The 71,798-nt window shown below is 48.7% G+C and overlaps 1 protein-coding gene and 1 pseudogene across 1 annotated transcript; both read left to right on the forward strand.

Moving 5' to 3' along the window:
- Nucleotides 1–26,447: 26,447 nt before the first annotated feature.
- On the forward strand, nt 26,448–60,603 carry LOC119271810 (annotated as a pseudogene).
- On the forward strand, nt 41,890–42,760 carry LOC119266832. The gene has a single exon (XM_037548111.1). It carries the CDS (start codon nt 41,890–41,892, stop codon nt 42,664–42,666), a length of 777 nt encoding a protein of 258 aa, XP_037404008.1. The 3' UTR covers nt 42,667–42,760.
- Nucleotides 60,604–71,798: the final 11,195 nt, after the last annotated feature.

A 71,798-nucleotide genomic window follows, 5' to 3' on the forward strand; every position in this document is an offset into this window, starting at 1 on the left:
ACTGACGTCATGAGCATAAAATATTTTTAGCACATCATTGTTATATTATACCTGTGTTCATAATGTTTGCGAGTACATTCAAAGTACTCACTAGCTTGTCCCTGGCTTTTGTCTTGGCCAGATTTTCTTGCACGAAGAGGAGCGACGCGATGACAGCCCCGGCACCTAAGTAATGGAGATAGCAGCCTCGCGAAGATAGGAGTTAACCTGGTCAGCTGTTCCCGTGGGAAATGGAGTCCCATAGACACTGATGTTTCACAAACCGCTTCCGCCATCAACCACTAGAAACCATTTGTTGTACTCACAGGCCAGAATGGTCTTGTACTACATATTTTGTTTTCTGCTTGGGATTTCTGTATCAAGTTGGAGCCTCATCAGCTAACAGTAATCCTGGGGCTGATGAGCACGACGGTCTTTTCTGGAAATTTATTACCCGGAAATCCGGTCGTGACATACGCCCGGTCCTTGCGGAGGTTAAAACAACACCAACTTGACAAACTATTGTTGTGGTTTTGATGCGTAGGTAAGAACGGTTCTTGCTAAGCCCGTAGCAGCCATGTAAAACTTGCAACAACAAAGTAGAGGACATCTAACTTGTTTTTGCAGGGCATGTTGTGATGTGATATGGTCAAGACGTGATGCTATATTTTATTGCATGAGATGATCATGTTTTGTAACCGAGTTATCGGCAACTGGCAGGAGCCATATGGTTGTCGCTTTATTGTATGCAATGCAATCGCCCTGTAATGCTTTACTTTATCACTAAGCGGTAGCGATAGTCATAGAAGCATAAGATTGGTGAGACGACAACGATGCTACAATGGAGATCAAGGTGTCGCACCGGTGACGATGGTGATCATGAAGATGCTTCGGAGATGGAGATCACAAGCACAAGATGATGATGGCCATATCATATCACTTATATTGATTGCATGTGATGTTTATCCTTTATGCATCTTATCTTGCTTTGATTGACGGTAGCATTATAAGATGATCTCTCACTAAATGTCAAGATAAAAGTGTTCTCCTTAAGTATGCACCGTTGCCAAAGTTCATCGTGCCCAGACACCACGTGATGATCGGGTGTGATAAGCTCTACGTCCATCTACAACGGGTGCAAGCCAGTTTTGCACACGCAAAATACTCAGGTTAAACGTGACGAGCCTAGCATATGCAGATATGGCCTCGGAACAGTGAGACTGAAAGGTCGAGCGTGAATCATATAGTAGATATGATCAACATAGTGATGTTCACCATTGAAAGCTACTCCATTTCACGTGATGATCGGTTATGGTTTAGTTGATTTGGATCACGTGATCACTTAGAGGATTATAGGGATGTCTTTCTAAGTGGGAGTTCTTAAGTAATATGATTAATTGAACTTAAATTTATCATGAACTTAGTACCTAATAGTATCTTGCTTGTCTATGTTTGATTGTAGATAGATGGCCCGTGTTATTGTTCCGTTGAATTCTAATGCGTTCCTTGAGAAAGCAAAGTTGAAAGATGATGGTAGCAATTACACGGACTGGGTCAGTAACTTGAGGATTATCCTCATTGCTGCACAGAAGAATTACGTCCTGGAAGCATCGCTGGGTGCCAGGCCTGCTGCTGATGGAACTGACAACATTAAGAACGTCTGGCAGAGCAAAGCTGATGACTACTCGATAGTTCAATGTGCCATGCTTTACGGCTTAGAACCGGGACTTCAACGACGTTTTGAACGTCATGGAGCATATGAGATGTTCCAGGAGTTGAAGTTAATATTTCAAGAAAATGCCCGGATTGAGAGATATGAAGTCTCCAATAAGTTCTACAGCTGCAAGATGGAGGAGAATAGTTCTGTCAGTGAGCATATACTCAAGATGTCTGGGTATAATAATCACTAACTTCAACTGGGAGTTAATCTTCTAGATGATAGTGTCATTGACAGAATTCTCCAATCACTTCCACCAAGCTACAAGATCTTCATGATGAACTATAATATGCAAGGGATGGATAAGACAATTCCTGAGCTCTTCGCAATGCTAAAGGCTGCAGAGGTAGAAATCAAGAAGGAGCATCAAGTGTTGATGGTCAATAAGACCACTAGTTTCAAGAAGAAGGGCAAAGGGAAGAAGAAGGAGAACTTCAAGAAGAACAGCAAGCAAGTTGCTGCTCAAGAGAAGAAACCTAAGTCTGGACCTAAGCCTGAAACTGAGTGCTTCTACTTCAAGCAGACTAGTCACTGGAAGCGGAACTGCCCCAAGTATTTGGCGGATAAGAAGGATGGCAAGGTGAACAAAGGTATGTGATATACATGTTATTGATGTGTACCTTACTAGAGCTCGCAGTAGCACCTGGGTATTTGATACTGGTTCTGTTGCTAATATTTTCAACTCAAAACAGGGACTACGGATTAAGCGAATATTGGCAAAGGACGAGGTGACGATGCATGTGGGAAATGGTTCCAAAGTCGATGTGATCACGATCGGCACGCTACCTCTACATCTACCTTCGGGATTAGTATTATATTTGGTGCCAACGTTGAGCATGAACATTATATCTGGATCTTGTTTGATGCGATACGGTTATTCATTTAAATCAGAGAATAATGGTTGTTCTATTTATATGAGTAATATCTTTTATGGTCATGCACCCTTGAAGAGTGGTCTATTTTTGATGAATCTCGATCGTAGTGATACACACATTCATAATGTTGAAGCCAAAAGATGCAGAGTTGATAATGATAGTGCAACTTATTTGTGGCACTGCCGTTTAGGTCATATCGGTATAAAGCGCATGAATAAACTCCATACTAATTGACTTTTGGAACCACTTGATTATGAATCACTTGGTACTTGCGAACCATGCCTCATGGGCAAGATGACTAAAACGCCGTTCTCAGGAACTATGGAGAGAGCAACAGATTTGTTAGAAATCATACATACAGATGTATGTGGTCCGATAAATGTTGAGGCTCGTGGCAGATATTGTTATTTTCTCACCTTCACAGATGATTTAAGCAGATATGGCTATATCTACTTAATGAAGTATAAGTCTGGAACATTTGAAAAGTTCAAAGAATTTTAGAGTGAAGTTGAAAATCATCGTAACAAGAAAATAAAGTTTCTACGATCTGATCGTGGAGGAGAATATTTGAGTTACGAGTTTGGTCTACATTTGAAACAATGCGGAATAGTTTCACAACTCACGCCACCCAGAACACCACAGCGTAATGGTGTGTCCGAATGTCGTAATCGTACTTTACTTGATATGGTGCGATCTATGATGTCTCTTACGGATTTACCGCTATTGTTTTGGGGTTATACTTTAGAGACGACCGCATTCACGTTAAATAGGGCACCATCGAAATCCGTAGAGACAACGCCTTATGAACTATGGTTTGGCAAGAAACCAAAGTTGTCGTTTCTGAAAGTTTGTGGCTGCGATGCTTATGTGAAAAAGCTTCAACCTGATAAGCTCGAACCCAAATCGGAGAAATGTGTCTTCATAGGATACCCAAAGGAGACTGTTGGGTACACCTTCTATCACAGATCCGAAGGCAAGACATTCGCTGCTAAGAATGGATCCTTTCTAAAGAAGGAGTTTCTCTTGAAAGAAGTCTGTGGGAGGAAAGTAGAACTTGATGAGGTAACTATACCTGCTCCTCTATTGGAAAGTAGTTCATCACAGAAACCGGTTTCTGTGATGCCTACACCAATTAGTGAGGAAATTAATGATAATGATCATGGAACTTCAGATCAAGTTGTTGTTGAACCTCGTAGATCAACTAGAGTAAGATCCGCACCAGAGTGGTACGGTAATCCTGTTCTGGAAGTCATGCTACTAGATCATGATGAACCTACGAACTATGAAGAAGCGATGGTGAGCCCAGATTCTGAAAAATGGTTTGAGGCCATTGATACGTCACCAACGTATCTATAATTTTTGATTGCTCCATGCTATATTATCTACTGTTTTGGACTATATTGGGCTTTATTTTCCACTTTTATATTATTTTTGGGACTAACCTATTAACCGGAGGCCCAGCCCAGAATTACAGCTTTTTTGCCTATTTCAGTGTTTCGAAGAAACAGAATATCAAACGGAATCAAACCTTCGGGAACGTGATTTTCTCACTGAACATGATCCAGGAGACTTGGACCCTACTCCAAGGAAGCAAAGAGGCGGTCACGAGGCTGGGGGCGCTCCCTGCCTCGTGGGCCCCTCGGAGCTCCACCGATGTACTTCTTCCTCCTATATATACCTACGTACCCCCAAATGATCAGTGAAGGAGCCAAAAACCTAATTCCACCGCCGCAACTTTCCGTATCCACGAGATCCCATCTTGGGGCCTGTTCCGGAGCTCCGCCGGAGAGGTCCATCATCACGGAGGGCTTCTACATCATCATAGCCTCTCCGATGAAGTGTGAGTAGTTTACCTCAGACCTTCGGGTCCATAGTTATTAGCTAGATGGCTTCTTCTCTCTTTTTGGATCTCAATCAATGTTCTCCCCCTCTCTCGTGGAGATCTATTCGATGTAATCTTCTTTTTGCGGTGTGTTTGTTGAGACCAATGAATTGTGGGTTTATGATCAAGTCTATCTATGAATAACATTTGGATCTTCTCTCAATTCTTTTATGTATGATTGGTTACCTTTGCAAGTCTCTTCGAATTATCAGTTTGGTTTGGCCTACTAGATTGGTTTTTCTTGCCATGGGAGAAGTGCTTTCCTAGTGACAGAAGGGGCAGTAAGGCACGTATTGTATTGTTGCCATCTAGGATAACAAGATGGGTTTTTTTATCATATTGCATGAATTTATACCTCTACATCATGCCATCTTGCTTAAGGTGTTACTCTGTTTTTAACTTAATACTCTAGATGCATGCTGGATAGCGGTCGATGAGTGGAGTAATAGTAGTAGATGTAGGCAGGAGTCGGTCTACTTGTCTCAGACGTGATGCCTATATACATGATCATACCTAGATATTCTCATAACTATGCTCAATTATGTCAATTGCTCAACAGTAATTTGTTCACCCACCGTAGAAATACTTATGCTCTTGAGAGAAGCCACTAGTGAAACCTATGGCCGCCGGGTCTATTCTGATCATATCAATCTCCATCACTTTATATTTGCTTTGCTTTTTTACTTTGCATCTCTATACCAAAAATATCAAAAATATTATCTATCATCTCTATCAGATCTCACTCCCGTAAGTGACCGTGAAGGGATTGACAACCCCTAATCGCGTTGGTTGCGTTGAGCTATCGTTTTGTGTAGGTACGAGGGACTTGCGCGTGGCCTCCTACTGGATTGATACCTTGGTTCTCAAAATTTGAGGGAAATACTTATGCTACTTTGCTGCATCATCCTCTCCTCTTCGGGGAAATCCAACGCAGTGCTCAAGAGGTAGCAAGAAGAATTTCTGGCGCCGTTGCCGGGGAGTCTACACAAAAGTCAACATACCAAGTACCCATCACAATCCCTATCTCCCGCATTACATTAGTTGCCATTTGCCTCTCGTTTTCCTCTCCCCCACTTCACCCTTGCCGTTTTATTCGCCCTCTCTTTTCCGTTTGCCTTTTTCTCGCTTGCCTTGTCGTCATGGCTAGTCCCTTATCCACTCCGTTGTCCCCTGAGTTTGAAATATTTCATTTCAAACAAAGATAAGGAGAGAACTTAAAAGATGCCTGGTTGAGAATAATGGAGTCTTATCGTAATTGTACCTTTGAAGTAAATCTGAGAATACTGCTTCGCAATTTTTATGTTGGATTAAATATGTCTCATAGACAACTTTTGGATTGCGTTGCCAAAGGCAATTTTATTGAAATTGATCCCCATATTGCACTTGAAATTATAAAAGGTATAGTGGGAACACTACCTCAACAAAAGGGGCCTCATCCTACTCAGGAAGAGACACAAGTTCTTGAAAAAATTTGTGAAGTTACTAAGAATTTACAAAAATCTCTTGAACCTCTTAAGAATGTTAGCGGAAATATTCACCGCATGAATATGTTGATCACTCTTTGCAATAAGCGGTTGGGCTCTTGAGATCTAAAAATTTCGGAATATGAAGGGAAACATAAAGAACCTCCCGGATTCGAGCTTGATCCCGCTAAAAAGTTGAAAATCAAAGATGGCACTACCTAGATCTATCCTCGCTTTTATGCCTAGCTAGGGGCGTTAAACGATAGCGCTTGTTGGGAGGCAACCCAATTTTATTTTTTATTTTTTTGTTTTTTCTTCTGTTTAGGAATAAATAATCCATCTACCTTCTGTTTATATGTGGTTTTATGTTTTAATTAGTGTTTGTGCCAAGTTGGACCTATAGGATCTTCTTGGATGATAGTTATTTGATCTTGCTGTAATTTTCAGAAACTTTGCGCTCAGTGCCCGAATTGTTAAAAATCACCAGAACGTGATAAAATACTGATTTCAATTTCTTCTGATCAATAAACAAATTGTCTAGGTCTTCCTATTTTGGTAGATTTTTTGGAGTTCCAGAAGCTAGCGTTAGTTACAGATTACTACAGACTGTTCTGTTTTTGACAGATTCTGTTTTTCGTGTGTTGTTTGCTTATTTTAATGAATCTATGGCTAGTAAAATAGTTTATAATCCATAGAGAAGTTGAAATACAATAGGTTTAACACCAATATAAATAAAGAATGAGTTCATTACAGTACCTTGAAGTGGTCTTTTGTTTTCTTTCGCTAACGGAGCTCACGAGATTTTTGTTGAGTTTTGTGTTGTGAAGTTTTCAAGTTTTGAGTGAAATATTTTGATGGATTATGGAACAAGGAGTGGCAAGAGCCTAAGCTTGGGGATGCCCATGTCACCCCCAAGATAATCTAAGGACACCAAAAAGTCAAAGCTTGGGGATGCCCCGGAAGGCATCCCCTCTTTCGTCTACTTCCATCGATAATTTTACTTGGAGCTATATTTTTATTCATCACATGATATGTGTTTTGCTTGGAGCGTCCTGTATTATTTGAGTCTTTGTTTGTTAGTGTGCCACAATCATCCTTGTTGTACACACCTTTTGAGAGATCCATACATAATTTGAAATTTGATAGAATACTCTATGTGCTTCACTTATATCTTTTGAGCTTTATAGTTTTGCTCTAGTGCTTCACTTATATCTTTTAGAGCACGGTGGTGGAATTGTTTTATAGAAACTATTGATCTCTCATGCTTCACTTAGATTATTTTGAGAGTCTTTAATAGCATGGTAATTTGCTTAATAATAATAATATGATTGGTATTCAAGATTTGTGAAACTTTCTTTTGAAAGCGTTGAATACTAAGAAAAGTTTGATGCTTGATAATTGTTTTGAGATATGGAGGTGATAATATCAAAGTCGTGCTAGTTGAGTAGTTGTGAATTTCAGAAATGCTTGTGTTGAAGTTTACAAGTCCCGTAGCATGCACGTATGGTAAACGTTATGTAACAACTTTGAAACATGAGGTGTTATTTGATTGTCCTCCTTATGAGTGGCGGTCGGGGACGAGCTATGGTATTTTCCTACCAATCTATCCCCCTAGGAGCATGAGCATAGTGCTTTGGTTTTTGATGGCTTGTAGATTTTTGCAATAAGTATATGAGTTCTTTATGACTAATGTTGAGTCCATGGATTATACGCACTCTCACCCTTCCATCATTGCTAGCCTCTTCGGTACCGTACATTGCCCTTTCTCACATTGAGAGTTGGTGCAAACTTCGCGGTGCATCCAAACCCCGTGATATGATACACTCTTTCACACATAAACCTCCTTATATCTTCCTCAAAACAGCCACCATACCTACCTATTATGGCATTTCCATAGCCATTCCGAGATATATTGCCATGCAACTTCCATCATCATCATATACATGACTTGAGCAGTTATTGTCATATTGCTTTGCATGATCGTAAGATAGCTAGCATTAACATCAATTGATGGGCATCTCCATAGCTCATCGATTAGCCTCGTTGATGTGAGATCTTCTCCTTTTTGGTCTTATCCACATAACCCCCATCATCATATTCTATTACACCCATAGTGCTATATCCATGGCTCATGCTCATGTATTGCGTGAAGGTTTATAAGTTTGAGATTACTAAAGTATGAAACAATTGCTTGGCTTGTCATCGGGGTTGTGCATGATGAGAGCATTCTTGTGTGACAAAAATGGAGCATGACTAAACTATATGATTTTGTAGGGATGAGCTTTCTTTGGCCATGTTATTTTGAGAGGACATAATTGCTTAGTTAGTATGCTTGAAGTATTATTATTTTTATGTCAATATGAACTTTTGTCTTGAATCTTTCGGATCTGAATATTCATACCACAATTAAGTAGATTTACATTGAAATTATGCCAAGTAGCACTTCGCATCAAAAATTCTCTTTTATCATTTACCTACTCGAGGACGAGCAGGAATTAAGCTTGGGGATGCCTGATACGTCTCCAACGTATCTATAATTTTTCATTGCTCCATGCTATATTATCTACTATTTTGGACTATATTGGGCTTTATTTTCCACTTTTATATTATTTTTGGGACTAACCTATTAACCGGAGGCCCAGCCCAGAATTGCTGTTTTTTTGCCTATTTCAGTGTTTCGAAGAAACGGAATATCAAACGGAGTCCAAACGGAATGAAACCTTCGGGAACGTGATTTTCTCACCGAACATGATCTAGGAGACTTGGACCCTACCCCAAGGAAGCAAAGAGGCGGTGACGAGGGTGGGGGCGCCCCCCCAGGGCACGCCCCCTACCTCGTGGGCCCCTCGGAGCTCCACCGACATACTTCTTCCTCCTATATATACCTACGTACCCCCAAACGATCAGTGAAGGAGCCAAAAACCTAATTCCACCGCCGCAACTTTCTGTATCCACGAGATCCCATCTTGGGGCCTGTTCCGGAGCTCCGCCGGAGAGGGCCATCATCACGGAGGGCTTCTACATCATCATAGCCTCTCCGATGAAGTGTGAGTAGTTTACCTCAGACCTTCGGGTCCATAGTTATTAGCTAGATGGCTTCTTCTCTCTTTTTGGATCTCAATACAATGTTCTCACCCTCTCTCGTGGAGATCTATTCGATGTAATCTTATTTTGGCGGTGTGTTTGTTGAGACCGATGAATTGTGGGTTTATGATCAAGTCTATCTATGAATAATATTTGAATCTTCTCTGAATTCTTTTATGTATGATTGGTTATCTTTGCAAGTCTCTTCAAATTATCAGTTTGGTTTGGCCTACTAGATTGGTTTTTATTGCCATGGGAGAAGTGCTTAGCTTTGGGTTCAATCTTGCGGTGTCCTTTCCCAGTGACAGAAGGGGTAGCAAGGCACGTATTGTATTGTTGCCATCGAGGATAACAAGATGGTTTTTTTATCATATTGCATGAATTTATCCCTCTACATCATGTCATCTTGCTTAAGGCGTTACTCTGTTTTTAACTTAATACTCTAGATGCATGCTGGATAGCGGTCGATGAGTGGAGTAATAGTAGTAGATGCAGGCAGGAGTCGGTCTACTTGTCTCGGACGTGATGCCTATATACATGATCATACCTAGATATTCTCATAACTATGCTCAATTCTGTCAATTGCTCAACAGTAATTTGTTCACCCACCGTTGAAATACTTATGCTCTTGAGAGAAGCCACTAGTGAAACCTATGGCCCCCGGGTTTATTCTCATCATATCAATCTCCATCACTTTATATTTGCTTTGCTTTTTTACTTTGCCTTTTACTTTTTACTATGCATCTCTATACCAAAAATACCAAAAATATTATCTATCATCTCTATCAGATCTCACTCCCGTAAGTGACCAGAAGGTATTGACAACCCCTAATCGCGTTGGTTGCGTTGAGCTATCGTTTTGTGTAGGTACGAGGGACTTGCACGTGGCCTCCTACTGGATTGATACCTTGGTTCTCAAAAACTGAGTGAAATACTTACGCTACTTTGCTGCATCATCCTCTCCTCTTCGGGGAAATCCAACGCAGTGCTGAAGAGGTAGCAGCCATGAAATCTGAATGGGATCCATGTATGAGAACAAAGTGTGGACTTTGGTTGACTTGCCCGATGATTGGCAAGCAATTGAGAATAAATGGATCTTCAAGAAGAAGACTGACGCTGACGGTAATGTTACTGTCTACAAAGATCGACTTGTTGCAAAAGGTTTTCGACAAGTTCAAGGGATTGACTACGATGAGACCTTCTCACCCGTAGCGATGCTTAAGTCTGTCCGAATCATGTTAGCGATTGCCGCATTTTATGATTATGAAATTTGGCAGATGGATGTCAAAACTGCATTCCTGAATGGATTTCTGGAAGAAGAGTTGTATATGATGCAACCGGAAGGTTTTGTCGATCCAAAGGGAGCTAACAAAGTGTGAAAGCTCCAACGATCCATTTATGGACTGGTGCAAGCCTCTCGGAGTTGGAATAAACGCTTTGATAGTGTGATCAAAGCATTTGGTTTTGTACAGACGTTTGGAGAAGCCTATATTTACAAGAAAGTGAGTGGGAGCGCTGTAGCATTTCTAATATTATATGTGGATGACATATTTATGATTGGAAATGATATAGAATTTCTGGATAGCATAAAGGGATACTTGAATAAGAGTTTTTCAATGAAAGACCTTGGTGAAGCTGCTTACATATTGGGCATTAAGATCTATAGAGATAGGTCAAGATGCTTAATTGGACTTTCACAAAGCACATACCTTGACAAAGTTTTGAAGAAGTTCAAAATGGATCAAGCAAAGAAAGGGTTTTGTCTGTATTACAAGGTGTGAAGTTGAGTAAGACTCAATGCCCGACCAAAGCAGAAGATGGAGAGAAAATGAAGGATGTTCCCTATGCTTCAGCCATAGGCTCTATCATGTATGCAATGTTGTGTACCAGACCTGATGTGTGCCTTGCTATAAGTCTAGCAGGGAGGTACCAAAGTAATCCAGGAGTGCATCACTGGACAGCGGTCAAGAACATCCTGATATACCTGAAAAGGAGTAAGGATATGTTTCTCATTTATGGAGGTGACAAAGAGCTCATCGTAAATGGTTACGTTGATGCAAGCTTGGACACTGATCCGGACGATTCTAAATCGCAAACTGGTTACATGTTTACACTGAATGGTGGAGCTGTCAGTTGGTGCAGTTCTAAACAAAGCGTCGTGGCGGGATCTACATGTGAAGCGGAGTACATAGCTGCTTCGGAAGCAGCAAATGAAGGAGTCTGGATGAAGGAGTTCATATCCGATCTAGGTGTCATACCTAGTGCATCGGGTCCAATGAAAATCTTTTGTGACAATACTGGAGCAATAGCCTTGGCGAAGGAATCCAGATTTCACAAGAGAACCAAGCACATCAAGAGACGCTTCAATTCCATCCGGGATCTAGTCCAGGTGGGAGACATAGAAATTTGCAAAATACATACGGATCTGAATGTTGCAGACCCATTGACTAAGCCTCTTCCACGAACAAAACATGATCAACACCAAGGCTCCATGGATGTTAGAATCATTACTGTGTAATCTAGATTATTGACTCTAGTGCAAGTGGGAGACTGAAGGAAATATGCCCTAAAGGCAATAATAAAGTTATTATTTATTTCCTTATATCATGATAAATGTTTATTATTCATGCTAGAATTGTATTAACCGGAAACATGATACATGTGTGAATACATAGACAAACAGAGTGTCACTAGTATGCCTCTACTTGACTAGCTCGTTGATCAAAGATGGTTATGTTTCCTAGCCATAGACATGAGTTGCCATTTGATTAACGAGATCACATCATTAGGAGAATGATGTGATTGACATGACCCATTCTGTTAGCTTAGCACACGATCGTTTAGTATGTTGCTATTGCTTTCTTCATGACCTATACATGTTCCTATGACTATGAGATTATGCAACTCCCGTTTATCGAAGGAACACTTTGTGTGCTACCAAACGTCACAACGTAACTGGGTGATTATAAAGGTGCTCTACAGGTGTCTCCGAAGGTACTTGTTGTGTTGGCGTATTTCGAGATTAGGATTTGTCACTCCGATTGTCAGAGAGGTATCTCTGGGCCCTCTCGGTAATGCACATCACTTAATCCTTGCAAGCATTGCAATTAATGAGTTAGTTGCGGGATGATGTATTATGAAAGAGTAAAGAGACTTGCCAGTAACGAGATTGAACTAGGTACTGAGATACCGACGATCGAATCTCGGGCAAGTAACATACTGATGACAAAGGGAACAACGTATGTTGTTATGCGGTCTGACCGATAAAGATCTTCGTAGAATATGTGGGAGCTAATATGAGCATCCAGGTTCTGCTATTGGTTATTGACCGGAGACTTGTCTCGGTCATGTCTACATAGTTCTCGAACCCGTAGGGTCCGCACGCTTAACGTTACGATGACAGTTTTATTATGAGTTTATATGTTTTGATGTACCAAGTTCGTTCGGAGTCCCGGATGTGATTACGGACATGACGAGGAGTCTCGAAATGGTTGGGACGTGAAGATTGATATATTGGAAGCCTATGTTTGGATATCGGAAGTGTTCCGGGTGAAATCGGGATTTTACCGGAGTACCGGGAGGTTATCGGAGCCCCCCAGGAGGTAAATGGGCCTTAGTGGGCCTTTACGGAGAAGAGGAGAGGCGGCCAGGGCTGGGCCGCACGCCGCTCCCCCCCTAGTCTGAATAGGACAAGGAGAGGGGCGGCGCCCCCCCTTCCTTCTCTCTCTCCTCTTTCCCCCTCCCGAATCCTATTCCAAGTAGGAAAGGGGGAAGTCCTGCTCCCGGTGGGAGTAGGACTCCTCCGGCGCGCCTCTCCCCTTGGCCGGCTGCACCCCCCTTGCTCCTTTATATACGGGGGCAGGGGGCACCCCATAGACACAACAATTGATCGTTTGATCTTTTAGCCATGTGCGGTGCCCCCCTTCACCATAGTCCACCTCGATAATACTGTAGCGGTGCTTAGGCGAAGCCCTGCGTCGGTAGAACATCATCATCGTCACCACGCCGTCGTGCTGACGAAACTCGCCCTCAACACTCGGCTGGATCGGAGTTCGAGGGACGTCCTCGGACTGAACGTGTGCTGAACTCGGAGGTGCGGTGCGTTCGATACTTGATCGGTTGGATCGTGAAGACGTACGACTACATCAACCGCGTTGTGCTAACGCTTTCGCTTTCGGTCTACGAGGGTACATGCACAATACTCTCCCCTCTCGTTGCTATGCATCACCATGATCTTGCGTGTGCGTAGGAATTTTTTTTAAATTACTACGTTCCCCAACAGATAGAAATTTACAAGCACTTAGAACATTTGTCAAAGTTCACCACCAAAAAATTAGTTTTTTTATTTTACTGTTCATACGTGCTCATTTGAGCTTGAGCTCATATACTCCACGTCCATAAAGCATAGCGCTAATATGCATGCACAAACGAAATCAAACCAATATATTAATTGCGTGGGACTTGACTTGGTCATTGGTACTACTATTCGGCTTGGGGGGTGACCCAAGCAAGATGCACCTTCCCGGACGGCCACGGCAACACACGACTGGGAAGTGGAAGTGGTCTACTCTTGTCGGAGTAAATGACCACAGGTAGCCTAGCCGGCCCCCCTGGCCCTTCTGAAAAAATTACGAGCCGATCCGGCCCTTAAGAATCCAAGACGTGGGGCCGCCTTCCCCTTGCCAGCTGTCTCCCAGGCCGACTATAGGAAGGCATCCCGGCTTTAGCCCTCATGAAGAAAGCCGCGGGAGGGCCGGCTCCAAGAAGCCGGACACGAGAAGGCCGACTCCAAGAGGCCGGCTCCCACAAAGTGGTCAAGATCGTACCCTCGAAGTCTTCATCCACATAACGGTGATGTGGCGGGGCATGGCTACAGTAAAGCCTGCCACCCTCGAATCCCGGAGCACGCCTGGCACAGTGCGCCGTACGGGGTGGCCATGACCCGTCCGAAGCGGCACTGTTGCCATATTGACCCTGATGCCACCCACGATGGGCTGTCAGCGTGGCCCATGGGCGGTGGGCCCTTTCAGGTAGAGAGACACCCGAAGGCGGCCAAGCCTCCCCCAGTCGGCCCAAGACAGGGCCGGCTCCCCGCAGCCGGCTTGCCTCCTCCCTCGAAGGAGACGCCCCATTAAGGAGACAAGACGCGGTGAGGCTACAGCGATCGCACGCCGGGCGGCGGCACTGTAGCCACGCCCACCTTAGCGAAGCCCTCGTCACCAGGTTGAGGCAATAGTAACCAGCCACCGACAAGGCCCTGGACAGTGGGGCCTGCCTATCGACCAAGGAGCCGGCAACCGGCGGGACCCATCAGCCGGCGGGCCCCAGCAGCCGGCGCAGAAGCCGGCGAGCGTAGCACAGATGGCTGGGGCCCACGCCCAGCCGGATTACCATTGTACCCCCGGGGGGTGGGCCTATATAAACCCCCCGGGGCACCCATGCATAGGGTGGATGAGAGCTAGTTTTAGACCCCACATAGAGAGGAGAGGAGAGCAAGCCGTGCCCTTCTTCTTCCTCTCGCCAAACAGCTCAAGGAGCATCTTGTAGCCACTCGTTCATCTAGTGGTCATGCAGAGACCCCGCAGAGCAGCAGTAGGGGTGTTATCTCCTCGGAGAGCCCCAAAGCTGGGTAAGATTCGCTGGCATGCATGTCTTCGCCTCATCCCGCTTCCAGGCACCGGCGACGTCTTACTGGCTCCCACAATGATAAGCCACCCGTTGGCATATGTCGCACCTACCACCCGACATTTGGCGCCCACCATGGGGCCAGGTGCACCGTCGTCCGAAGACCTGTTCTGGACGGGAACCCTCTTCCTCCCCAGCGAGCATAGCCAGCCCGGCACGCCCAATGCCGCTTGCCACGACGCGCTGCAAGGCGTCGCCAACGTCTGCGCAGCGAGCGGCCTCGCCGATCTCCTTGACGAGACCCTCATCTCCGACAAGCTCGCCTCTGACGCGGGCACCGACCACCTCGTCAACCTCCTCGGCCAGCTCCACGTCTCCGGCGATCTTGCCATGGACTTGGAGTCTGTTGGCTCGACCGATCCGATGCCTGTCGACTCCGACACGGCCTCGCTCGACGCTTTCCCCACCAATGTCGTGATCTACAACGACCCTCTTCCCCGGGCCGATGACTGCGACGGCGCCACCACCAAGGTGATGGTCATCGGCCACGACGGCGCTTCTGGCGAGAACGCCCTCGACGCCCCGCATGCAGCGGTCCACGACTTGTCCATCCCCCTCCCGGCCGATGCCGACGCCGAAGCACTGGAGGCTCGCCGCCTCGCCCTCCTCGCGGAGGGCCGGAAGTTGGCCTCCATGAGACGCCTCACCGAGGCCCACCAGCGCGAAGCCGACCGTGCCGCCTTTGGCACGCCGCCCCCAGGCAGGCCAAGCCGAGCCGGCATTGTCAGACAGCGCGGCGCTGCCCTCGCCGACACGCTAGGAGTCGACCGCCCAGTCTACGCCACTCCGCTCGAGAACCTGCGCGCCGCCCAAGCGGCCGTAGACGAGCTAGACGGACTGGGGGCCGAAGAACTCCCCCACATGAACAGACGCATCCAGCAACTAATCGATGCAGCCGCACAGCGGCACGAAGCCGACGCCCGCGTGGAAAGCCCTTCCCCGCGCCGAGAGCACGGCGCGACGAGCCGGACGCCAACTGCGGGTAAAACCCGCGCGCGACACGAGAAAGAGTCGGCTGCCAGCCGAAGCCGAACCCGGACCTCCATCGAGCGAGACGCAGAAGGCCGCCCCCGGGCCGTGGAGCGGCGGGGCAACCCGCCTCCGCCTCCGCCCCGTGGGGAGAGATATCCCACACTACCGCCTGTCGCGCATCCGACTCTCAGCGGCCGACTAGGTCGCCGCAAGGGAGTCGGCGAGAATGACGCCCGCCATCGGATCGACCGCCTAGCGCGATCCCTGGCGCTAGAAGAAGATGATGATGTCGGCCCGCCTTGCTTCGGCCCCCGCATCCGCGACGAGCCTTTCCCCAAAGGGTTCTCGCTCCTAAGAGACACGCCCAAGTACAACGGCTCCGTGAAGCCGGAACATTGGTTGATCAACTACTCCACAGCGGTTCGCATAGCAAACGGCAACAGGCGCGTTGCCGTGAAGTACGTGCCCCTCATGCTGCAAAGCACGGCGCGGACCTGGCTCAATAGCCTCAGGCCCTACAGCATCAACAGCTGGCTAGACTTCACAGAAGCCTTCGTCCGCAACTTCACCAGCACCTACAAGCAGGCTCCCAAGCCCAGACAGCTCTCCTTGTGCGTACAAGGCCCCGCCGAATCCACTCGCGACTACCTCACGCGTTGGGCCGAACTCCGCAACTCTTGCGAAGGGGTGCACGAGGTGCAAGCCATAGACTACTTCACCGCCGGATGCCGAGAAGGCACCCTCCTTAAGCACAAGCTCCTCTGCGATGAGCCGACTACCCTCGACGAGCTTCTGGTCATAGCGGACAAGTACGCCACCGCCGACTCCTCAATGAAGACTGAACTCCGGTTAGACACGTCTGGGAAGGTAATCAACCCGGCGCCCAAGACGCCGACTAGGGACTCCGGCCGACGCCCGTACCAGAACGACCACAAGCGCAAGGGCCCCGTGCCGCTCTCCACCAGTCGGCAGGTGGCCACAGTCGAAGACGAGCGGCCCGAAGTGCGGCCCGCACCCAAGAAGCAGAAGGGCGGCAGGCCGGCTTGGCAGCCGGCTTTCTCCTACGAGCAAACTCTCGACGCCCCGTGCAAGTTCCACAGCGGCGCAAAGCCGTCCAACCACACAACCCGGAAGTGCCACTGGCTCACCCGAATCTCCAAAGGCGAAGGGCTCGCGCCGCCTCCGCCTGCTGGTCCGTCGCCTCCGGCTCTGCAGCTGCCGACCGCTCGGCCAGCAGTCGGAGCTGTGCACGATGAGTTCCCCGACGAGCATGCCGCCTATGTCGTCTTCACAAGCCAGCCCGAAGGCCGGCGTAGCAGACGCCGAGAGCACGAGGAAGTCAACGTGGTCGCTGCCAACCCCACCGAGCACATGCACTGGTCAGAAAAGCCTATCAGCTGGAGCCAGGCCGACCACCCAGAGGTGATGCCATCTCCCGGCTCTTATGCGTTGGTTTTGGATGCCACCCTTGCAACGGACAGACGTGCCGCCCGTTTCTCCCACGTGCTGATAGACGGCGGGAGCAGCATCAACATCCTGTACCGTGACACCCTGGAGAAGCTGAACGTCAAGATGAAGCAACTCATGCCTACTCGGACTGTGTTCCATGGCATTGTACCTGGCCTGTCCCGCGCCCTCATTGGCAAGATCAAGATTGATGTTCTTTTTGTGGACAAGGATCATTTCCGCCGAGAAGCGATCTGGTTTGAAGTGGTGGACCTGGAAAGCCCCTACCACGCATTGCTTGGTCGTCCCGCCTTGGCCAGGTTCATGGCTGTTCCCCACTATGCTTACCTCAAGATGAAGATGCCGAGCACCAAGGGCATCCTCCGATCCCAAGGAGTGTGATGCCCAAGGATCTTTCCAGCTGGCCAAGGAGACGAAGAAGATACCTCTTGACCCAGAGCGCCCAGAAAGGTTTGCTGTCATCGGGGCAAACCTAAACAGCAAATAGGAAGGCGAGCTCGCCGACTTCCTCCGTGAGAATCGGGATATCTTTGCATGGTCCCCCAAGGACATGCCGGGTGTTCCGAAGGAATTCGCCGAGCACAAGCTACACGTCCGAGAAGGTGCAAAACCAGTCAAACAACCCCTCCGCCGACTGTCGTAAGAGAAAATAAGGATTGTGGGAGAGTTGATAGCCCGGCTTTTGGCAGCCGGCTTCATTATGGAGGTCTTCTTTCCAGAGTGGCTCGCCAACCCGGTCCTCATGCTAAAGAAGAACAACAAGTGGCGCATGTGCATAGAATACACGAGCCTCAACAAGGCCTGCCCCAAAGATCCCTTTGCCCTGCCAAGGATTGATCAAGTGATAGACTCCACGGCTGGATGCGAGCTGTTGAGTTTCTTGGATGCTTACTCAGGATACCACCAGATAAAGCTAGATCCAGCTAACCGCCTGAAGACCGCCTTCGTCACGCCATTCGAAGCTTTCTACTACCTGACTATGACATTCGGCTTAAGAAATGCCGGTGCCACTTTTCAGCGTTGCATGCAGAAGTGCCTCCTCAAGCAGCTCGGCAGAAATGTCCACGTCTATGTAGACGACATTGTGGTGAAGACGGAGAAGCGCGACACCTTGTTGGAGGACCTCAAGGAAACATTTGAGAACCTGCGCCGGTTCCAGATCAAGCTCAACCCCGAGAAATGCGTGTTCGGAGTGCCAGCCGCCCAGCTCCTAGGCTTCCTGGTCTCCGAACGCGGCATCGAATGCAACCCAATAAAGATCAAGGCCATTGAGAGAATGGCGATTCCCACCAAACTTCGAGAAGTCCAGAAGTTCACCAGGTGCTTGGCCTCCCTGAACCGCTTCATCAGCCGGCTCGGAGAGAAAGCTCTTCCCCTCTACCGCCTCATGAAGAAGACCACTCACTTCGAGTGGAACGACCAAGCCGACCAAGCTTTTCACGAGTTGAAGAAGATGCTGGCCACGCCGCCTGTCCTGGCGGCGCCGACTGAGAAAGAGCCCATGCTCCTCTACATTGCTGCAACCAGCCGGGTGGTTAGCACCGTCATCGTAGTCCAGCGCCCAGAAAAGGGCCGAGCCCAGCCGGTCCAGAGGCCGGTGTACTATTTGAGCGAGGTGCTATCTACCTCGAATCAGAACTACCCGCACTACCAGAAGATGTGCTATGGCGTGTACTTCGCCGCCAAGAAGCTGAAGCCCTACTTTCAAGAGCACCCCATCATGGTCATATGCACCGCCCCGCTTGACGAGATCATAGGCAGCCGGGATGCATCCGGGCGGGTGGCGAAATGGGCCATCGAGCTGGCCCCCTACATGATCTTCTACCAGCCTCGCACCACCATCAAGTCCCAAGCATTAGCCGACTTCCTCGTCGACTGGGCCAAGACCCAGTACCTACCGCCAGCTCCCGACTCCACTCATTGGCGCATGCACTTCGACGGGTCCAAGATGCGCACCGGCTTGGGAGCCAGCGTCATCCTCACCTCTCCCAAAGGCGACAAGCTCAGATACACGCTGCAAATTCACTTTGCCGCCTCCAACAACGCGGCCGAGTACGAGGTGCTCATACACGGGCTCCGGCTTGCCAAAGAGCTTGGCATACGCCGGATCCTATGTTACGGCGACTCGAACTTGGTAGTCCAGCAATCATCCGGCGACTGGGACGCCAAGGATGCAAATATGGCAAGCTACCGCTTCCTCGTTCAGCAGATCAGCGGGTACTTTGAAGGATGCGAGTTCCTCCACGTACCGCGAGTCGACAACGAGCCAGCTGATACCCTGGCTCGAATAGGCTCCACTCGGCAGGCAATACCAACCGGTGTCTCTCTGCAACGCCTCCTCAAGCCGTCTATCAAGCCGTCTACAGAGTCCGATTCCATCTTCGTGCCGCCTGACCCCGACGCGGTTGGGTCCGGCTCGAATAACCAAGCAGGTGACCCGGGGACTTCGGTAGTCGGCCCGGGGACGTCAGTAGGCGGCTCGGGGACTTCCGTAGTTACGCCCGACCCGGGGACTGCTACACCCGGCTCGGCGACCGCGGTAGTCGGCCCGGGGACTGCACCAACACAACAGGCGGCGGCCGACTCCAGCATTTCACCACCCAGCCCGCCCGCCCTGGTCGCAGTAGCCGTGTTGGCAATAGAAGAAGTCGCAGCTCCATCATGGGCTCAGCCCATCCTCAACTTCCTAATAAACCAAGATCTGCCAGCTAACGAAACAGAGGCAAGAGAAGTCCAACGCCGAGCCGGAGCATACACAATCGTCAACAGAGAGCTCGTCAGGCGCAGTGTCACTGGAGTCTTCCAGCGATGCGTCGAGCAAGAGAAGGGCATTGCAATCCTCAGAGACATCCACCAAGGAGAATGCGGCCACCATGCGGCCTCAAGATCACTCGTCGCCAAAGCTTTCCGCCATGGGTTCTTTTGGCCGACGGCTTTGGATGACGCCAAGGAGTTAGTTAAACATTGCAAAGGGTGCCAAGTCTTCAGCTCCAAGCAACACATGCCGGCTTCGGCACTCAAGACCATTCCCCTCACTTGGCCCTTCGCCGTTTGGGAACTGGACATGGTGGGCCCATTCAAGACAGCGCGCGGCGGCATGACACATCTGCTTGTCGCCATGGAAAAATTCACCAAATGGATCGAGGCAAAGCCGATCAAGAAGCTGAATGGGCCGACTGCCATGACATTCATCGCAGATATAACAACTCGCTACGGCGTGCCATACAGCATCATCACCGACAACGACACGAATTTCGCCAAGGGAGCTTTGGCACGTTTCTGCGCGACGCAGGGCATCCGGTTGGACTTAGCGTCCGTTGCCCACCCACAGTCAAATGGCCAAGTTGAGCGAGCCAACGGCCTCATCCTTTCCGGCATCAAGCCCCGACTGGTCGTACCACTGGAACGTTCGGCCGGCTGTTGGCTCGATGAGCTACCGGCCGTCCTCTGGAGTCTGCGCACTACCCCAAACAAGTCAACCGGCTTCACTCCTTTCTTCCTCGTGTACGGTGACGAGGCGGTCATCCCAACTGACATTGAGTTCGACTCGCCTCGGGTAACCATGTACACAGAGGCGGAGGCCAAGGAAGCACGAGAAGACGACGTCAACCTGCTGGAAGAAGGCCGGCTGTTAGCCCTCAGCCAGTCCGCCATCTACCAGCAGGGCTTGCGCCGCTACCACAGCCGGAAGGTTAGGCCAAGATCTTTCCAAGAAGGCGACCTCATGCTCCGGCTGATCCAGCGAACAGCCGGCCAGCACAAGCTCTCGGCCCCTTGGGAAGGCCCCTTTGTCATCAGCAGAGCGCTGGGAAATGACTCCTACTACCTGATCGACGCACAGAAGCTGAAGGGACGAAAGAGAGACAACTCCAGCAAGGAATCGGAACGACCATGGAACGCCAACCTCCTCCGAAGATTTTATAGTTGAAATGCAGTATGTATCACGCTAACTTTTGTACTAAGTACGAGACAATAGGACCCCCGAGGAGAGCTCGGGGACTGCCATCTTTTATCTATAAATGAAGAGTATCATGCTTATGATCATGTCATTACATTCACTTTTTTTCGTCCGGCACCGGGTTCGACTAGTCGGCTCGGGGACTGGCCGCCTTGAGTTATATTAGAAGTCCTACCCACGGTCAGACAAGTAGTGTGCCGGCACCCAAGCCTTCTCTTGCCAAAAGTCACAGTTCGAAGAACCGGCTATCCAGCTGGCAAAAGTTAAAGGCAGGAACACCCACACGAAAAAAGGCTAGGGACTAATGGACTAATATAACAAAAGCCGGTTTCTCTCCCACCACCGACCGACTACCAGAGTAGCCGGCCGGCCGGCTTCCATTCACCTCGCTTTAATCTAAGAAAGCTCGAGTACTTGCCTTCCCTAAATAAAAAAATAAATATAGGCAAGTTCTTCCTTAGCCGCAGGCTGCAGAGCAGCTGCCGGTTGGGAAGGCAGTAGCTAGGGGAAGGCGGCAAAGGAAACAGCCTAAAGATAAAAAGCATACGCGAATGGAAGCCAAACACACACACGATCATATTTACACAAAGGGCCTTCGAAAGGCCAGCATTCAATATAGTTTGAATACACCCCCAGTGGGTGGAACTGTGCAAGTTTAATAAAAAAATTATTCAAAGAATAACAAGCAGGAAAAGCAAGGATGGCAGATTAAGCCAAGGGAGCGACTGGCGAGTCGGGCAGGTCAGTAGAGACGGCAGTGCTGGCTGGAGGAGTGGCCGGATGGCGAACCTCGGCATGATCACCACCTCCCGTAGAGGGCGCGCTAGCACGCACCTCGTTGCTGGAGGCACGGTCAGGCTGGGGCTGGCTGGCCACTTCACCGGCCGGCTCAACGTCGTCGCCTTCCTCCCCTTCGTCGTCTTCACCTTCATCGCTGGAAGCGATCTCCTCCGCCGAGTCCTCACCCGCTGCCGGGTCCAGCCCGAACCAGTCCTCCGGCTGGGCAACGCCGTCGTCATTTATCTCAGGAGCAAAGACGCTGATGTCAGTGCACTCGGCGATCGTCGAGGCACGCTGAGCGATAGCCGGCCGCACCTCCTCCATCTCCTTGTCGGCCTCCAGCCGCCAGGTGCGTAGCTGGTTCAGGTTCAGCCCGAGATACCAGGCTCGGACGAACTCCAGCGCCCGCCCAGCTCCAAGCCGGGCCGCCGATGCCTTCCAGGCCTTGAAGCGGCCAACCGCAACCTCCAGCCAGTCGGCAGTCCGACTCGGGGTGCGGGGAATCGTTTCGCCTGGCCAGAGGGCGGCCAACACCTGCGCCCCGGCGCGCTGGAGGCAGCGGAGCATGCGGTGAGCCGGCTGCAGCCGGGCTTGAACTGCCAAGAGTTGCTCCTCAAGCGTCCGGCTCGCGTCCCGCACGATTTCAGCCCCCGCCTGCAGGCGTGCCTCGCGGTGGGCCTCGATGGTCTGGGTGGCAAAGACGAAGTAGCCGGGGAAGTAGTCTGCACAAAGAACAAAAAGTAGCACAAGTCAGAACACAAATCAGGGGGCAAGGGGCAAGCAAGGAGGGAGGAAGGCGGCTTACCATCGATCAGATCCTCAATCCGGCCGAAGCCCTCGCTCAGCGCTTGTCTTGCCTCAGCCCAGCCCGCCGCTTCGGTCTCAAACTCAGCTTTGAGGGTGTCCTCGCTGTCCTGCGCCTTCTTCAGGGCCGCCTTGTAGCTCTCCTCCAGGTCGGCCAACTTCTTGGCCAGGCGGTCACGCTCCAGGACCAAGGCATTGTACTCGGTTTCCTTGGCGCGAAGGGCGGCCTGGGCCCTGCTGAGCTGCCCCCTCAAGTCGGCATTGGCTCCTGCAAGCATGAAGACAAAGGAAAAAATCAATAAGGAAGAAGTCGTCAGGTAAGATCCGACCCGACTGCTCAGCAGTCGGCCCGAATCTCGGGGACTACACCCAGTGGATGCGCTGACACGCCCCACAGGAGATGAACGAAATGAAGCACGCACTCCGGCTGCTGGTCAAGTCCTCGGTTTTCCGGCCCAGCTCCTGAGCCTGGGAGTTGAAGGCAGTAGCTCGGAGGTTATGGTATTCCTGGAAGATCAGACAAGATGCAAGAATAAGATAGCTGTCAGGACCTAGTAAGTTCCAAGCCGCCTGCTCAGCAGCCGACTCGGAACTCGGGGACTACACCCAGTGGGCGCGCTGACGCGCCCCCACGGAAGAAATCAAAAAATCAAAACAACCAAGGCCAGAAGGCTCACCTGGATGACGGCCCGCGTCGTGAGGAACTCTTGGTTATATCGCTGCAGCGAAGCGGCCTAGGCTTGAAGCCGGTTCCGGACCTCCTGGGCTGCCGTGTTCAGCTCGGCCGTCCCCCCGCTAGGTGTCCACTCGGACGTACTGGCGCTGGCCGCCTCCAGGGCCTCCGCCGTCTGGCTGGCGCCCGCAGCTCGGTGCGACTCCGGCGCGGAAGTAGCTCCCCCTGCGTGCCGGCAAAATGTCGGATGCACCTCGAGGCCGGCCCTGCCTCCGGCTCGCCCCCGGCGGGCTGCTCTGGCGCCGCGGCTGGTTGGCCGCTTTGGCCCGCTCCAGTCGGCGCTGTCTGCGGCGCCTCCTCCACGAAGACCACGTGGTCCTCCCTCCTCTCCATCACCGGCGGGTCTTGGTCAACCTCCTCCGACGGGGGCACGGGGATGTCGGGGGCCACGGCGCGGAGGGGAACGACGAGCAGTGGAGACTGGTTGTGCGAAGCCTCCGCCTCCGTCTCCGCGGCTACCGCCTCCGCCCGGGCCATGGCCGCCACGTCGGCCTGCTCCTTCGCCGCCTGGGCGGTCCTTCGCTCCGCCGCCTCCCACTCCTCCCGCACCTCCCGTGCATTCCGCTCCGTGGCCTCCATGAGGTCGGCACGGGGATCGACGAGGCGGGAGCCTGAGGACCCCCCAGTCGGCCCGACTACGGAGCCGCCAAGACTTCGCTCGAGGGAAAGCGGTGCCCTGTCCGGCGAGCAAAGAAAGGTTTAGAAGAGCCTCAATCAAAGAGGAAAAAAATATACAAGACGTTTGACGACTTACGCCGAGATCGCCTGCGGCTGTTTCACCGCCTTGTGGTAGCGGGCCGCCATCACGGCCGCCTCATCCCGCTTGGTCGCCATCGTGGAACCCTTGGATTTCTTCGGCCGGCTGCCGAAGAAGGTCGACGCGGCCCGGCGTTTCTGCACGCTGCCACGGGCAGCCGGCGCGGCAGACGGGCCCGTGCCTTGATGATCAGGCGCCGGCTGGCGGTGCGGGGCGGCTTCGACCTCGTCATCGTCCGTCCAGTCCTCGAGGCCGGCCCCGAGCCCCGCGCCTCCTGCCTCGTCGCCTTCCCCCATGATGGCGTCTTCCATGGCGGCCGCTCCCAGGTCCGGATCATCGACGTCGTCCACCATGCGGTCGGGGAGGAGCTGGCGCTCTACCCCTGCGGTACCGGTCGTCGGCGGAAGAAGAGAGTTCTGCTAAGGGCAAACCAATTGATCAGAAGTCGGCCATCATGAGGCCGGCTACAAAAAATAAGAAAAGAAGAAAAAACTTACGGCAGGCGGAGGGTTGGCGCGAGAATACGACCCCTTGCCGTATCGCCAATCCTCGGCGAGCTTGCAATTGGAGATGTAGTTCACCATGTAAGACACCTCGGCATGAGGCATCTCCCTGGTGCTCAGCCGGCACGGGTCGAAGCGGCCGCTCATCTGGCAAATCATGTGAGGCCGGCCTTGGAGCGGAAGTACTCGGCGCTCCACGAAGGCGGCCACCAGGTCGGCTCCGGTCAGGCCCTCCGACTGGATCATCACCCGGAGCCAGGAGACGGCTGCATTCCCGGCCTGAGACAACGACCTGGCCCAGTAGCTCCACGAGGGTTACCTCCCAACCGGCGGGCCGGCTACGTAAGCCGGCAAGTTGACGAAGTCGCCTTGCTGGGCGACGTTCTTCACGTAAAAATAGGACTTCTGCCAGAGCTTCACCGACTGGATCAGCGGGATGGGCGGGAACGGATTGTTCTCGCCCGTCCGCCTCATGGCAATGAAGGCTCCGCAGGGGGCGGGCACACCCGCGACAACGGTGCCGAGCTTGCTCTGGAAGAATTCTCCCCAGAGCTCGAGAGTGGGGAGAACCCCAAGAAAGCCCTCGCACAAGGTGACGAAAGCCAACAGCAGCATCACCGCATTGGGCGTGAGGTGATGCGGCTGGAGGTGGTAAAATTCAAGAAAAGCGCGAAGGAATCCGCTCGCCGGGAGTCCGAAGCCGCGCAGGCAGTGCGAGCGGAAGATTACATGCTCGCCCTCCTCCGGTGCCGGCGAAATCTCCCTCGCCGGCGCACGACGAACCTGCATGTAGTTCTCGCCCGGCAAACGCCGCGTCCGGTGGAGGAACTCAACATGGTCCTCGTGGACGTTGGAGCCATCCCACGAGCTCCACAACGCCATGGGAACGACGCGGCGAGGAACAAGACGATACGACGTTGGAGATGCGCACGACCCCGCTACGGCGGGACCAAAGGAACCGAAAGGTCCAACGGCGGAGCGGCGCGGTAATGGGTCGCTACGGTGGCGAAGGGAAGAAGAAGGAAGGTGAGAAGGGGCGGAGCGAGGGAGAGCGTGCGAGCCTCTGCCGCTCCCCCTCCTCCCCCTACTTATAGACCCGCGCGGGGGAGCCGAGGAGGCATGGTGTGGGGGAACGTGGGATCAACTGCGCCCACTCCCCCACGTCCCGCGATTATTGCGCCCTGATGGCGTAATAAAACCGCCGCGGGAAGGCGAGCGGTCCGTTATGGGCCGCAGAAGATCCGCGCTCGGGCCGAGGCCTAGGAGTGGCGGGCCTGGGCCTGCGGCGGCGTCCCATCGCGCGCGTGCGTTGGCAGGTTTTCCTTGCCACGTGGCCCGCGGGATGCCGCGCGGTCAGCTCGCAAGCCGACCCACATTCCCACCTGCAAGAAACGGAGCTTTCCGAAGACGGCGCGCATAAGCAAAGCCGGTTCCTCAAGATAGGAAGCTGACCAAGCTTCTCGTCCCTTTGTCAGCCTTGAAGCTCGATCAGCTTCGAGGACTACTGTCGGAGTAAATAACCACGGGTAGCCTAGCCGGCCCCCCTGGCCCTTCTAAAAAAATTACGAGCCGATCCGGCCCTCAAGAATCCAAGACGTGGGGCCGCCTTCCCCTTGCCGGCTGTCTCCTAGGCCGACTATCGGAAGGCGGCCCAGCTTTAGTCCTCATGAAGAAAGCCGCGGGAGGGCCGGCTCCAAGAAGCCGGCCACGAGAAGGCCGACTCCAAGAGGCCGGCTCCCACAAAGCGGTCAAGATCGTACCCTCGAAGTCTGCATCCACATAACGGCGATGTGGCGGGGCGATGCATCCACAGTAAAGCCTGCCACCTCCGAATCCCAGAGCACACCTGGCACAGTGCGCCGTACGGGGTGGCCATGACCCGTCCGGCGCGGCACTGTAGCCATATTGACCCTGATGCCACCCACGATGGGCTGTCAGCGTGGCCCACGGGCGGTGGGCCCCTTCAGGTAGAGAGACACCCGAAGGCGGCCAGGCCTCCCCCAGTCGGCCCAAGACAGGGCCGGCTTCCCGCAACCGGCTTGCCTCCTCCCACGAAGGAGACGCCCCATTAAGGAGACAAGACGCGGTGAGGCTACAACGATCGCACGCCGGGCGGCGGCACTGTAGCCACGCCCACCTCGGCGAAACCCTCGTCACCAGGTTGAGGCAACAGTAACCAGCCACCGACAAGGCCCTGGACAGTGGGGCCTGCCTGTCGACCAAGGAGCCGGCAGCCGGCGGGACCCACCAGCCGGCGGGCCCCAGCAGCCGGTGCAGAAGCCGGCGAGCGTAGACACAGCTGGCTGGGGCCCACGCCCAGCCGGATTACCATTGTACCCCCGGGGAGTGGGCCTATATAAACCCCCGGGGCACCCATGCAAAGGGTGGATGAGAGCTAGTTTTAGACGCCACATAGAGAGGAGAGGAGAGCAAGCCGTGCCCTTCTTCTTCCTCTCGCCAAACAGCTCAAGGAGCATCTTGTAGCCACTCGTTCATCTAGTGATCATACGGAGACCCCGCGGAGCAGCAGTAGGGGTGTTATCTCCTCGGAGAGCCCCGAAGCTGGGTAAGATTCGCTGGCGTGCATGTCTTCGCCTCATCCCGCTTCCAGGCACCGGCGACGTCTTACTAGCTCCCACAATGATAAGCCACCCGTTGGCATATGTCGCACCTACCACCCGACAACTCTTCAGGTCGTTGGTTTCCTCTTTCCAGCCCCCGCTTTACTGCACTTGTTGCCGTCTCCAATCCACGATATGATGATCCCGCTCTTGTTGCTGCTCTTCGCTTCCTTCTTTCTCTGATTCACGCCGCCTGCCGGCGCGACCTGCTCATCCAAGAGATGTGGCGACCTGAACATCACCTACCCGTTCTGGCTGGAGGAGCCCGGCCGGCCGCCCTGCGGGTCCCCGTCGTTCCAGCTCAATTGCAATGGAAGCCAAGCGCTCCTCAGTCGCTCCAGCTTGGGGGGCTACCAGGTCGTTAGTGTCTTCACCGAGAACTCCTCCTTCATCGCCGTGGACAACAACCTCCCGCTAGATGACGGCTGCCCCAAGGGGTGGTTCAACATCTCATTAGATCTCGGGCTGAGTCCGTACGTCATCAGCAACAAGAACAGCGAGCTGCTCGTCCTCGACAAGTGCACGGAACAGCTGGTGACGCCGCCTGGATTCAACCGCACGCGTTGCGCCAATCAGTCCTTCTTCCGCCTTGGCGGGGAGTACGGCAGTCACCGTGAACCGGGCGTTGTCCCGCTGGCCTGCCGTCTCTCGGTCGTGCCGGTTCTTGGTTTTGCGGATGGCGACGATTACGTCTCCAGCATGAGGCAAGGGTTCCTGCTTGAGTGGGCAGTTCCGTCAGATAATTGTGCCAAGTGCGAGGCAAGCCGCGGGCTGTGCAGGTATGCCAACGACGGCTCCGGGTTTTTCTGCAATTGCTCCGGCGACGTGTACCCCGAGAAGTGCGGTGAGTCCAGAAAATTAACTAGCTCGGCTCTCCAGTTATATCTTTAAATGTTTATTTACAATTTTACATGAAGCGCTCTTGCATAGTTCCAAAAAAACAAGATCAGAAAATTAACTCTGCGCACTGAATCTCATTGCTTCGTCAATTCTTACACCTTTGAACTTGCAAAGCAAACTAGGTTATTCACATGTAAAAATTGAAGTGCCGAAACAATGGTATTCGGAGAAGTAACATCACATCGCACCTATCCTTTCCAAAAGTCATTCTTCACCCAGAAGTACTCAAGTCCTCCGGCCCCAGTCTTCCGTCGAATCGCTATCTATTTGCCTCAAAACTCACAATCCCGTTAAACTCACAAAATTGCATAACATGTTGCTAGCTGAAAAACTTTTTTTTGTATTGTGTAGCTGAAAAAACTGAAGTATCATCTATTACACCAGAAACGAGCAGTGCTCCACTTGCTTCAAAAAATATATGGGACTGTACTGACACTGATAACGCTTGGCGCCTCCGATACTGTTGTAATTGGGCACAAGGAGGCAAGTAGAAAAAATTCTCGGAATTCTAACCCTGAGATTCAAATATGTTTTATAGAAAGAATTCTAAGAACTAAATCCCTGCAAAATTCGTTGTAAATCGTTGAATAAAAAATACCCTATTCATTTCATGGATTTGCTACTTCAAAGTTAGCTGTGAAATTACTTTTCCTACCATGGCCAAGTTGCACAACAAAATGGCTAACTTTTTTACAGTCAAAAGGGCGTGATGTCTACATGTAGAAATGTGCAACTGAAGGTGAGATTTTTTTTGTGTTGTGCGTTTAAAGTGTGAAGGTTGTACTACCAATATTAGAATCTAGCTAGGTAGCACACACGACCATAAAGCAGCCGGAACCGAAATAATCAGGCCAATCATCCTGGTCGCAGCGACATCATTGGCTTGCGGAAGTCATCGCCATGTACCCCGTCAAAGTCGTCACACTGAAATTTCAGAAGCCATGGCTTACCAGTCCAAGAGGCCAACTGGGGAACTTCGTGGAAGATGATTGCTTGGTCAAATTTCCGGTTAAATAATCTGGCTAATAGTGGTACCCCGCTCACTTGCCGTCGGTGATACAGGTGTTTAGGTGCTACCATGATACGGGATTTCGCGAGCCGTTGGATCCAAGATCTAAGGTTGACAGCCACATTCTTGGACGTGTACGTAAATATCAGATTTTTGGATGGTTTTGTTGCAAAGTTGCAGGAGTTGCGCCCTTCACCATTGGATCTCAGATCCAACGGTTCACAGGAGCTCGTATCATGGGAGCGTTTAAGCTCCCGTATCACCTGATACTCACTCTGCCGTCCACATATATTTTATGTTTGGTCCCCTCAAAAAAAGAACACCACAATATTATCTCTTACGTGTAGTCTCTACCTTCCCATAGCCCACGACCACGGTATTATATATCTCTTCGTGGAGCTTTGCTACACGCACAGAGACATGGCAACTGACTATTACGGGGAAGCTGAGCTGGAATCATTTAATTTGAAGAAATCAAGATGGGGGACCCACACTCCCTGAAAATCAGGGGGTGGAGATTAGTTAACGAAGAGAAGCCCCGTAATAGTTCGTAAAGGTCCGTTGATATAGAATTTTCGCTCTTCGTGGTGGGCTGGTGGCTGCCGCTGATGCTAGTGGTGGCCGGGGAGCATTAGAGTGGAGACTGCTCAGCCCAGAAGTGCGGCAAAGTCGGCATCTTCGATCGGTTCTAGCTCACCGACAAGGTTACGGAAAGATCATGTGGTCATCCTTACTATCTGGACTTCGATGTCGTTTGCCATAGGAAAAATAAACATTAGCCTAGACTCAATGAAAAAAAATCCTATGATATGAACCAAAGGACATCTCCTATCCTTTTCTTATTCATAGGATTTGAGATATCGATATATGTCGTCTCATTTTGTATGACTTTTCTATCCTATGATTTTTTTTATCCTATGAACCAAAGGATGCCTAAGAGGAAGTCACCATGGTTCCCACTCGATGAAATCACACGTGATGGTACTTAAATAGTTTCGTGTACAAGACTTGGGTGTTTTATTTCAAATCATGTAGCAGCTTCTCTTATCAAATGAACTAGCCATCTCTGATAACACCAAAACTATATTAGAAATAAAGGATATAGCACGCAGCTTTGGGGAGTTAGGTGAGCAATGCATGCAATTGGAGGCGTGCAGAGGGTTATTTCCCCTTTCTTCTATAATATATGATACGCACACTCATGCGTATTCGAGAAAAAAAAAGAGCAATGCATGCAATTGGAGGCGTGCAGGGTGCGGAAGGCAGACTGGGTTAGGAAACTTGGCCATGATTGTGTGCGGTCGGATGCAACGGCGTAGACGGGTCCGTCGTGGAGAAAATGTGCTAGGAGAAAACCGGTGGCATTGCATGCCTCACTAACCTGACAATCAGGACCCACGAGACATAACGGTCACAAAATTTTAAAAAGGAAAAAATATGGCAACAGTTTTGATTGATGAGGTATAATGGATGAAACTGTGCTAGTGGGGTACCTGGTGTCAAAACTGCCAATTAGGAGGTAAAATGCGATGTTTTAAACTAAGAACAGTAATGTTTTTATGTAACTAATGTAAAACAAACGAAAACACTAACACCGACACGTGTGGGCGTCTGGCAACTCGCCCACACGCATGAATGCCCGTCCAATCAATTCTGCACGAATCTTGGCGCGTTGTATCAGTTTTTATGTGCATTGTAGGACTAAGCTGGTGTGTGGGCATTCATCCGGTCGCCCACACGTTCTTTTTCACCACACGGGGGCTGGTGTGTGGGCGTTTAGTAATTCGCCCACACACCAGTTTTCACGCACACGGAGGGGGCTGGTGTGTGGGTGTTTATCACTTCGCCCACACACCCGTCTCCTCGCCCACACCCAAAGCTGGCAGTTGCCATGTGTTTCTGCAGGGTACATGGAAACTGCCCTAGCTTTGCTTGTAAACAGATGGCAACTCTTTTTTACCCGAGTTGTCATGTGTTTTTACATGGTACATGGCAACTGCCCTAGCGTGCACGTAAGCAGATGGCAACTCTTTCCCTTTATATGGCAACTGCCCTAGCGTGCTTGTGAGCACATGGCAACTCTCTCTTTTAACCGAACATGTTTTTTTGCCATGCCTTTTTGTAGTGCTACATGGCAACTGCCTAGTGTTAGTGGGTGGGTCCTAAAATTTTGAAATCATGACAACTGCAGTAGACCAGACCATACATGACAACTGCAGTTGAGCAACCATGGCAACTGTAGTTGTCCGACATGGCAACTGAAGTTCAACGACATGGCAACTGTAGTTAAACGAACATGGACGAGGGTCTGGACCATGGCAACTGCGGGACGCGCGCTGACTATCACGCGGGGCGTGCGGGACCACGAGGTACGAGGCCTGACGTACGGGGCGTATGGGCGTTATCTATTTCGCCCACACGCACGCGTGTGAGAGGGATCGGGAGGAAAAAAAAGAGGTGTGTGGGCATTACTTGTTTTGCCCACACGTAGGTGTGTGGGCTGTTCCTCTTATACACCACATAAAATGTGTGGGCAGACCTCCTAACACTCACACGTGTGGCACTTATCGGCGTCCAAAACAAAATGTGTACAAACAAAGAGAAAAATAAACAACGAGCCTTATCCAAGTCCTGTTCCCGGCAACATGATACGACTAGAAGAATATGTCAAGGCTATAAATTGGTTCCAATTCACGTGTATATTATTGTCGAACTGAAGGTCAGACCGCTTTTTTTTATCAGATATTGTTTCCTACCAAGTGTGAAAGGTTGTACAAAAATTAGAATCTACTCCCTCTGTAAATTTTTATAAGACGTTTTAGGTTACAACTGGTAGTATTATTGTAGATACTAGCGGACAAAAGCATGAAGTAGCAGATACCGAAAGAACAAGACTAAGCATCCTGATTCCAGTCACATCAGGGGCTCACGGTGGTCATGGCTTACCCCGTCAAAGGGGGTTACCCTGATATTTTAAGACATCATGGCTTACCAGTTCAAGGGGTCACACCATGAATTTGTGGACGATGATCGTTTTTGCTTAGACCACGGTATTCTCTCATACGTGTAGTCTATGTCCGGATAACCCATGACCACCGATCCAGCCCCCCTTTGTTGTTCACTTTAATCTTCCCAAGTCTTCCACTCCTATGGTCCCGTGTTGCTGGTTCTTCTGGGCCCTGTGGCTACTACTGATGCACGCAGTCGCGGCGGCTGAGGAACAGGTGGAAGCAGGCTGCTCGGCCTTGGCCAAGAGTTGTGGCAACCTCACCATCTCCCACCCATTTTGGCTCGACGACTGGGAGACGGGAAGATCATGTGGCTCCTCGGGCTTCGAGGTCACTTGCTTTAACAACAGCAGTTCAGTTCTACTGAGCTCTAAACCCACCGGCTTCGGCTTTGCATGTTGAAATATACTGCCCACCTTCCTCTATCAGTTTGGATTTTTGGATGAGTTAGCTGGTGTATAAATTCAATATGGTATCCGAGCTAAGAGGTCTTGAGTTCAAGACTCTGCCAACGCAGTATTAAATAAAACGATTCTGTGGCCTACATCGATCCCACGTCTAAGGACTAAAATAGCCTAGACGTGAGGGGGAGTGTTGAAATATACTGCCCACCTTCCTCCATCAGTTCGGACTTTTGGATGAGTTGGCTGGTGCATAAATTCAATATTGCAATCATCAACATCTCTTACGAGGAAGAAAGGTTACACCTCGTTGATCTAGGCAAGTTGAAATTGTTGAGTGCCTCCAACAGGTGTGAATCCTCAATCTGGAACACCTCCGTCAAGCTGGGTCCCCGGTTTAGGATCGCCCCCGTCAACCTGTGCTTCATCTTGTACAATTGCACAGAGAAGGTCGCCATGGCACATGAAGACAGAGACCTAGTTCAGACAAGCATCAGGTGCGGGAGAGAGCAAGGTATTTGTCCGCGCAGGTGGCCGTTATAATGAGACGAGTGACTACAGTGACTATGCCTTGGAGGGCTGCGATGCTACTGTCATCCCGGTGTTGGGTTCTTCGTCGGGCGAGGTGAATGCAAACGACTATGAGCGGCTCATTAACGATGGCTTCCTCTTGACATGGGATGAGCCTCCTGCCTTGCTGGAAAGCTCACCCGTCAAATAATCTTTTAACAAGTTCATAGCTAAGCTCGAACGTGCAGTGCCTTTGTTTGGATTTCCCTTGTGGAACCAAGCAACCAATCATGTCACTCACTTATTACTCGTAGCTCAACCACGAGTTATTACTGAAACTCATGGTTTGCAATACAAACAATTTATAAAGTTATCATGGGATGCTGAGAGAGAAATACAGAACAGGAACGTACCATGGCAGCGCTCCTTCCTAAATATAAGTCTTTTTAGAGATTTCAATATACATACGAAGCAAAGTTAGTGAATCTGCAATCTAAACTACGTCCATATACATCCCTATGTAATCCATATTGAAATATCTAAAACTTATATTTAGAATCGGAGGGAGTATTTGTCTTTGCTCACATCGTCCGCACAATTCATCACCAGACACCAGATCTCCTACCGTTCCGATGTGCCCAACCAGCTTGCCGTCGGTGCTGTTCCGAATTTCCTACATCCAAATTCACAAGATTAGACTACACACTGCTAGTTGGAACGAAGTACACCTAATTGACCCAAGACTTGCAATGTTCCACTTGCTTCAAAAAATGGATGGGACTCTACCGACAGTGAGAACGCACCATGCTTCCAGTCAATGTGCCCAGATCGGCATCTTCTACGGCAATAGCTCCTTAATCTAAACATAAAAATAGATTAACCTCAAAACACGTTCGCGATCAAGCAGTGCACCTACTAAATACTATGGATCAAGACATTTGGATCTTGGCTCTTCTCTAGCTAGTGGGAATAGAAAAGTAAATGTGCCCACAGAACCAGTCAAAGTCGTTGGCGAATCTCCGCAAAAGAAGTCGTTGACTAACACCATTCATATTATCTTCTCCGTTATGTTTGTCCTTCAATCTCTTGAGCTAGAGCCATCCTTCCCCATTACCAAAGTCAGTCTCCTCAATCAAACTGCCGGCATGTATCCAACCTCACTGCTCTTCATCTTGATGTCACTGTTCCTCTTCCATCAACAGGCACATGCCGAGTGTGAGCCGGTGGCGTGCGGGAACTTCATCATCAAGTACCCGTTCTGGCTCGGCGCGCCCAGCCGACCCCCGCCGGAGCACTCCTGCGGCCACCCGGCCTTCGAGCTCTGGTGCATCAACAGCAACACCACAGCTTCCATGAGCGGCTCCCCCATCCACGTCCTTAACATCGACTACGCCACCAGCTCCTTCGTCGTCGTCCACAACATATAGCTGCTGAAAACTTGAAATACATAGCCAGTTTCCAGAACATGGGGATAAACTATAGTGAAAAATGCAATAGTTGTCTTCGTTGAGCGATATCTGTTGTGTAGAGCGTGGAGTGGAATAGTGCGCTCGGTCAAGCTTTAGTCCACGGCAGATGTCACATCGCAAGAATAGACTAATCAAAGATTTTGATGTCACCGGAAAATTGACGAGTCGACGACAATGATACTTTGACCAAGTCCGCATTCGTTGTTTCCTCCTCGCTTCTCATAGGTTTGGAAAAGGGATCTTCTTCTCTAGTTTGCACACTTGTAAGTACATGCTACAACGGTGAAAGAAGGTGGACCTGTTTCATGTCCTGCAGCTGCTCAGTGCTCACTACCCTCCTCTCTAGCACCACCGGCACTACCGGAATAAAACCCTATGCCAACGGCCTGAAGCTGTCGGCATACGCCTACGGCTTTCCCTAGGCCGTCGGCATTTCTCGGACTATGCTGACGGCCCCGACAAAAAGCCGTCGGCTTAGGGCTTTATCGGGCAGTGCGGTGATGCTTCGTCGTCGACGTCCTGCGAGCCAGCGTCATGCGGTGGCCTCCTGGTCATGTCATCGATGGCGGCTCAAACATGGTGGAGTTGGCGCGGCACCGTGTGCTCTCATGTTTGCTTGGATAGGCTGCCTCCTGGTGGATGCATGCAGGTGCAGTAATGCATGCTTGCGAAAGAATAATCCACGTGTGCTGATCCACTTCCCACTGTATTATTCGCCCACATGACAATGATAGATAGGCTACGAACACCCAGGAACCGCCTCTCAGGTCGTCGGTAACGACCAAAGAAAAGAATGGAGGATGAGGAATGGTTGGTTTTTTTCTTTTCCCGAGCAGTAGGTAAGGAGGAGTTCAAACCAAAACCCGGACCGACGGCCTTCCTCCGGTCACTGGCAATTGGGCCCAGAGGATCCATGTGGCGGATCTGATAGAATTTGTCTAAAAAATTCGAAATAATTACAACATTTATGAAATTTCTGTCATTTCAGCGAGGAGTGAAATATTTCTCTATTTGAAATTTTAAATCTATCAATTAACTCTCACTTTTGTCTTTGTCAAAATATTGATAAGGTTGACGAAATATCAATCTTCCGCATATTTGTTTTTTTTTCCTTCTGCTTTCTCATGTGATTATCTAGTTAGCAGTTTACATTTCTCACCGAAATATCTCTAGTTCTTTCATCCTCCTATCCACCAATTGTCTGGTGGCAGGGGTTCTGGTGATAGGGGTACCTAGCTCACCAGGATTCAACCCGGTATGCGGATCCGTCTTCGATTCTTGTTACCTGTCCACTAGCTGAATTTAGTCTAGTTCAGTGTTCAACTGGTTATCATTGTTCTCCCCTCCGAAATCCTTTGTATATGGTCAGGGTTTAGGGCTTACATAGGCAACATTTGTGTGGGGACATCCACATCGTGTATTCTTTGTGGCTCTGCGCAGCTACCTACCCGAGTGTGGCCACCATACCTTCTCCAGTTCACCCGCGACAGCACCGACAAGGCCTCCCTCTGGATGAGAACCTCGTCATCTCCTACCCAGAAAACTCCATCTGTGTCACCAACCTCTAGCTCTCCAATAGTGTGCGTGACATAGAACTCCACATGGACACCTCTTCTAATTCCGCATTAACGCTGCCAACGAGGAGCTCTTCTTCCTCTACAACTGCGCCTTGCATGCGCGGCCGCCTCCGCTTACATAGGAATCCACGAACCATGCCAGTGGATCCAACACAGGTCGCTCAATAACTCATTTGTGTGGCTTGTTGCGGCGTACAAGCCTGGTGACATTTGAAGGCCGATTTAGAGAACTGTATGTTCCTGATGATGCCAGTGTTGGCCGGCGGCTGCAAAGCAGGGAGAATTTGCAAGATCAATATCCCCTACGATATCTTCAAGTGCCACTGCTCCAGCAGCGTGTCTTTGTCCATCATCTGTGGGCGGAATTAACATATATAATAGTGACGGTGAGTTTGATCGTAAAATAAGATACACCGCTTCTGTAGATTAAATAGTCTTCAATTTTAGCGCACTAAGTTCAGGTGGTTTACAAGAAAAATGAACACAACATGTGCGTACCTACTAGATGTAAATGGTTTCCATTTATCTCCTACTAGTATGGCTGGTTTACTCTGTTTTTTAGTTAGGGGGTTCTGATCGTTTTTGTGAGATCTTTTGTATCACCATTTTAAGCTCATATGTGTAAGTTGCAGCATTGATTACGGGGTCTGGAAAAGATTTGGGCTGAGGTTGTAATACCTGATTGAACCTTTGGGGTCGATCACAAAACTAAGTCTTATCAGTCTCATTGACTAAATGAAATTGGGGGTGGGACCTCCTTAATTCTAAGAAAAGCATGCCCATACCTTCTAATTACTACACTACGGATACTAAAATGCCTGACTAGTGTAAACCCAACAGTATGCACGCTGCTGGTCTAGTTTTGTAGCATAAGCACACAATCTTCGGTTTAGCCACACCGGTTCATGCTGCTGGTAAATAAGATATTTGCAGGAAAAATTAACATAGCATGCATTTTCCTGCATGTAGATTGAAATGTACCATCCAACAATGCCATTTGAACATACTTATAGATCACAGTTTATGTGATCGCTCATATTGACTACTAAATCTGCACAAACCCTATAACTACTTTTTTTGTCGAACCTGTATTTCATCAACATAGCTGCTCTATCAAAAGGAAGTCAGATAAGTAGAACATGTTCTCTTGTTCTTCACCATCTTGCAATGTTTTTTTTGGTATACTTCTTCAGCAGAATATTAAATATTCATATGCGATGCTTGTCTCTTCCCTATGAAAAAACAACCAACGTAATACTATTGCGTGACACTGTTTTTACTCATAAATGTTATGTTACATTCCAGGTAGTGAGAGGAGAGGGAAGAAGATTATGCTAATAGGTATGCTATTTTTTTGCCATCTTTCCATATGTAGTACTAGTTTTGCAACCATGTACTCTTGCAGAAAGAGAAATTTATACCACTGATGGTCTGGAAATCATAATGAATGTACTATAATTTCTGGTACAAAAGAAAATAACATCAGCTTCCATCTCTCAGGTACTACATCAGCAGCTGCAACCTTTCTCTGTGCATGTCTTTATGTGCTGATATGGCATAGAAAAGGGAAAAGACTATGGTTTCTCCTTTGCAAGAAGGCTAGCAGCAACACTGAGAAGAATTACGAGGCCATGATAGTATCATATGGATCCCTAGCTCCAAAAAGATACATGTACTCAGAGGTAATGAAGATAACTTCTTCTCGTAACGAACAGCTTGGTAAAGGTGGTTATGGTGTGGTTTTCAAAGGAAAACTATACGATGGTCGCCTGGTTGCTGTGAAATTCTTGCATGACTGCAAAGGAAATGGGGACGAATTTGTGAATGAGGTTATGAGCATTGGCACGACCTCTCATGTTAATGTTGTTAGCTTATTTGGATTTTGTTTGGAGGGCTCAAAACGAGCTCTTATATACGAGTACATGCCCAATGGTTCCTTGGATAAGTACATTTACTCAGAGAACCCCGAAGAAATTTTAGGATGGGAGAGGCTCTATGCGATAGCACTCGGGATTGCTCGTGGCCTCGAATACTTGCACCATAGCTGTAATACACGTATCGTCCACTTTGATATCAAGCCCCAAAATATCCTTCTAGATAAAGATTTTTGCCCAAAGATTGCTGATTTTGGTCTAGCTAAATTGTGTCATACAAAGGAGAGCAAGCTTTCAATGACTGGTGCTAGAGGAACAATTGGGTTCATCGCTCCAGAAGTTCACTCTCGAACCTTCGGAGTGGTTTCAACAAAGTCAGATGTTTATAGTTATGGAATGATGCTTTTGGAGAAGGTTGGAGGCAGGAGAAATGTAAAATCAATTGTTGAAAATTCCAGCGAAAAGTATTTTCCAGACTGGATTTACGACCACTTTGCGCAAGATGATGGATTACAAGCATGTGAAATCACAAGAGAAATGGAGGAAATCGCGAGAAAGATTACCTTAATTGGCTTGTGGTGCATACAGATATTACCTGCATATCGCCCTACTATAACCAAGGTTCTAGAAATGTTTGAGAGAAGTTCAGATGGCATGGACATGCCACCAAAGCAAAACTTCTGTGGGTTGATGTAAGATATTTCTCCATGCATCTTTGTTTCATTAATTTTCATTCAAGTTACTATATCGAATGATTTATTTCAGTAACTTGACATACGTGATTATCTCTCTTTTTCAGTGAAAATTCAGCTCACAATTATAATGTACAAAGTGCAAGTTCTACCAGATCTGAGGAGATTTGATTGTAAATTCAAAAATTCTACAACGATTGCCAACTCTTTGAGAACGCGACCTGTACCTAAGATAAACAAGCGCAGTGGAGTTCGGCATTGTATCATAAAACACACATAATTGCTAATGCATAATTGCTTCGAAATTCCTTGGTTTCAGTCAACCATCTCAGACTTCAAATTTGCTTTCGGATACCACCACTTTCCTTCTTTTGCTTATAGAAATTAGAGAGAAGGGCAATATGGTGGGAATCTAAGGTGGAAATTAAAATTTAAGTAGCCTGTGCAACAGACCCTTATTCCAGGCATGCGTAAACTAGAGTAAGTTAGCACTATCTGGAACAATGTATAGCTTGCTATTCTGGTTATAAACAGAACTTGGATAAATGTATTGCTGAAGTTCATTATTAAATAACTTGACCGACAAGTTCACTTGTTGTTCCAGTGAAGATTCGGCACACAATATGAGCGTACAAGGTGCATGTTCTACCATTTCAGAAGATTTGAGCCTTATGAATTCAAAATTTGTTCAATGGACTTGATTCAGAAATTAAACAAAGCAACATCATATTCAAGTTGTATCATAAGACATATTTCATATATGCACAGATGGGTGGCTCTACCTTGAACAAACAGACTCGGACAGATGTTTCCAGAGTTTCCATTAAATCAAACATACTGCCCAAGTTAGAAAAACATTACTTCGTCACATGGAGCATGTCAAGAAGTAGGGGATATGATGTTATACCCGTGTTCATCATAGATAGGAGTAGTGATGGCCAACTTGCATTGCTAATTCTCTTGCACATACTGGTTAGTTCTGTCAAAGAATTAATATTAGCTTCCTTTCAGAAGTATAGTATGGTACTGAGCAGAAGAGAAACATAAATAGGGGGAAATAGGTGATAGTACTAAATGATGTTTCGACTTCCGAAAATCAGCCATGGTTCTAACACTGGTCACCCCATTACCAGTTCACATTGGTGTTAGCCAGGACCTTTCCAGATTACTGTATTTGATACGAATCAAGAAATCAAAACAGGTGTTTGAGGAATTGGGTGCTCAAGTTTCAACTGCAAGGAAACCTATTATTTTATCTTTTGGGAACAACGAGGCTTCCAGATTGCTGATTTCCTTCAAAATTCAGTAAGATGCCATTCAGGCTAGAGAAGAACTAGCTAAAATTCAGATCCCCAAAGTGTCCTTGCCAGTGTACCCAACTAAATATTACCTATAACCAAAGTTTGCCTATAACCTATTCAATTCAGCAGATCCGCACTAAGAAGAAATCCATAGTAATAATCATAGCAGTTGAAGGGGCATGCTTACTTGGTAAGTACTAGGAGCTGCTCTTCACCACCACCGTCATTTCCTCGTCGCTGCCTCGTCGGCGACAACTCATGCCATGTCGCGATTGCTCGTTGATTTCCTTGTTGCCGGCGGCACTCTCTGTTGGCGCCGCCTCTCCTTGCAGCGCCGCTCTTCTTCTACCTCGAGCTGCCTCGCACAGCTCTCTCTCTCCTCTCTATCTTCTCTCAAGATCACATGGACTCACACACACCAGGAAACTCTACACACACACGCCAAGGCAGACCAGCCGCTAGCTAGCTTTGCCGGCCGGGAGGCTCTTCACCTTGGTGAAACAAGAGACTACATTTTACCTCATCCCTCACGGCCTTTTTTTCCATTAACTCATAGCAATGTATTTATACAAGACTTGGTAACCATGCCATCTAAACTCACGCTAGTGCAAAGGACCCACGCACGCACTAGCCACCAACTCTCTCGGCAACTAATCCCACGTACGCATAGCCGGCTAACTAACTCACGCACTAAACCATGCATGCGTTTAACCACTAGCTGATTGACCGAATCAATCGGCCAAGTTCAGCACCTCCGTAGGCTCCTCAACGGCCACACGACTAATGACTCATGCATCCTAACAAACTACAAAGACTTACTCATTTTACTCTACTGATTTGTCCTGCCACTCCATCCGTCTTGCGCCTGCTTGCCGCATCTCACGGCAGTGTTGCATCGCACAGCATCACGGCATCACACCTTGGACGCCGTATCACACGGCAACTAGCATCTCGCCTTCTTTGCCCGCTCAGCCGAGACCTCGCCGGAGAAGAACTCCCTAACCCATGCTACATGCACGACTAAAGCAAATATGCAGATACAAGTGATCAAGATTAAGCTAACACTCTCCATGGGGTCACGCCGCGGGAGACTATCGCGGAGATTCTAGAAGACTGGTGACTCTTGGTTGTGCGGGTCACGATGACGACAGCAGTACGCAGCGGCGCTGGCACGGGAGCGGCCACGGGAGATGGTGCCGGTGAAAGGAAGCATACCAGCCGCCGGTGGCGTAATGTTGGCTGGATTGGGCTCTGGGCTTTATCGCTCACCCGCGGGCACAAACAGCTTGATGCTCCAACCTGGGCCGTAATGCAGTACCCCGAGATGCGGAAGATGAGAAAAAAACAAATTGAACCTCAGGAGATGAGAAATGATCTTACCCCACTGGAGATGAGAAAAAAACAAATTGAACCTCAGGAGATGAGAAATGATCTTACCCCGCTGGAGATGAGAAAAAAACAAATTGAACCTCAGGAGATGAGAAAATGATCTTACCCCGCTGGAGACGCGGAGGTATGCACCTGCCCGATCACTCACGGCATCTCACACAGCGACTATTCACCATCCTTCTGAAAAGTCCTATGGAAAGTGAGCATTTTCCGAGGAATTTTTTAGCTTGATGTGCACACCCACTCATAATTTTCTCCCCTTGCCCCGTCAAATGGTGTAGTCAGCGAATTCGTATGCATAGACGTGCGACGACCGCCAAAGGGCTCCATTGCCTCATATACTCTCATGCAACCATTCTTAGCCATAGTTTGTCTTCCGTATCTCCTCCACAGCCCATGATCATCTACTTCAGTTTGCTTCCCATCTACTATATCATCTATTCAGTTTGCTAGCAATAGATACCAAAGCTAATTCTCCGATGGCTAGTACTAGCTGTTGGTTCTTGTTCTTCGCCTCGGTTTGGAGGCTGCCACCGATGCTGGCCGGAGCTGAGGAGCAGCAAGGCGAAGGCTGCTCAGCCAAGAGGTGCGGCAACCTCACCATCTCTGACCCATTCTGGCTCTCTGACCAGGAGGCGGGAAGATCGTGTGGTTCCCAGGACTACGAGGTCGCTTGCCAAAACAATGGTTTTCCAGGTCTACGGAGCTCTGTACCTTCGAGCTCCGGCTTTGGAATCATCGATATCTCTTATGAGGAAAACAGTTTGCGCGTGGTTGATCGAGGCCATCTGGAATTACTGCAAGCCTCCAACAGCTGCCAAGTAATGATATTTAACACCTCCGTCAAACTGGCCGAACCTTTTAGGATCGACCCTGGCAACCTGAACCTCATCTTGTACAACTGCACGGAGGAGGCAGCGGTTGCGGCTGCGGCACGCCGGGACAGAGACCTGATGCAGACGAGCCTGAGATGTGGGAACGAGAGCAAGATGTTTGTTCGCACGGGAGTGCGTTACGACGCGACCGGGAACTATGGCGGCTACGCTTTGGAGGGCTGCAACGCTGTGGTCACTCCGGTGCTTGGCTCATCGTCGGGCCAGACGAACGCGTCCGACTACATGCAGCTCATCAACGATGGCTTTCTCTTGACATGGGATCCGCTCCCTCTCGCAGCACCTGTACGTAAGTTCTCACGCCAAAATCAGTCATCTTCCTTCTCTCCTCATCGCCCCTTATTATTTGCTTTCAGGTGTTGAACTAATTATCCATGATTAATTACTGGAACTCATGATTTGCATTACTTGAGGAACTTATTATGTCAAGAAAGCTCAAATGCTGAATCCTGGAACAGAAATTTCGTACCATGGCATTGCTGTATGCAGAGCACACTATCCTTGCGTCCATGTCGCTGCTGTCTTTACAGCTGCCGAGCACACTTTGCACACAGTTGGCGGTCAAGACTTATTAGTCAAGACTTATCCCATGGCTTCTGTAGAACTAATTATTTTCTTTTGAAAAATCATCGCTCAGCCAGTCAATTCCTTCGGACTCTGGCTGTCCCCCACCTCCATCTATTTGAGATTTTTTACGCTACATCATAGTATTACGCAGATCCAACGGTTAATATGGTTCAACGCTGAATTTAGATTGAGGGCAGCTTGGTAATTTCATATTAGGCTGCCCCACGACCTCGTCGCCTCCTATTTCACGGTCGTTGCTAGCCCCCACTGCGTCTCCTCGGCTCTGCTCCCGCCCTGCCCCAAGCTCGTGTTCATAGAGTTAAGGCCTCCTTTGGTTCATAGGATAGAAATTTTATAGGAATAGGAAAATCATCGGCCTCCTTTGATTTGTAGGATTTTTGTAGGAATTCTATAGGATAGGATTTGCAAAGGAAAAATTCCTTTGAAGTCCTTTGGTTTGTAGGAATGAATTTCTATTTCTATGTAGGATAGGAATCAATCCTTCACGTTTTGGAGGGAAAAAAACATTAGCCTAGACTCAATGGAAAAAATCCTATCCTATACACCAAATGATATCTCTTCCTCTATAGGAATTGAGATGCATGTCATCTCACTTCGATGTTCAGGTCTACACACATGCAGCCGTTGCATCCACTCACGATTCAGCAGGAGGAGATTAGTATTCCCAGACGGACGGGCCTCTGTCGCTAGGTGGGGTGAGAACGCCGAGCTGGTCTACTTACACGTCGGCGCTGGCGCTTGACTGGTGGGAATCGCGGCTTGACGTCGTCTTCGTCGACCCGCCTTGCTCGTGCGACGCGGCGCCACCCGACGGCATGGCAGAAATGTGACGGAAAACATCAAGTGCCCATCTTCGATCCTGTCCTCGCGGAGCTCTGCTCACCGCTACCAGCTTGTAATCACACTGTGAGTTGATGCAATAAAGAAAATCACAGGGACGATGTGTGCTTGTGACCATCAACAAACGTCTCGCGTGCGTATGTGTGTTCTTGTTGCATACGTGCGTGAGGTCATTGTGTATCCGGCCGGCGGTGAGTTTGCGAGCGAGGTTAGCTTTTCTACATCGATGTGCCGGCGCACATTCCAGCTTGGGGAACGAATCTAAGGCCGTCAGCTTCCTTTGTCCATAAGCATTGAAGAACCCAAAATGCCCTTAATCAGTAAATATACTACCCAAAACCAGGTGTAGTATTGATTCATTTGGACCCTTCAAACCATAGAAATGAACGGCCCAAATTGACTTGATGTACTGTAAAAGGTCTAATCTATTTCTCATTGCATATATATCAACCACCCAATTCATCACCAAATCTCCAACGTTTCCAGATGTACCCAAGCCCAACCAGCTTGTTGCTGCTCCTATCTGTATGTTTGGCTTGCATCGCAGACTTTAGTTCAGGCGTGCAAGCACAAGCAGCCTGCCAGCCTGAGCGATGCGGCAACCTGACCGTCTCATCCCCATTTGGCATGGCCTTGGGATCGGAGGAGAACAGGTGCGCCTAACTTGGGTTCCAGGTCCACTGCATCGACGGTGTCCCATACCTCGGGTACTAAGAGGCTGAGTTCGGGCTCCAGATCCTCGACATCTTCTATAACAACGGTTCCTTGCTCGTCTGGGACGTCCACAAGCTCAGGGACTTCAATCTCTCTGGCGAGACAGGGTGCCATGTCCCGAAGGCCAACACGGCCACCAAAATTGGGCATCCGTTCTCAGTAAGCAACTTGAATCAGAACCCCATCTTCTACAACTGCACCAGGGCGCCGGCGGCCCGAGCGGGGCTGGTGGACACGGTGTGACGGAACAACACGTTTGTCCACGCGGGAGGGCGTTATAACGCGTCGGGCGTGATAGACGGCACCTACACTTTGGAAGGTTGCAGCGCCAATGCTGTGCCGGTGCTGGGGGCGTCTGGACAGACGAACCCTGACTGGCAAGGGCACCTAGTATTTTTTTGTCTCAAGTCTTCCCTTGCCCCGTCAATTGGGATACTCAATTACTCAGAGAATACGCATGTTAGACGTACTCTGACTCGCAAGGACTCCACTACGCCAGTATATACTACTGTATATAGTATCACTCATTCAAAAGCACAATATTCTCTCTTGTATCGTATTGTATCTCGCCACAACCCCCTTTCTTTTTTTTGCTGCACCAAATTTCAAGCTTATTCTCTGATGGCTATGGCCTGCTGGCTCTTAGTTTTCGTCTGGGTTTGGTGGTTGCCATTCATGTTCGCCCGGGCTAAGGAGCAGCAAGGGGAAGGCTGCTCGGCCAAGAGGTGTGGCAACCTCACCATCTCCCACCCATTCTGGCTCACTGACCTGGAGACAGGAGCATCGTGTGGTTCCTTGGATTTCGAGGTCAAATGCAATAACAGTATGCCAGTTCTCCGGAGCTCTGGATCCACTGGATTAAGTGGCTTCGCAATCAAGGACATCTTGTACGAAGAACGCAGTTTGCGTGTCGTTGATCTATACAAAGAGGAAGACTTTGACGTCTCCAACGGCTGCAATTTCCCGTGATGGAACACCTCCCGCAAACTGGTACACCCGTTTAAGGTCAATCCCGTCAACTTGAACCTCATCTTCTACAACTGCACCAAGACGGTGGCGCTGGTGGAGATGAGATGCGTGAACACGAACAACACGTTTGTCCGTGCGGGAGTGCGCTACGACATGACGGGGGGCTATGCCGGCTACGCTTTGGAGGGCTGCGATGCTATTGTCGTGCCAGTTCTGGGCTCGTCTGGCGAGGGGAACGCGAGTGACTACAAGCGTCTCATCAGCGGCGGATTCCTCCTGACATGGGATCCACCCCCTGCACGTAAGTTCTTCAGCCGTCAAATCATCTTTTTTATGAAGTTCGTAGCTAAGCTACTAGAACGCGCAGTGCTAATTAATTTGCTGGATTTGCCGCACAATTGAACAAACCAATCAACCATGTTATTACTATTACTACTCCCTAAGGCCTTGTTCGGTTCCATGACAAATGAGAGGGATTGACAGGTATTGGCAGGGATTAAATCCCATCTAGTTCAAATCCCCCTCAAATCCCCTTCATTCCACTCCAATCCACTTGGGGAGTGGCTTAACCGAACAAGGCCTAACCGAGAATAAGGTTTTTTAGTTGATCGTGTGGCGGATGTTCGCTGCAGCCGGCCAGCCGTGGGGCGACTTGGCCACTGGCCAATACTCCATGGCATCTCGGCATCACGGAATATATCTTGGCTGCATGGTGGCATGCAAATTGGCCTTGCGATAATTAGTGTTGTCCTTCCGATCTTCCATACATACTGGCCTTCTCGTTCTCTCGGGCTGATATTTAGGTGGCTATATGTGTTCAGCGCTGCAGATTTTACAGTTAAGACTTAAATAAAACATACTTTACAATGTTGAATGTGTACCACGACGGAAGTTCATTAATTTACGTGCTTTCTGTTCACCGGCCGATTCACGGGTGTACTGTGTACAGACACAGTTACCAGTCAAGTAGACCCAACTAACTCAACCATGGTCAACAAGTGCGTGCACCAGCCAGCAGTGATGGACACGATGAGCCTGATCGAGACCGGGCACCGAGGATGGAATTAGCGTGTGTGTGGACGATCGTTGCCCAGCCACAAAGCAGTCAAATGTTCCTGCAAACACGACTCGCTCATTGACTCCCCCTCCTCATATACATGTGCCGTTTCATGGACTTGGTGCCAAGAAAATTGTGGACCAAAGTCCTCCGCGATGTTCCCATGGCTTGGGCCTCCATGTCTCCTCCTATCCTTCCTCATCATCTCCACGATGCCGGCGCTGTTGCTCGCGGCAGCCTGCGAACCCGAGCGATGTGGCAACCTGAGCGTCTCAGCCCCGTTCGGGGTCGTCTCGGGTTCTGAGGAGAACGGGTGCGCCCAGGCCCAACTCGGGTTCCAGGTCCACTGCACCGACGGCGTCCCCTACCTTGGGTACTACGAGCCGGAGTACGGGCTTCAGATCCTCGACATCTTCTACAACAACGGTTCCTTGCTAGTCTCCGACGTCCACAAGATCGGAGGCTTCAATCTCTCCAACAAGAAAGGATACCGTGTCCCGACGGCCAACACCGCCACCAAAGTCGGGCCTCCGTTCTCGTTAAGTCCTCTGAACCAGAACCTCGTCTTCTACAACTGCACCAAGGTGCCGGCAGGCCAAGCAGGGCTGGTGGAGACGGTGTGCCGCAACAACACTTTTGTCCGTGCCAGAGGGCGATACAACTGGACCGGCGGGATCAACAGCGGGTACACTTTGGAGGGATGCAGCGCCACCGTTGTGCCAGTGCTAGGGGCGTCTCAAGAGGTGAACGCCAGAGACTACAAGGCACTCATCAGTGATGGCTTCCTCCTGACATGGCAGTCGCCGAGTGGCGGTAGTGGTAAGCTCGCTCACCCTCGTCATTCGTCAAATACTTCTCGGCAGCAACTAGGCGTTGGGTAGTAGATAAGTGCCCAAGATTGAGTAAATGGCATAAAAGTACTACTTTACAGGCTAGGGTTCCAAAAAACTACCGGTTTTTAATTTTTCGCTGATAACTACCAAGTCAGGGGTTGGCTGTTTCAAAAAACCCCTAATCACTCGGTGCTTTAAAATTGATCGTGATTATGACAGTTGGGACCCGCACGTAAGAGAACCGTTTGTTTGACTGTTACCTTACATGTAGGGCCCACATGTCTGTATTTCTGTAAGTTTTTTAGAAAAGCAACCGGGTCCCTATAACTTTTTAAAAAGGCAATCAGGTCCCTGAATGTTTTATGGAAAAAGCAATCGGGCCCTTGCTCCTCTGTGCGTGCCCTCCAGCGTCCTTGACCTTCGTCGGCCGGGCCGAACGCGAGCAACTATGAGCAGCTCTTCAAAGATGGGTTCCTCTTGACATGGGATCCCCTGCTTCGTCCCTCTATCCTTCCACGTAAGTTCACTCGTCAAATCATCTTTAAATTATTTTGTAGGTGAGCTAGGGAGCACAGTGCCTATTTTGCTTGGATTTGCCGTATCGAACAAGCAATCAATCAAATTGTAACATGCTTGTTTTAGTTAGATATTTTACGGATCACAACTTTATTATGTCAAGAATGCTGAAATAAAGATTCTTAAAAGTGAAATACTGAGAGAGAAATTTCGTACCATGGCATTGCTGCGTGCAGAGCACACAATCCTTGGGCCGTCCATCTCGCTACTGTCTGTAGAGCTGCAGAGCAGACTCAGTCCTTGGGTCCATCTTTAGTCCACGGTTGGTGGTCACATCGCATCACACCATCTCATTAGTCAAGACTTGTCTCATGGGTTCTGCAGAACTAATTATTTTATTTTGAAAAATCATCGCTCAGCCAGTCAATTCCTTCGGACTTTAGCTGTCCCCCACCTCCATCTATTTCTCATTGCATATATATCGACCACCCAATTCATCACCAGATCTCCTACATTTCCAGATGTACCCAACCAGCTTGTTGCTGCTCCTGTATGTATGCTTCACTTGCATCGCAGACATTAGACCAGGCGTGCAGGCACAAGCAGCCTGCCAACCTGAGCGTTGTGGCAACCTAACCGTCTCATCCCCGTTTGGCATCATCTCGGGGTCGGAGGAGAACAGTTGCGCCCAACTTGGGTTCCAGGTCCACTGCGTCGACAGTGTTCCATACCTCGGGTACTACGAGGCTGGGTTCGGGCTCCAGATCCTCAACATCTTCTACAGCAACAGTTTCTTGCTCGTCTCCGATGTGCACAAGCTCAGGGACTTCAATCTCTCTGGCGAGACAGGCTGTTGGCTTTTGAACGCTAGATCAAATCACCCGGAGCAAACACACATACATGTAAAGCTGGCTTGTAAACAGGCCCCCGCGTCGCTCCGCACGAGCGACACGGGCGGCGACCCAAGCCACCGCCGACAGCCCTTTCTTCTCCCTTGCCGCCGCCCGGATGCGCCGCCGGGCAAAGCCCGTGTGACAGCGGTGGCGGCGGGGCTTCTTCTTCACGGGGCGGGCGGCTGGTGGCTGGCTCGTGCGGCGCCGGCGCATGGTCGTCACGAGCTCGGCGTCGGCGGGCTGAAGCCCCTCTCCTCCGGCGGGGGTGGCGGATCCGGGGCCCTCGCGCCCGGATCTGATGGTGTGTGGGCGGAGCCGGCCTGCAGCGGCGGCCCTGGCGCCATGGGATGGCGCCCGTGTTGCGGCCGATCTGGTCCGGCGCGGGCGTGGCCCGGTGGTGCTCTGGCTAGGAAGATGCGTCAGACGAGAGGTGAAGCTTGAGGTGCGGGTGCGGCCGGGTCGCGGTGCGTCCGTGCGGGGAGGTGCGGCACGAGGTGCCCGGCGGCTTGGTTCTGTCGTCGTGAGGATGTGCAGCGGCGTGGTCGGCGGCTGCTGCTCGGGCAGTGCGGCAGCCCGGGTGGAGGCAACACAGTATTGAGGTGCTGGGTGCGTGGGGCTGCGCGGATCTGCTGCTCGGAGCTCGCGAAGGGTGAGGGTGGTCAGATCCGGCCGGATTTGACATCGGTGGCTCGATGGAGGGCTTGCTGATGCATGATGTGCGGAGCTCGAGAGGTTGACCCGGGCGAAAGCTTGTCTCCGGCGTGTCCGGAGCCGGCGATGGCGACGCTTTCAGGCGTCGTTTCCTTCTTGTTGGCATCGTCGAGGTACTTTCAGCTCCAATCTTTGCAGCTTTGGGGGAAACCTTAGATCCATGGGATCAGATGATGACGGTGCTCTAGCATCGTATCCCCTCTCGAGGGCTTCGTCTTTGGAGCTAGGCATCATCAAGCGGGACCGATGGAAGTTGGTGGAGTTGGCGTTGAGGCTTCTGTGGCAACGATGATGGGTGTGTGTGATGTCGGAGACGCGGCAATGGTTGCGATAGTCGGCTCTTCTTTGGCGTGTTCGTGGGCAGATTACCTCGGGTTGTTTTGTTGCGGTGAAGTCGGAGCTGTGGCGGCGGGGCCCCTGTGGCGACGATGACAGGCAACAGGCGGTCTGTTCGGTGGTCTTCCGCGGCGCCAACCTTGCCTAGTTCTCCTTCGGAGCTATCTTTCAGAGTCAGAGTTGTGTTGTCCTTGGCGCGGGTGGCTGAGTTTGGCGCGGGGCTTCTTGTGTTTCACATAGCCTCTACGATGTGGGTTGGGTCTACATTTGTCTTCGGAGAAGTCGGAGTCGCTTGCTCGGGATTAGGGAGGGTGATGACGCCTGTTGGGGAGAAGTGATGACGATGACACCGGTGTGTGATGTTGACGAGACTCTCTATGTGAGGTGTGTGTGATTATGAGTGTGCCGCTCAGCGGTTTGTGACGGTTTTCGCCCGGTTTTCCGTTTATTAACCGGGCAACTCTCTTCTTTTTTATTAATAAGATGAGGCAAAGATTTTGCCTCCGTTTTAAAAAAAAATAAAGCTGGCTTGTAAGCTAGCAAGCAAGCTGCTTAATTGATTTCTCTATCAATGGCACGCTAGCACACTTCGTGTTGCACCTGGGTAAGCTTGCTGCCTAGCAATTGGATCGATTCTATCACGACGGAATGTCTCGGCGAACAAAACTGATCGATGTATTGCCAAAGGCTCGTATCGAGCCTTGCTCTTTTCTCTTTATTGCTTTGATCTTTTTTCGTTATGTTTACAGGGCTGGGGTGCACGCATATATATATGCATAAGATAGACTAGTACTAGCTATCCGTCTCGGTGTAGTATTGCTAATCCTACTCGGTTTACAATACTAACCAAACTAGAACACACATGCACGTGCCGTGCAATCTTGGATTTGTGCTTAACTCTAATATTCACCCTCTTAAACACGACATCTTTGTTACCACCTGGATCCCAAACGCGAGTGTTGTTACTCATAGGCATTGCTTTTAACGTTTCTTGTAGCACTTCAGGGATCACCATTCTTATCGTCGGCTCGTCCATAGCTTGACGCCAGCATTCCTTGGTCGCGTCTTCAACCGTTCCTCCACCACTGGTTACGATGCATCGGTGAGCATCGGGTACTGGATGGGGATGTTGCGATGCGCCGCCCGTTCCTCCACCACTGGTTGCTGACTTGCCGCCCTTCTTTACCTTGTCGCCGTTCTTATTTGCCCTGGAACCGCCGTTGCCGGACTTGACCGACTCCTTGTCGCTGTCCGTCATCGTAGATCATAGATCGTCGAGGCTCTGATACCAATGCAGGCTGCCATGTCCTGAAGGCCAACACGGCCACCAAAATGGGGTATCCGTTCTCAGTAAGCCCCCTGAATCAGAACCTCGTCTTCTACAACTGCACCAGGGCGCCGGAGGCCCGAGCGGGGCTGGTGGACACGGTGTGCCGGAACAACACGTTTGTCCTTGCCGGAGGGCGCTATAACGTGTCGGGCGTGATAGATGGCAGCTACGCTTTGAAGGGATGCAGCGCCAACGCCGTGCTGGTGCTGGGCGCGTCTGGAGAGGCGAACCCCAGCGACTACGAGGAGCTCATCAGTGATGGCTTCCTCCTGACATGGCAGCCTCCAAATTACCACAGTGGTAAGCTTACTCGTCCTCGTCTGTCGTCAAATACATTTTAGTGAAGCAATTAGCCGCCAGGCACTAGATAAGTGCCCAGGATTAGACGCTTCGACGTAACAGTTCTGCCCACTTAGATGATCGAAATCGCCTGCCGTTGGCATCTAGGTCCCATATTTCAAACAAGATGAGAATACGTTTAGGCTTTGTTCGGTTGCCTCATGGTAGAATCCACGTGTGGTTTCTAACCTCCCAGGGATTTGATGATCCCCGCCTTGTCACCCAACCTCCACCATTCCCCATCCATATGAAATCCCTGTGTGCATAACCTGTTCGGTTGCTCCCCTGCTAATCCATACACAAAAACAACACTGTTCCATAGAATTAAAAGACCACACAACCTACACGTTTTTTTGCAGTACAAAAATATGACAGAACATAAGAGAAGAAACTGTACAAGATATACGGATGTTACATAATTTATTTATCTTAAATAAACAGTAAAATCGGTGAAGATATAATACAGATGTTACATAATTTATCTCAAATAGACAGCAAAATAATTCTAAAAATTCTCAGTTGTCCCAAATTGGAACCGGTCACTTTCAGAATATGGTTTAGCATCTCTGCAAAATCATGCAAGACATAATACAGATGTTACATAATTTATCTTGCCGATGTCGCTTCTGTAGTGACTGATGCACTGCATTGGCAATAAAGGCAGTTAGTCCATATCAAAGGACTAATATGAGAGCGGTATACATGAACAAAGAAATAAATGAGATGTCTTACTTTTGGCAATCAACAATCAAGTGAGCAAAGAAATACTGACAAGATATATGTTGACCAGCTAGCAAAAAAGATCAAATGGACAGCAACATCGTATCCATATGCACCAAACAGATCACAACTATATGGTAAAAACTTACAACACATGCATTGATCCAGGCACAGAAAATTGGAGTCTTTGCTTAGTTATCAAACAGCATCGGCACGATGAGAGGCATCAACAACCATAGTTAAAAGGAAGAATAGTTAACAAGTTGCAGAAGTTATAGAACTTTGTTTTATTATCATCAACAACCAGAATAAGAAATGGACCTTTTGATGTGAGCTAGTTGAACCATCAGCTTCAGGTTACTAGATGAACAAGGCAGGTTCATGTGAGCTAGATGAACATGCGAGTCCCAGTAGGGGTACCATGAAAACCAAGGTTGTACATCAAAACTACATGCTAACAACGGGCATATTAAATAGAAGCAGAATTTGAGTACCTAACTTATTCCTTTTCAGCTCTCAGGCACATAAGAGTAGTCTCTGGTCTGGCACTCATGAAAATCTCTCGGTTCTTGGGGATCTTGAAGACTCGGAAAGCCTTGACTTCTTCCTCAGGTGTGATGTCCATTGTTTTCAGCAGATCGATGCAATTTTTGATAGAGTACTCATCCACAACCCTTGGCTTATTCCTCTCATCCTCCACCTGCTTCGCCCTTATTTCCATGTACTTCTCCATCATTGCAGCCACATCACCATTCGCTCCCCTCCGCCTCTTTGGTTCTTTCTCTTCTCCATTTCTTGAGGGTGCCGTAGCCAAATTTGGTTGAGTTTGCTGGGGCTCCACAGCAATGTTTTCTTGCACGTACACCTCCTCAACATCTTCATCAATCTGCACCCTTTCTCCTCCAAGATTCTCACCATCAACTGATGTTTCTCCTTGATTCTCGCCAGCTCCTCCAAGATTCTCGAGATGTGGTTGGGTTGAGCAATGTGATGACTCGATAGAGGTGAAGTTATATGTCCCTTCAGCAGTTTGGCCTACAAGTTAAAGTGACAATCAAATATAAGATTTCAAACTAAAAGAGTAAACAAATATAAAACAATGACATGAGTATATGAATGAGCTCAAATTCTTCAACAACTACAATGTCTAGTAATGTCAGCTATTAACATAGCTCTCAGCTTACCAAAAAAGAACAGTTTGTAGCACAGATCTATTGACCAAGCAATACTAATCTACAGTAATATGAATAAGGAGAAGATTAAAACAAGAGGATTAATCTACCTTGTCCTTCGCGATGCTGCCCAATTCAGGGTCTTGCCGCAGCTGTGAGGCGACGAAGCTAGCCTCTAGAAAATGAAGACAAAATGCAGATTTAGCTATATTTTCGTTATGCACAGACTGCACTATGTGTATTTAGATAATCAAGAACAAGAATCAAGAATAGATGATGATCACACCATGAAGAGAACAATTTATATAATATACCAATGATCATACCAAAAGTATCTTATGTTCACACATCAAAACAATTTAGAAGTATGTGCTCTGCTGCTAACAGAGATTAGGTTCATATACTATATTTTGGGACGAACATCATACTGTACTATCAGCAGCAAGCAGCAAAAACAACATGCATTTTTGTTCCTTCGGATTAGTTAGTCCTTCTTTATACCAAGAAATAGACTAACGATTATACTAATTCTGTCGAGAAAAATAAAATAAACTGATGATAGTCTAGGAAAGTGCATTGGCTTTGCATACAAGTCCAATCATGCAAATCGAGATGGTGACCCTAGAGACAATCCTCTCCCTCTCTCTCGACCTGTCATCTGTCTGTCTAACCACAAAATTAACACTGAAGCTGGAGTACTACCCACAAATCACAACAGACATATACAAACAAATTACTGACACCAAATTGTACTACTGACTCCAATACAATTTACTAACAACGACATATCAGAATAGGTAATCAGGCTGACCTTCCTTTCTCATTTCTACCTATCTAAATAACAATTGATGGTAGTTCCTAGGAAACCCCAAGAAAGTCTCGACCTTGACGACCACATTCTGGAAGACAGATCAAGATCCGGCTAGGTTTTCATGGAGGGGGCGAATCAGTGCTGCTAGAGAGAAAGACAATTGGAGGGGGAGGAGGAGGGAGAGCGAGAACCAACCAGAGATCTCCTCGCCTACAGCAACCACTCCAGAGCTAGGGTTCCGGCCGCGGCAAGGGGGTGGCGGGGGAGATGGGACAATCGGAGGCAGGGTTCCGGCGGGCTTCGTGGCGGCTCGTCGAAGCAGGAGGGCGCCCTCCTCCTCCGGGCAGGTTGCGCCGCCGCTGTCCACTAGTCCCCGCCGCCTCCGCTTCTGTCGCCTCGCTCGGGAGAGATGAGACGAGCGCCTCGCTCGGGGATTCCTTCCACGGGGTGCTGGTCGATGATTTTTTCCACGTGGGTTTGGGGAGGTTTGGGCCGGGAAAATACCACACGGGGCTTAACCGAACGAAAGAAAACTGGGTGGGCCGGGTTTATTCCCCGGCGGGGGTAATCCCTGCAGACCCGCGTGGATTGGACCCAAAACCTCGCGGGGTTGGGCGTAACCGAACACAGCCTTAAGATGACTAGTGAGATGTTGGATTCCTAAAAAACAAGTAAGAGATGCCAGACCTGTCACCATCAGGCATTGCTAGTGGCAAAATGGCACCGCCGACCTAGGTAGCTATGCCAATAAATATTTTGGCCAGCGACACGTGGTCCTTCCAATCGTGCACTTCAGTCCACACAAGAAAATGTTTGAGCAATCAAGATTTTGAAGTCATCAGAAAGTAAAGATAACTACTTTGACCGTGGATGGGTGCAGAAATAGTTAGGCCGCGTGAGACCCTCTTGCCTCTCATCTAGTTTGCCCACTTGTATGTAATACTCCGCTACTGCCATGTGCAAGAGCAAGAAGATCGATTAATTCCACATCTCTGCAGCTGCCATGTTCTGCTCAGCCATGCTTCTGCTCACCCTCCAGCACCGCCACTAGCAACCAAAACAGCACGACAACATCGACTCTCTGTAGTGAGTATGGAGAAGTAAATGCGTCGACAGAACCAGTCAAACTTGTTGGCTAACACCACTTGCACTATGTTCAAATCAAACTTGTTCTCCCTTATCATCGCCCTTCAATATTTTCAATATTATATCTTCAGTCGACGGAACCAATCAAACTTGTTGGCATGTATTCAACCTCACTGTTTTCCCTTCTTTGGTCCTTCGTTCTGCATCTCACCTCCATTTCATTATCTTGGTATCATCCACGCAATTTCTCCCACTTCATATCCCCTCCTCCTACCATGAATTATGCAGTTCAGGATTGGTTCACATCTCCCCCCGCCAAAAAAATTATCCTCCTCGTGTCATAGACCTTTGTCTCACCGAAACCATTGACCAAAATTCTCCTCGTGTGTTCCCGCGTGTCGGGCCATAATGTTCTTCTTCCTCGTCATCGTCTCCAGAATGCTGGCACCGATGCTTGTGGCGACGGTAGACAGTGGATGCTCACCGGAGCCATGCGGCAACTTGAACATCTCCTCTCCGTTTGGGATCGTCTCAAGTCCTGGGGAGAACAGGTGCGCGCACTTCGGTTTCCAGGTCCACTGCAGCACCGACGGCGTCCCATACCTCGGGTACAATGACCGTGGGTATAGCCTCCAGATCCTCGTAATCTTCTACAGCAACCACTCCCTGCGTGTCTCTGACATCAACAAGCTCAGAGATCTCGATGGTTCAAGCCACAAAGGCTGCCATGTCCCGAGGGCCAACACAGTCACCAAGATCGGGCCGCCATTCTCTATGAGCACCCTCAACCGGAACCTCATCTTCTACAACTGCACCAGGGCACAGGCACCGGGGATGGCGGGGCTGGTGGAGACGGCGTGCCGGAATAACACGTTTGTCCGTATGGGAGGGCATTACAATGAGACAGGCGGGGTCGACCGCAACTACGCTTTGGACGGCTGCAGCACCACAGCCATGCCAGTGATGGGCTTGTCGGGCGAGGCGCATGCGAGCGACTATGAGCGGCTCATCGGCAATGGCTTCCTCCTGACATGGGATCAGCCCCCTCTGCCGACATTTATTAGTGGTAAGCTCACTGATCCGTCGTGAAATATTTCTTTACGGAGGGAGTACTAGCTAGGTGCCTAGGATCACACGCTTCGGCGCAGCAATTTTATTCACTAAGATGATCAAACCATCAGTTTCAAACAAGCTGGAGTGATAAAAGAATTTCTCAACAAAAAAAGTGTAGATGTGACACCTGCAACAGTCGGTCAATGCCGGTGGAAAATGAAAACGATACTCTGACCAAAATGATCACTCAAGATTTTGTATAGTCATCCCAAAGTTCATAACTAAAGGACAACGATACTTTGACCGTGGACTGGTGCAGCAATAACTAAGCCGCGTTAACAAGTCTTCCAACTCCTTGTTACCTTCCCAGTCCCCTACTACTACTAGGGTGCAAGAGCAAGAAGATGAATGCATTTCACGTCCATACAGCTGGCATGTTCTGCTCAGCCATGCTTCTGCTCACCCTCACCCTCCTGCCAAAAATCTGGGAGCTGCGCATCGCGTACCCCTTCTGGCTCAACGGCACACACCCGCCAGAGTGCGGCTACAGCGCTTTCCATGTCATGTGGATAGATGGCAGGGCCAACCTCGAGCCGTACCAGATCTTCGACATCTCCTACGAAGACAACTCATTCCGGGTCATCAAGCCCGACATCTCCTACGGGGGCATTTGTGACACCGAGCTCAACATTATGCCTCCTCCGACCTCGGCCTCACGCCCTTCCGCATTAGTGCGACCAACCAGGAGCTATTCTTCCTCAACAACTGCACCGAGCTCCGGTCACAGCCGCCACCACCTGCGTGGGCGCCTGTCAACTGCTCGGATGGATTCACCTTGCCGACGTCCAACTCGTTCACATGGCTTGCCGGAGCGTACAAGCCCAACAACCATTGGAGTCCGGTGCCAGGGGGCTGCAGGGTGTCCATGATGCCGGTGCTAGGGTACGAGGGCGCGTCCGGGGCGGACTACGGGCGGCTGATGCAGAGCGGGTTTCTTCTGGAGTACATGGTGGGTGACTGCAAGGCGTGCGAGGAGAGCGGAGGGCTTTGCCTGATTAATACCACCTACGATATCTTCGAGTGCCACCTGCAAAGGCCGCGTGTCTCCGTCCAACATTTGCGGTGAGCTTCACACGTATAATAGCGACAGTGAGTTTGAACATTTGCGGTTTAGTTCAGTTTTGGCAAGATTAGTAAGTTCTTTTTTTTATCTGAAAATAAGTAACTTCTGGTATAGAGGAGATTTACAGGAGAAGTGAACACATCATGCATCTATACCTGCTAATTACTACACTTCGTACTAAAATGTAGTAATAACTAGTGCGATCGGTCCAGTTCTGTACCCTAAGTACTCTTCCGTTTTGGTGCACTGTGGATCATGCTGGTACCGCGTTCATTGCAATGTCATTGAAACACATCCTCATAATTCACAGTCTATGCAATCTCTTATATTGGCTATCAAATCTACACAGGCCTATAATTAAAGTATATTTTTTGTTAAACCTGTATTTGAGCGACATAGTTGCTAAGTCAAAAGAAAGCCCATGTTCTTTTCTTCACTATCTTGCAATGATTTTTTTTTTGTATACTTCATCAGCAGAATATTGGATATTCATATACGATGCTTATCTCTTTCTTTTGGAAAAGTAACCAATGTAGTACTATTAGGTGACATTGTTTCTACTCTAATTGTTACATTATATTCCAGGTCGCGAGAGGAGAGGGAAGAAGATTATGGTAATAGGTAGGTAATTTTTTTCCATTTTTTCATATATAACAATTTGAATATAAGTAGTTCACTAATAGTGATTCTTTATGATAAAATAAGAACTTAAACATTTAGAAAAAATTATCATGTCTGTAATCACTGAAAATTGATTCTAAAAGAAAAAACTGAAGAGAAGGTTGTGACTATACTCAGGCACACTGCACCCCCTTATCCAACCATCTATTTGTTGGTTTTTGATCCGTGCATGAACTTTACTTTTTTTTTGTTTCCCTCAAATGAAGCAGCACATTAATTTCAAAGTTTGCAGGTCAACAAAATACTAAAACTACAATGCGTGGAAAAAAACTTTTCAACTTTTTCTTACATCATATATACTACAAATAATATTTCTTAACCGAAAAATCTGATTTCGTATATTTTTTCCGGACCAATAGACTATGAAACTTTTTTCACACATTGTAGTTCCGAATTTTGTTGATCTGCAAAGTCTGAAGTCCATATGTTTTTTCATTCGAGAGAAACTTCCATGTAGTAAGTTAGTTGAGTAGCACACATCAAAGCAGTATTGAAAAGCTCAGATAAGGGGGGCAGTGCGGCTGTGTTTAGAAAAAACAGTCTCCAATCTGAAACAATCAATCTAAGTTTGTGATTAATAACAAGACTGGTCAATTTTTGACAATTAGGGGCTGTTTGATTTCTAGCCACATCTTGCCACACTTTGCCACACCCCACCTTAGGAAAATTTGATCAAGTTAGGTGGGTGTTTGGTTTGAGCCACACCTAAGGCAAGAATTTTTTTTATGAGAAGTGAACCCCACGTGTCATACGCATAAAAAGTGTCGCAAGATTTCCTTAGGCAAGCCAAAGTGTGGCTAACAATTTGAGCAACTCAAGTTAGGCAAGTGTGGCAAAAATAATGTTGCTACTTTTGCCACCATGTACTCTTGTGGAAGGAGAAATTTAAACTGCTGACTGTCTGGAAATCATAGTATTATAACCTCTGTTCTACAAAAGGAAATAACATCTGCTTCCATCTCAGGTATGACATCAGCAGCTGCAGCATTTCTCTTTGCATGTCTTTATGTGCTGATATGGCATAGAAAGGGGAAAAGATCATGGTTTCTCCTTTGCAAGAAGACTAGCAGCAACACTGAAAAGAATTACGAGGCAATGATAGTGTCATATGGATCCCTAGCTCCAACAAGATACACGTACTCAGAGGTACTGAAGATAACGTCTTCTCGCAACAATCAGCTTGGGAAAGGTGGTTATGGTGTGGTTTTCAAAGGAAGACTACATGATGGTCGTCTGGTGGCTGTGAAATTCTTGCATGACTGCAAAGGAAATGGGGACGAGTTTGTGAATGAGGTCATGAGCATTGGCAGGACCTCTCATGTTAATGTTGTTAGTTTATTTGGGTTTTGTTTGGAGGGATCAAAACGAGCTCTTATATATGAGTACATGCCCAACGGTTCCTTGGATCAGTACATTTATTCAGAGCACCCCAAAGAAATTTTAGGATGGGAGAGGCTTTATGCGATAGCAATCGGGATTGCTCGTGGCCTCGAATACTTGCACCATAGCTGTAATACACGTATTGTCCATTTCGATATCAAGCCCCAAAATATCATTTTAGCCCAAAGATTGCTGATTTTGGTCTAGCTAAATTGCGTCATACAAAAGAGAGCAATCTTTCAATGACTGGAGCTAGAGGAACAATTGGATTTATAGCCCCAGAAGTTCACTCTCGAACCTTCGGGGTGGTTTCAACAAAGTCGGATGTTTATAGTTACGGAATGATGCTGCTGGAGATGGTTGGAGGTAGGAGAAACGTAAAATCGATTGTTGCAAAATCCAGCGAAAAGTATTTTCCAGATTGGATTTACGATCACTTTGCACAAGATGATGGACTACAAGCATGTGAAGTGACAAGAGAAATTGAGGAGATTGCGAGAAAGATAACATTCATTGGCTTGTGGTGCATACAAGTGTTACCTATGTATCGCCCTACTATAACCAAAGTTCTAGAAATGTTTGAGAGAAGCTTAGATGATCTGGACATGCCGCCAAAGCAGAACTTCTGTGAACTACTGTAAGATATTTCTCTCATATTTTTGTTAGTTTGTTTCTTTGCAACAACCTGACCTGCATGTTTATCTCTCATTACAGTGAAAGTTCAGCTCACAATATGGATGTACAAAATTCAAGTTCTACCAGATCTGAGGAGATCAGCCTTGTGAATTCAAAAATCCTACAACAATCGCCAACTCTTTGAGCAGATAGGCCTTGTGAATCAAGACTGTGAGAAGGTGGCCTGTACTAGAGTACATTCAGAAATTGAACAAGCGCAGTGAAATTCGGCATTGTAGTAGACCATATTCCATATATGCATGACCTAGAGTCAAGAGCATCCATGTACCAGCGTCCTAAGTTACCGACCACAGAAGGAATACAATTTATTGTGATGAGTTTTGTGTTCCAACTTCCAACTGCTAAAAGGCATCGGAGGCAGACAGCCACCAAGGCCTTCTTGCCTGTAACTACAGCCCCCAAAATTTCATAATCCGGATGCATACAATGTATATCCATCTAAGCATTGTAACATTATATGCCAATTCATAGCAAACAGATTAATCGTAAAAGCGGAACGCGTATACATACTTGGGAGCTGTTCGGGAAGCCTCCAGCTCCGCCAGATTCAAAGATCCGCAGAGTACCTATTTCCCCGCTCCGTAAATTTAAACTGCTGCTCCGGCTGCTCCGAGAGCGGAGTTACGGAGCGGGAGGGACTCCGAACAAGCCCTTGGTCCTCTTCGTAGATTGTATCCACTCAATCAAGCCGTGCTTCTCCGTAGTTTGTAGCCGTGCTTTTCCTTGACTTGCGCAGAACCCTGCCGGCGACCACCGCCCAACTCCGCCCGCGTATTCCTCTCCCTCCGCTGGCGAGCCGAGGGTTTGCGCCGCTTCTCAGACAACATCGCATCCGCTGCCCCTCATTCGCCGCTGTAGCCGCCGAGCGGGTCCGTAGCGGTTGGTTGGTGATCTCACCCGTGGTGGCGGACTGGCGGAGGTCCACGCCCCAGGGGACGCCGCGGCGAGAGGCCAGGCTCTTCTCTGCATGGGCCACGACGGCAGCCGCACGCTGCAGCGTGCGCCGGCAAGGGAGCGAGCGCGATGGGAGATGGTGCGGGGAATAGGGGCACACACCGGCAAGTCAGCGGCGGCGCAACGCCGATCCACGTCGGAGGTTTTGGGCTACAGCCCTTCTCGAAGATGGCAAGTAGTATTACGACCCAGGAAGCAACCAGGCCCAGTTTGTTCTCGCAAACCAATTCTGCCCTTACGGCCTTACTTTTTCCTTTTCCTCTTTTTTTTAGAAGATCGCTTTATGATTATGTTTCCATTCAAAAAGAATGGCTCCTCCAAGGCTTTGATCCGCAGATGCACACATTCATACTAGAAATGCTACATCGACAGAAAATTATTTAACATTTATGGGAGACCATGACGAGAGATAGAACAACGCAGGTCCACCTCAGGCGACAAGAGGCGATCGACTGGCGATCCCGGGCTACCGCTAGGGTTAGGGTTTCTCATCGGAGGTGTTCGGGGTACGGTGGTGATCTGGGCGGCGACGGCGCCTCCCAAAGCACGGATCGACTAGGGTGAGATGTGGGGCTATAGCAGAGAAGGAAGGCGGGCGGCAAGTTGATGTATCACAGCAGAAGACGGCGACCCCGAGATCGACGGCGCAGGGCGCAGCTAAGGAAGATGAGACGACGCGGCGATCGAAGGACGCGGACTCGCTGGCGTGAGCAGAATGCCAGATGCGACGGCAAGCCTCTCGACCAGACTCGGCAGGATGGTGTTAACGAAGAAGGAAATGTAGGGTTTCCTCTTCCAAGGACTAGTGGAGGAGATCCCGGCCGTGAGGAGGTGGTCTCTGTTCAGAAAAGTGTGCTCGTCAAGACCCATGAACAAGATCGCCCTGGAATGCTATATGAGGAGGGCGTGGGGTTTACACCGAGACGCTCAATTTTGGGATATGGGAAACAATCTATTCCTGGTTCACTTTGAAGGGGAAGGAGACTGGAAGCATGCAAGAAATAACGGACCCTGGCAATCTGATTTTAATGTTCTGATTCTAAACGATTACGATGGTAAGACCAGGCCTTCAGGGATGATTTTCAATACGATAGAAGTCTGGGTCCCTGTAGAGGATTACCACTGGGTAAAAGGACGAAGGAGTTTGGGGAAGCTTTGGGTAATTGGTTGGGCCATGTGGTGAAGGTTGATGTGAAAGATGATAGCTTTGTAAGGGGGAAATATCTGAGATTTCAGGCCAAGATTTCTGTTATGAACCGCTGGTGTGGTGTTTCAGTTGGAACGCATCGGAAGATGATGAAGAGAGTACATGGTTCAATTTTTACAATGAGAAGATACCGCATTTTTGCCTGAGATGTGGTAGACTAGTCCATGTCGATGATAAGTGTGGCCCACCCTGGGATTTTGGGCCAGCCTATATACCATAGGGTTACTAGGAGGATGGGCCAAGGAAAAAAGAGCCCAGCAACAGCCTACTGCATACACTGTGCATTCCGTGCCTCTCGACGGTCGACGCCAGCTGATTCCTCTGATCCCCTTTGCTCTACGTGCTTCGATCCGCCGCCAGCCGCCTGCCTCAGTGCCTCCTCGAGTCGTTGCCGCCGCCTCGCAGGCCCCTCCCGCTAGTCCCTGCCGGGCTGCCGGCTACCGGCTGCAACTCCACCGGAAGTGCAACACTACTGCACAACAGCGTCGGCGTGGGCGTGCCCAGCCACCCCTGCCAGTGCAAGGAGAGTTCGTCGACAAGGGCGTCTACGTGAAGCTCACCGGCGCCCGGCAGGGTTGATTCGTGCAGCCAAAATCTCTTTGCTTTCGTGCTAAGCTCTGCATTATGAGATCCCCCCGTATTTGTTTGTGTTAGCCACATAGCCTGCTAACTGCCTATTAGGCTCTGTCGTTGTCACCAGTGGGCTATTTGGTGTAGAGCAATCCTTATATACTTTCTACAAATATTACTGGAGTACCCTACTTGTTACCTTGGTTTTTGTCCGATTTAGTTGGTGCATCTTGTGTTTCTTTAGTATTGACGTGCATGTTGTCATTCTAATCAGCAAACAAATTCACATACATTGAGCTTTGATACGTCCATTTTGCATCATGCTTTTATATATTTATTGCATTATGGGCTGTTACATCACTGTATGTCACAATATTTATGACTATTCTCACTTATTTTACAAGGTTTACATAAGGAGGGAGAATGCCGGCAGCTGGAATTCTGGGCTGGAAAAGGAGCAAATATTAGAGGTCTATTTTGCACAACTCCAAAAGTCCTGAAACTCCACGGAATATCTTAAAATAAATAATAAAAAATCCTCGCCAAAGATGAAGGCCAGGGGGCCCACACCCTGTCCACGAGGGTGGGGGAGCGCCCCCTACCTCGTGGGCCCCCTGGTGGCTCTCCGATGACCGTTTTCTCCTACATGAAGTCTTTCGTCGAGAAAAAAAATAATAAGCAACCTTTCGGGACGAAACTCCGCCGCCACGAGGCGGAACCATGGCGGAACCAATCTAGGGCTCCGGCAGAGCTGTTCTGCCGGGGATACTTCCCTCCGGGAGGGGGAAATCATCACTGTCGTCATCACCAACGCTCCTCTCATCGGGAGAGGGCAATCTCCATCAACATCTTCACCAGCACCATCTTATCTCAAAACCCTAGTTCATCTCTTATATCCAATTCTTGTCTCCAAGTCCGGGATTGGTACTAGTAGGTTGCTAGTAGTGTTGATTACTCCTTGTAGTTGATGCTAGTTGGTTTATTTGGTGAAGGATCGTATGTTCAGATCCTTTATGCGTATTATTACTCCTCTGATTATGAACATGAATATGCTTTGTGAGTAGTTACGTTTGTTCCTGAGGACACGGGAGCAGTCTCGCTATTAGTAGTCATGTGAATTTGGTATTCGTTCGATATTTTGATGAGATGTATGTTGTCTAGCCTTTAATGGTGTTATGTGAACGTAGACTACATAACACTTCACCATTATTTGGGCCTAGAGTAAGGCATTGAGAAGTAATAAGTAGATGATGGGTTGCTAGAGTGACAGAAGCTTAAACCCTAGTTTATGCGTTGCTTCGTAAGGGGCTGATTTGGATCCATATGTTTCATGCTATGATTAGATTTACCTTAATACTTTTGTTGTAGTTGCGGATGCTTGCAATAGAGGTTAATCATAAGTGGGATGCTTGTTCAAGTAAGAACAGCAGCCAAGCACCGGTTCACCCACATATCAAATTATCAAAGTACCGAACGCGAATCATATGAACGTGATGGAAACTAGTTTGACGATATTCCCATGTGTCCTCGGGAGCGATTTTCCTATTATAAGAGTTTGTCCAGGCTTGTCCTTTGCTACAAAAAGGATTGGGCCACCTTGCTGCACTTTATTTACTTTTGTTACTTATTGCTCGTTACAACTTATCCTATCACAAAACTATCTGTTACCACTTATTTCAGTACTTGCAGAGAATACCTTGCTGAAAACTGCTTATCATTTCCTTCTGCTCCTCGTTGGGTTCGACACGTTTACTTATCAAAAGGACTACGATAGATCCCCTATACTTGTGGGTCATCAAGCTTTCTCCAAGGTGAATGAAGCTGGTATAATTGATACTTTCATGCCCATGTAATAGCATAGGCCAGAAACATAGTCTTTTTAACTTCTCAAGGTATTTACTATGTAGGCTTCTTTTATGCGAACCTAAGACTTAATTAAGAATTTTAGTATGTTTGTAAGGCTATATTGATCTATTTATGTGTGGTATTGGTAATTGCTTAGAACCTTCATATGTCATGTTTGTTGTCAAAAAAAAGTTTCTTGAGAAGGACCACCCTGATTTCAAATCCTAGCTCCGCCACTGCCTGCCGTCTGATAAGTCAGCTCAATGGGGTGAGTGGATGTGAGCTTCCCTGAGTAGGAATGCATCTTATAAAGGAGGGATGGGAAGTGGAGCTACCAATAGCAACAACAGTGTTGAAAACTCTCGCACTAGCGGGAGTGACCAAGGAAGATTCATGCATGGTAGGGTTAGGGATCTCCCTACAAAACGAAACTTGGCCTCAGAGTTCTCTCGGTCAAATAAATCCCACACTGGTGAGGGTTACGGGAGGGAGAGGAGAGAAGTACATAGTCCTCCCAAGGATAGGAGAAGAGCTGATGAAGCCAGAGCGAAAGATCTATGGTATGAGCTAGACAGAAAGAGGGAGAATGACTTCCACCAAGAGTGCTTCAACAAGAAGAATGATAGGTATGCAGAGAGGGACAAGGAAGCTAGGCATCGCGGAAAAGAGACTGTGAGTAACTTCGAGGCATCAACTAAGAGGGAAGGCAAGAGGAGGGGCGGGTATATTAGGAAACAAAGGAAGGAGGATGGGGTGTACCGTCCAAAGGAACCACATGATTCTGCTAGTCAGGAGTGGAGGAAGCGCATGCTAAAACAATTATGGGTGGCGAAAGGTGATTCATTGATGCGGAGTAGAGTGTTGATGGCAAAACCATCAGATTCACTGGTTTATATGGGGAGCCAAAGATGGAGTTACGGAGAAAATCGTGGTATGCTCCGCGGTACTTGAAAGCACAAGCTAAGCTCCCGTGGTTGTGTGCGGGGGATTTTAATGAGGTTCTTACTCAGGAGGAGCAATGCAGTGGCAACCCAAGATTCTAGAGATTGCCTATCCGACTAGGGCTTGGCAGATTTGGGATATACAAGATATTCATTTACATGGCATAATAAGAGAGAGAATGATGAAAACATCCAAGTCAGGCTGGACAGGGCAACGTGCAATAGTAATTGTATGTCCATGTATCCAGCTACAAATGTTGAGAACCTCACTACTATAGAATCTGATCATATGGCCATTTTGATTCGTGTTATGGTGACGGCTCCTCACGCATGGCCGAGTGTAGCGCGCCTCTTCTAGTTTGAGGCAACGTGGACTAGGCATGAAGGATATGATGTGATGGTAGACCAGGCATGGAGGGAAGCTGAGCTGGCATTTGGTCCGCTCATCCATGCAGCAAGCTACACCACCCATCGCGCTCTATGCATGCATGGGGCCGCTTGCTACTTCTTGAGCTTGCGTTGGTTTTTCCCTTGAAGAGGAAAGGGTGATGCAGCAAAGTAGAGATAAGTATTTCCTCCAGTTAGAGAACCAAGGTATCAATCCAGTAAGAGAAGAACACACAAATCACCAATAACTGCACAAACAATCAAACACTTGCACCCAATGCGATAAAGGGGTTGTCAATACCTTCACGGTCACTTGCAAAGGTGAGATCTGATAGAGATAGATAAAAATAAACAAAACATAAAGTAAATATTTTTGGGTTTTTTGGTTTGTAGATCTAAAAATAAAAGATTGCAGAATAGTAGATCGGAAACTTATATGATGGAAAATAGACCTCGGGGCCATAGGTTTCACTAGAGGCTTCTCTCATGATAGCAAATAATACGGTGGGTGAACAAATTATTGTCGAGCAATTGATAGAAAAGTGCAAAGTTATTATGATATCCAAGGCGATGATTATGTGATATAGGTATCACGTCCGTGTCAAGTAGACCGACTCCTGCCTTCATCTACTACTATTACTCCACACATCGACTGACTGCTGCTTGCATCTATAGTATTAAGTTCACGAAGAACAGAGTAATGCTTTAAGTAAGATGACATGAAGTAGAGGACTAAACTCAAGCAATATGATGTAAACCCCATCTTTTTATCCTCGATGCAACAATATAATACGTGCCTCGCTACCCCTACTTTGCCACTGGGTGAGGACACCGCAAGATTGAACCCAGAGCTAAGCACTTCTCTCATTGCAAGAAAGACCAATCTAGTTGGCCAAACCAAACCAATAGTTCGAAGAGAACTACAAAGATATCAAATCATGCATAAAATAATTCAGAGAAGATTCAAATAATATTCATAGATAAACTGATCATAAATCCACAATTCATCGAATCTCGACAAACACACCGCAAAACAGGACTACATCAGATAGATCTCCAAGAACATCGAGGAGAACATGGTATTCAGAATCAAAGAGAGAGAAGAAGCCATCTAGCAACTAGCTATGGACCCATAGGTCTGTAGTAAAATACTCACGCTTTATCGGAAGGGCAATAGGGTTGATGTAGATGCCCTCCGTGATCGAATTCCCCTCCGGCAGGATGCCGGAAAAGGCCCCAAGATGGGATCTCACGGGAACAGAAGGTTGCGGCGATGCAAAAGTGATTTTGTGGGTACTTCTGGTGGTTTGGTAATATATGTGAATATATAGGAGGAAGATCTAGGCCAGTGGGTCACTAAGGGGCCCACAAGGTAGGGGGCACGCCTTCCACCTTTGTGGCCGTCTCGTGGCTCTTCTAACTTGCACTCCAGGTCTCCTGGGTGTCTTCTGGTCCAATAAAAATCATCGCGAATGTTTTATTCCATTTGGTATTCTTTTTCTGCAAAGCTCAAAAACTAGGAAAAACAGAAACTGGCACTGGGCTCTAGGTTAATAGGTTAGTCCTAAAATAATATAAAATAGCATATTAATGCATATAAAACATCGAAAACAGGTAATATAATAGCATGGAACAATTAAAAATTATAGATACGTTGGAGACTTATCAAGCATCCCTAAGCTTAATTACTGCTCGTCCTCGAGTAGGTAAATGATAAAACAGAATTTTTTGATGTGGAATGCTACCTAACATATTTATCCATGTAATTTTTTTCTTTATTATGGTATGAATGTTCAGATACATAAGATTCAAAACAAAAGTTTAATATTGACATAAAAACAATAATACTTCAAGCATACTAACAAGGCAATTATGTCTTCTCAAAATAACATGGACAAAGAAAGTTTATCCCTACAAAATCATATAGTCTGACTATGTTTCATGTTCAGCACACAAAATATTCAAATCATGCACAACCCTGATGACAAGCCAAGAAATTGTTTCATACTTTTGATGTTCTCAAACTTTTTCAACCTTCACGCAATACATGAGCGTGAGCCATGAACATAGCACTACAGGTGGAATAGAATATGGTGGTTGTGGAGAAGACAAAAGAAGGAGATAGTCTCACATCAACTAGGCATATCAACGGGTTATGGAGATGCCCATCAATAGATATCAATGTGAGAGTGGGTATGCATCCAACTTGCTTGCTCATGAAAACCTAGGGCAATTTAAGGAAGCCCATCATTGAAATATACAAGCCAAGTTTTATAATGAAAAATTCCCACTAGTATATGAAAGTGACTACATAGGAGACTCTATATCATGAAGATCATGGTGCTACTTTGAAGCACAAGTGTGGAAAAAGGATAGTAACATTGTCCCTTCTCTCTTTTTCTCTTATTTTTTTGTTTGGCTTTTTTTGGCCTCTTTTTTTTTTTTGCTCACATGGGACAATGCTCTAATAATGAAGATCATCACACTTTTATTTACTTACAACTCAAGAATTACAACTCGATACTTAGAACAAAATATGACTCTATATGAATGCCTCCGGCGGTGTACCGGGATGTGTAATGTCTCAAGAGAGACATGTATGAAAGAATTATGAAAGGTGGCTTTGCCACAAATACGATGTCAACTACATGATCATGCAAAGCAATATGACAATGATGGTGCGTGTCATAATAAAATGGAACAGTGAAAAGTTGCATGGTAATATATCTCGGGATGACTATGGAAATGCCATAATAGATAGGTATGATGGCTGTTTTGAGGAATGTAATAGGTGGGTGTATAGCACCGGCGAAAGTTGCGCGGTCTTGATGGAAGGGTGAGAGTGCGTATAATCTATAGACTCAATATTAGTCATAAAAAACTCACATACTTATTAAAAAAATCTATTATTTATCGAAACAAAGTAGTACGCGCATACTCCTAGGGGGATAGATTGGTAGGAAAAGACCGTCGCTCGTCCCCGACCGCCACTCACTGTCGTGGGAACGATTACGACAGTAAGAGAGGGGTAGGATAAAGGAGCATGATCTATCGAGATGCATATGGGTGACACGGTGATTTTATCGAGTTCGGGCCTCTCACGATGGAGATAACAACCCTACGTCTCGTGCTCCGGAGAGCCTTTGTTTTATCTTAGTATGTATCCAGAGATTACAATGAGAGGAGAACAGATCCCCGTAGTCCTGAGACTAATGGTCAAAAGAGAGAGAGGTGGAAGCCCAGAGCCCCTTAGTCTAGCGGTGGGGGTGGCTTATATAGAGTGCGCCACCCCCTCACCTCCTATGTTACAAAGTGGGGGCGTTAATGCCATAACTCAGCCTACTACTAAGATGATGCTTCGCGTGCCTTGTCGACTGCTGGTCTGCGCATATCTGAGTGAGTTACACGGCCGACTGGAATGAGTTCGTCGAGTGGAGTGACGTGCTCCGCGTGGTTGATGCCGTCCGAGTGACTTTCAAGTTGCGGTACATCTGGACGGCGATCTGGCCGAGGGGCCCAGTACAAAGTGTATGGTGCCCATGGGTAGGGTCTTTAGGTCAGGCCTGTTACCCTACCCCCAATACATGTCCTCGTCATTAGCCCCCGAATCGGTCGAGGTTGAGCGGGTCAAGTCGAGGTGAATTCTTAGATGAGTCGAGTGCTACGGAGGCACTTATGAACTCCCTTTAGTCACCCGGCGGTCTTATCTCCGCATGTTGCCTTGACGGATTCTGGACTGCATGGTGTCCGAGTGAAATGAGATCAAACGGGTCCGCGGAAGAGCGTTAAGCTCACCATATAGCAATTTTTTTGGAGTGATTTGGAGCTGGTCCTGCATCGAGTAACTGATTACTCGGAATTTCTTCACACGTGGAACGTGTCTTTTTTGTTGTTTGGCCGTCACTCGAACCGAGCGGACCATTCTGAGTGGATACCATTCCCGTGGGGGCACGCTGAGTTTGGAGCTGGTCCTGCATCGAGTAACTGATTACTCGGAATTTCTTCATGCCTGGAACGTGTCTTTTTTGTTGTTTGGCCGTCACTCGGACCGGGCGGACCGTTCCGAGTGGATACCATTCCAGTGGGGGCACGCTGAGTGCACCCACTGGGTGTAGTCCCCGAGACTGTCGTCGACTGGGGGTAGTCGGTGGGAGTCTTAGAGCCTATCTTTTTTGTTGTTGTTCATCACTCGGACTGGTCAGGCCGTACCGAGTGGAGATTACTCCAGTGGGGGCACGCTGAGTGCACCCAGTGGGTGTAGTCCCCGAGACCGCCGTCGACTGCGGGCAGTCGGCGGGGGTCTGAGAGAACTAAAAATCTTCTTAGCTGGTACTGATCAAACTTGTTCTTCTCTGACTCTGAGGTCAAGTAATTCTGGATCTTGTTTTGCATTGAGCAAAATGTTTCTTTATGAGTTCTCTTCCAGTGGGGGCACGCTGAGTGCACCCACTGGGTGTAGTCCCCGAGCCTCTGACGGACTAGATGAGTCGGGCAGAGGGTTCAAGTCTCCTGGTAAACCTCCATGCAGTCGACATGGTAAATATCTTTTAGTCTGAAATTGAGTCAATTAGATGCATCTTCAGGCGCTTGACATGGAAAGTAAGCTCAGCCTGGAGCTGAGTCAGTCGAACTGATCTTCGTGCACTCGGCATGGAATAAATTCAGCCTGGAACTCGGTCAAGCAGCTGAATCTTTGTGCTCTCGGCACGGTGAATGAATTCGGCTTTGAAATTGCCGACTGTAGAAAAAAGCTGGACACTCCAGGGAGTAATCGTTCCAGTAATACTTCTTATAACCATTAGATTTTGCGTGAAAGGGGTGTTTGTCCGAGTAGACGTGCTTCCCAACTGATCGGGGTATGTTGACTGCAAGGAAAAACTCGGTGGCACTCGTATTTCTCCCGAAGGAGATAGACTAGTGGTCTGACGTGGACGTGCCATGAAACCCGAGTGGCGAGGCTAGTGTGTGGGCTGACTATCCTGAGAGATGCCACTCATTATCACGGGGGAACACTAGCACATGCCATCTCTGAGTCCAAGTTTGTGATACTGAGGCCTTGGAGCCTAGGATAAGGGCCAAGTGTATTCGTAAAGGACCGCCATTTTCACCCTTTTGCAGTCCTTAAGATGACTTCAAGAAATGATTTGGGCGATCGTCCGAGTGGACAGTACTACCCTTATAAATGTTCGGCAGAACGAGCATGTATGGTCAGAAAGATATTCCTGATGTGGTCAATGGGTTGATCGAATGGGTGTAACCCCTGAGGGCAGCATGGCCAACGGCTATGCGTAGCCCCCGAGTGATGCTCGAAAGAGGTAAGCTTGCTACAGAGTGTGATATGAGGTTTGATCATATGAGTAACTTAGTCGTTCCCGTGTTGGGGGTGTAGAGGTAAAGACATGCCCAACTGATGGTGACGCGTGAGGTTGCTAAGGGGCGATGATGTGTACAATCGAGTGACGACGCGCGGGGCGGTCGAGTGGTGAAGACATGCACAACCGAGTGGCGACGCGCGGAGTGGCCGAGTCATGATGTGCGAGGTGGTCGAATGATGAAGACGTGCACAACTGAGTGGCAACGCGCGGGGCGGCCGAGTGGTGAAGATGTGCACAACCGAGTGGCGACGCGCGGGGCGGCCGAGTGAGGATGCGCGAGGTGTCCGAGTGAAGGACTACGTGTCCAGCCAAGTGGCGACGCGCGGGGCGGCCGTGTGGCGAAGGCATGCACCACCGAGAGGCGATGC

Source organism: Triticum dicoccoides, chromosome 3A (assembly GCF_002162155.2).
Source record: "Triticum dicoccoides isolate Atlit2015 ecotype Zavitan chromosome 3A, WEW_v2.0, whole genome shotgun sequence".
In the NCBI taxonomy this organism is placed as follows: Eukaryota; Viridiplantae; Streptophyta; class Magnoliopsida; order Poales; family Poaceae; genus Triticum; species Triticum dicoccoides.

Bases quoted from the DNA above. Each gene is read 5' to 3' on its own strand.
- LOC119266832 (XM_037548111.1), top strand. From the start codon at position 41,890: ATGGCTAGTACTAGCTGTTGGTTCTTGTTCTTCGCCTCGGTTTGGAGG.